Source organism: Cibotium barometz, chromosome 31 (genome assembly GCF_041138505.1).
Source record: "Cibotium barometz isolate CiBa-2024 chromosome 31, ASM4113850v1, whole genome shotgun sequence".
In the NCBI taxonomy this organism is placed as follows: domain Eukaryota; kingdom Viridiplantae; phylum Streptophyta; class Polypodiopsida; order Cyatheales; family Cibotiaceae; genus Cibotium; species Cibotium barometz.
Window position 1 is genome coordinate 33,203,491 of NC_141076.1, and position 72,089 is coordinate 33,275,579.

Below are 72,089 nucleotides of genomic sequence, written 5' to 3' on the forward strand. Positions count from 1 at the left end.
CATCGTTTTCTCTAAATATCTCTTCTTTTAATAACCTTGTCCTTAGTCAACTCTTCATCTTATGTGAGTATTTACTCATTTTTGGGGGGATTTTCTTTATTTCTTCAATTTATCTCCTCCCTACATTTGGATTAATCTAATTGGCCCCTCATAACCTTAATCTAAAATTTTCAGAAAATCTGGACCCTTAGGCTAAGGCCTTTTGAACAGATTATAATTTATTTCTAATGCACCTTATGAAATAATGGAACCATTGTGTCACTGATCATAATCGTCAAAATCTCCGATTGAATCCTTATTTCCAATCATTCCTTCATCGGTGTACCTATGGCATCATTGGCAACCGGAATGCTCACCACCTATCCACTCAGGGGCCTTTTCGATAGTTCCTAGCTCATAGTAACCGGCAATACAGTCACATGTCAAAATGGAATCTCCGTTGAAGATCAGCAAGATCAACCGGCGGATCCATATAAAAGAGCCATGGACTCATCCATTGAGGACTAGCAAGGTCAATCAACCAGATCCATGCCCAAATTCAGAAAACAACTCTTACTCCTTGTTCCAATATCTTCCATGATGCACGTGTGGGGTATCGTCGGCCGGGCGACCCAGAGCCTGAGCACCGTATGGTCAGCACCCTCTAGGATCCTTCGCAGGTGACCTAGCGCTTCACTCATAGGCCACTTCCTTGGTCCCTCATCCACCGTATCGAAGCTCACCATTTAAATCGACGAACCGAGGCTGGTCAAGACCTCCGCCGACCTTGCTACGTGAGACATCCTCCGTTGACTCTCCATAGCAGTTGTAACTTTAACAGAATAGGTCTCCACGACCTCATTCACAAGACGGTCAAAATGCTTCCCCAGCATATTTCACATAAAACAGTCATTTAAAAATAGATTTCACATACAAATATAGTTCCAACAATATTTCCATCTTTTCTCATCACTCCACATCCTTTCACATTAGTCCCATCTTTTCTCATCTTCCCATAATTTTTTTTTCTTCAACGATCCCTATCACATCACACATCATTCCCACATCAATTCACATCCAATCACATCATCCAAACATCAATCTACATCATCCATACATCCATCCACATCATCCATACATCCATCCACATCAATCCACATCATCCATACATCTATCCACATCAATCTAGATTATCCACACATCCATCCATATCTTCCATACATCCATCCACATCAATCCGCACGTCAATCCACATTTATTTCATAAGTATTCCTAATCTCATATCTAATCACATCTTTTTCTATCTCATTACTTATTTCCTCATTTATCCTCATCAGATCTCATCGACTTGCATCTACCCATACATTTCATCACTTCACATACATTAACATCTATCCAATTTACGTCGCATCTTATCACATCCATTTCACATCACATCTCATTCATTCACATCCTGATTCACATGCTAACACATTCATTCACGTCCCTTATCGTTCATTCACACCCCGATTCACATCACATCACATCCATTCACATCCCGATTCACATGCTATCACATTCATTCACATCCCGATTCACATACTAACACATTCATTCACATCCTATATCATTCATTCACATCCCGATTCTCATTTTCATCACTTCTATTCTCATCATATCCATTCTCTATTCATTCTCATCTATCTGATTCATATCACATCTTATCACATGTATTTATAGAATGTAAGAGAATTCTTATTTTTTATATAAAGATTCTTTACGCATCTATTTATGCATAAGAACAACTTCAGTGGGAAATAACACTTTTATAAAAATCTGTTTATGCATAAATTCAATTTTAAGGAGAATAACACTTTCGAAATAAAAATAAATTTCTTTATGCATCTTTCTATGCATAAAATCAAAATTGATGAGAATAACACTTTTGAAATAAAAATAACTTTCTTTATGCATCTTTCTATGCATAAAATCAAAATTGATGAGAATAACTCTTTTGAAATAAAAATAAATTTCTTTATGCATCTTTATATGCATAAAATCAAAATTGACGAGAATAACACTTTTGAAATAAAAATAATTTTCTTTATGCATCTTTCTATGCATAAAATCAAAATTGATGAGAATAACTCTTTTGAAATAAAAATAAATTCTTTATGCATCTTTCTATGCATAAAATCAAAATTTGATGAGAATAACACTTTTGGAATAAAAACAAATTCTTCATGCATCTATTTATGCATAAAAATCAATTTTGATGAAAGTAACACTTTTATAATAAAAAAATTCTCCGATATGCATCTTTCTATGCATAGAGATTAATTATAATGGAAATAACACTTTTATAATAAAAATATTTCTAATATGCATTTTTCTTGCATAGAATGAAAATAACATTTTTTAAGCCTAAGACGAATTCTATCATGGGTTAGTTGATCTGTTTGTTTTGGTGGATTGTATTGGATGTTTTCCAACTTTTATTTGGACTCATCAGGTTCTGCCTAGATCACTTGTGTCTAAGGGTTTTTTTAATGAGTGCTACACACATGTGTTTCACTTGCTTACTTTGGAGTTTTGCTTGAACGACACCACGTTCATATACTCCGGATTGATGAGTTGGCCACCAACTTTATTGCTTCTTTTGGCATGATTAATGACCATTAGATGGCATGCATTGATTTTTATGGATTCGAGGAGCTTCTATGCTTTTATCCATGGTTTTATAAGGATCTTTAGATCTTTTGAATAATACCATGTGCTTTGAAGGTAGCATTTGCCTTCATTTTTTGCACTTAAATTTGGAGTATATTGCTTGTACTTTTGTACATATTCCAACTTGGATACCTAGTTGCTTATGTATCTAGGTGAGTTATTTTTTTACCCTAGCTTTATTGTGTTTTGGGTAGTTATCATTAGAAAGGTGCCAACTTAGAATACACAAACGGTTGGGATTACTCTTTTTGAATAATAAAAGATAAAACTTATTTCACAAAATTTAAGAAAATTTTGCCATAACCTCCTTTTGTATGGCTGACCATTTTTCAAATTTTTTCATTCTCAAGTTACTTAGAAATTATCCCAAATGGTTTAAAGCATTCTAAACTAATCAATTTCTACTTTTTAAAGAGAAACAATATGAAAAGTTTAATTCTAACAATTTGATTACATATCTAGGATTAAGAAAGGCTAAATTCAAGCATGAGAGAGGGAAAAAGCCTTTCCAACAAGGCATAACATCATTTTTCATTTTAAAGAAAACAAAAATTAGAAAACCATTAAATGGAATAAAGAAAAAGTAGGATTTCTAGCTTACATGAATTTTTGTGAGCTTTCATTTGGCTTGATGGTTTGAGGGATCTACTCTTATTTGTAACAAGAGTGGCCACCAATTCTTTTGAAGAGGAAATGGTCAAAAACTAATGAATTATCAATAAATTCACTGTTTTTGGCTCTAGGGAGGAGTAGAGTAACAATGCATAAAACACTATTAACCATTTACAAAGGGGGAGGCTTCATTTATAGGAAAAATTGAGCCTCTAATCAAGCAAACTGATTCTAGAATTTTCCAGATCAGTTTGGTCAATTTTTGATCATTTTTAGGTCAGTTTAGCTTACTTTTTGGATCTAGTTAAAGCAGGAGAGAGGAGAGATGAAAATATCTCATTATTTGTGAGTTTAAAACTCAACCACAAATGTGAAATAGGCGCCTCCTTCATGACAGGAATTCCCCCACACTGAAGTGTCAAAAATGCATCATTTCCTCTAAATATCTCTTCTTTTTTAACTAAACCTTGTCCTTAGTCAACTCTTCATCTTATGTGAGTATTTACTCATTTTTGTGGGATTTTTTTATTTCTTCAATTTATCTCCTCCCTACATTTGGATTAATCTAATTGGCCCCTCATAACCTTAATCTAAAATTTTCAGAAAATCTGGACCCTTAGGCTAAGGCCTTTTAAACAGATTATAATTTATTTCTAATGCACCTTCTGAAATTCTTTTTGAACTTCTGTTTCGAGGAATTTATTTTAATAAGAAGATATATTTTTCCATCCAAAAATATCGAAAAATTGAATAATCTCTCTCTAGAATATTTTCTCTCTCTAAGCCAAAATAGATAGAAACAAGATCTGTTAATATTCTGACAAGGGGAATGATTACAGGGGGAGAGATTGGACATCTTGAGGGGCTGGGGGAGGAATCTTACATCCTACCCCAAAAAAATGCGAGATGTTCTCATCTCGCAGGTGGAGTATGATCTCTTTCATCTTCTTCTTCTTCAATCACTTCTAGCGTTACTGCCTTGGAAGTGGATGGCTGATTTGGGAACAACTCTCTTTGACTTCCCCTATTCTGAGGCAGAGGTCTTGCATTGCTTTGGATTGAAACTGCAGGTTGGTTAGAGGGTCTACCTCTAGGATTTCCTTGAATTTGGAGGATAGAAAACTGATTACTCTGGAAGGAAGGAGCTGGAGTCTGGAATCTTGATCCGTGATTTCCCTGCCCTGAAAAACCTTGATCCAAAAGGAGTTGGACAATCCATACTGCGATGTCCAAATCCTTGACAGCTATAGCATTTCACTCCCTTGTTCAAGGGTGGAACTTCTAAAGTTGAATTCCAGGGGATTGAGTTTCGAGAAAAGGACATTTCTTCCATTCTGGAACTTCCCCTATCTTGGGATTGACCCTGATATCTCTTAGGTGGTGGAAGGTTGGAATCACCTTCTGGAACTAAAAACCTTTTGAAAGGTGATGGTGCTGGCTTTGGTGGGACCTTGACATCAAAGGTCTTGGAGAAATCCTTTGCCATCCGCACTGCTTTGGCCATGGAAACTGACTTGGCGTTCTTCACCAAAATATTCAAAGGTTCGTTCAGTCCTCGAATGAACCTGGCCATCAGCTATTCTTTATTCAGTGGTGTGGCGAGTATTTGAGGAGAAGAGCGAACCCTTGGTGATATACTTCAATAGTTCTGCTCCCTTGGGTTAGCTCTAAGAATTCTTTCATCTTTGTTTCCAAAAAGCCAGGAGGACAGACCCTCGTCCTTAGGTAAATTTTGAGATCATTCCATGTCTGGGTATTCCGATCCAGACGGTTTGTCTCGCAATGGTTTCTCCATGCCACTCTGGCTGTTTCTACTATCCTCAGCCTTGCAAGAGCCATTTTGCTCTTCTCATTGTACCCGGTGACATCAAAGTATTCTTCCATTGCTTCGATCCACTTCTGTACAGCCTCTCCCAAGTTTTTCCCTTCACCCTTGAAAGGTCCAGGCTGTGAGCTATGCAGAGTTTTACAAACATCCAGGTCGAGTTCTTCCTCATCAAGTTGGGGGTTATCGTTTCTACCACGACGACCTCGATCCATGTTCCTATATCAATACGAAAAATCTTGTTAAGTCCCTTTATTTATGATTCAAATCCGATTTTTGATTCTTTTGATTCTGGGATTCTTTAGATAGGTCGGCTCCCCACAGAATCGTGGGATAAAGATACTCACATTATCAGATAACAATTCATTCAGAACATATCATTTATATCTTTAACACAATAATGGTCTATTAAACCAAAATTTCCATTTGAACAGTCCTCCATGGGGGGACTTCAATTTTATATATTTTTAATTTGTCATCCCTTAACTTGATCCACTGGGTCGAGAGTTAACAATAGCAATCTATCAACACAATCCACTAATCTCATAGTGATTTGCTGAAGTCATTATCGTCATTCTACTTACAAACATCAACACAGGGACTCGACCCATTCATCCTCATTGTGGTTTTGCTACTCAGTTTATCGCTTTTCAACCAAAAATTTAGGAATCATCATTTTTCAATCAGGAACCAATTCAACTCATCAGTTCTCAACCAGAATTTTAAAATCATATCAACCACATTCGAATTCATCATCTGGATAGCATTTTAGCTTATAATTTTAAGATCTTAGATTTACTCGTATATACTGCCTGCAGTTATACCCTCGGTATATACAGGTAGTCACGGTCCTTGGAAATATAAGGTAAATACCATCATGTGTCTAGGCCTCAAGCAAGTCAGGGATTCCATACAATTGTAGTATTTCCATCTGAAGACCCAATTATCAAATTAGGAATTTCATTCTGAATATCAATTTGTATGAGTTTCATCACACAATTCCAACCTTTTACCGCTACTTCACAAATTCATGACATTCTTGGCTTCTCCGTTGATCCACTTTAGCCAAATTGCTCTAATACCAGCTGTAAGATCCCTGATCCCACTGCGTAACGAATTCTGGGGTGCTAGCAGCAGAAGTAGCACTTCTTGCGCAGGGCAGGGTCCCACACTCAGGGCCTCGCCCACAGATATGCAGACAAGAGACTAATACATCGGTTCTTCCAAAACCGAACTCGAAAAAACTTCCCTTGCCCAGAAAGCACGAGCGATTCCTCCAAGATAACTTTTCTCTAATATAGTCAAAAGCCTTAACTAACTGAACTGATCTGACCGAGCCCGTAAGTCCCATAGTCAGATCAAGGGAAAGATTGCACTTGGATCATAGAAACCAACGCTTTTTTCTCTAACGTAGTCAAAAGCCTTAATTAACTGAACTGATTTGACCGAACCCGTAAGTCCCATAGTCAGATCAAGGGAAAGATTGCACTTGGATCATAGAGACCAACGCTTTTTTCCTCATTGAGAGGCACAGCCGTTGATTCTTTTCCATAGAACAATTTTTATCCGAGATTTACTTCATTTATCGTACCAACAAAAATTTAGTCTCATTGTAGGGATCCATCAGTCCACCTAACCCCATCCAGTCCCATGGGATCCAATTAGGAATTTGGTTAGGTTTTGTCCCGGGTACCAGGGAAAAGAGTTCCCAGGCCTCCTAGCCAGAAATTCATGCAAACTTAAAACTAGTCACACCACTTACACACCCAATATGAAATTGCCTTTTTCACAGAATCAGCATCTTCTAAAAACAATCTTTTAATAAAACCATTGTGTCACTGATCATAATCGTCAAAATCTTCGGTTGAATCCTTATTTCCAATCTTCGGTGTACCTATGGCATCATTGGCAACCAGAATGCTCACCACCTGTCCACTCAAGGGCCTTTTCGATAGTTCCTAGCTCATAGTAGCCGGCAATATATTCACATATCAAAATGGAATCTCCGTTGAAGATCAACAAGATCAACCAGCAGATCCATATAAAAGAGCCATGGACTCATCCGTTGTTTGAGGACCAGCAAGGTCAATCAACCAAATCCATGCCCGAATTCAGAAAACAACTCTTACTCCTTGTTTCAATATCTTCCACGATGCACGTGTGGGTATCCTCGATGACCCAGAGCCCGAGCACCGTATGGTCAGTACCCTCTAGGATCCTTCGCAAGTGACCTAGCGCTTCACTCATAAGCCGCTTCCTTGGTCCCTCATCCACCGTACCGGCGGAAGCTCACCATTTAAATCGAACCGAGGCTGGTCAAGACCTCGGTCGACCTTGCTACTACGTGAGACGTCCTCCGTTGACTCTCCATCAGCAGTTGCAACTTTAATAGAATAGGTCTCCACGACCTCATTCACAAGACGGTCAAAATGCTTCCCCAGCATTCTTGACATAAAACAGTAATTTAAAAACAGATTTCACATACAAATATAGTTCCAACAATATTTCCATCTTTTCTCATCACTCCACATCCTTTCACATTAGTCCCCATCTTTTCTCATCTTCCCACAAATTTTTTTTTCTTCATCGATCCCTATCACATCGATCCCACATCAATTAATATCCAATCGCATCATCCACACATCAATCCACATCATCCATACATCCATCCACATCATCCACATCAATCCACATCATCCATACATCCATCCACACATCCATCCACATCATCCATACATCCATCCACATCATCCATACATCCATCCACATTATCCACACATCCATCCACATCTTCCATACATCCATCCACATCAATCCACACGTCAATCCACATCAATCCACACTTATTTCATAAGTATTCCCATTCTCATCTAATCACATCTTTTTCTATCTCATCACTTATTTTCTCATTTATCCTCATCAGATCTCATCCACTTGCATCTAACCATACATCTCATCACTTCACATACATTAACATCTTTTTCTATCTCATCACTTATTTTCTCATTTATCCTCATCAGATCTCATCCACTTGCATCTAACCATACATCTCATCACTTCACATACATTAACATCTATCCAGTTTACATCACATCTTATCACATCTATTTCACATCACATTCCATTCATTCACATCCCGATTCACATGCTAACACATTCATTCACGTCCCTTATCGTTCATTCACATCTCGATTCACATCACATCACATCCCTTATCATTCATTCACATCCCGATTCACATGCTATCACATTCATTCACATCCCGATTCACATGCTATCACATTCATTCACATCCTATATCATTCATTCACATCCCGATTCACATGCTAACACATTCATTCACATCTCGATTAATATGCTAACACATTCATTCACATCCTATATCATTCATTCACATCCTGATTCACATGCTAACACATTCATTCACATCCTATATCATTCATTCACATCCCGATTCACATGACATCACATCTCATCTATTCATTCATATTTATCTGATTCACATCATATCTCATCACATCTATTTACCTCTCATTCTCATCACTTCTATTCTCATCACATCCATTCTCTATTCATTCTCATCTATCTGATTCATATCACATCTATTTATAGAATGTAAGAGAATTCTTATTTTTGATATAAAGATTCTTTAGGCATCTATTTATGCATAAGAAAAGCCTGAGGACAAGGTTTTCACCAGGTTAAAGAATGTTTTTGTGCCCAGCTTTGCACGTAGTGGTGACAGATGGAGCCCTGTGGCCCAACTACATAGCATCAAACAAAAGGAAGATGAGTCTATGAGAGACTATGTCTTTCGCCTGAAACACTTAAATTCAAGATGCAAACTTTGGGAAAGATTGACGATGATCAATTGTTACCTTATTTCAAGAGAGGGATTAGAGACCATAAGATGCATGATTACCTGGTACTAGCCCGGTCAGCTACTCTTCATGCATGCTGCAAATTGGCAAATTGAATATGAAGATAACATGTTAGAATTGTTGCATCCCGAGGATGTTAGAACGTCTACAGCAACCACGACTTTGCATGTCTCAAGTCACCCAAGAAATTGGAACTCGAAGCAAGCAAGTCGGACATATGACTGTGGATGAGCTCAGCAATGCCATATTGGAGAAATTAAAGGTCAGGGAAGGAAGAGAGACGTCGGGTCATGGGCACCTTTACCCCTGCAGGGAATTAGTGTGGTGCTCCATGTGCAAACTAAATCATACCACCACCGAATGTCCACACTTAAGGGCAAGACCATTACTGTATTATGCGCATTGTGTTAAATTGGGTAATCATGACACGTCAATGTGTAGATTTGAGAAGAGAACCTTTACAATGCTATGGCTGCGGTGGGCCGCGTCGAGTAGTTGAATGCCCAAAGAGGAATATGAATCATACACACCAACCACAACAAGTGGCGACCACGCCCAATGAGATGCCAGTGCTCACATGCACTAAATGTGGAATTGATCATTTGATCAAAGATTGTCCCTACCAAGCAAGTGGTTCCACTTCTACTACTAATCAGGCCACCATTTGTACCATTAGTGTGCAATCTGGGAAGATCACACTGCTCAATGTCCTAACACGAGCTCAAGCTCAATCAGGAGACAAGGGAAAGAACCGGGCGAATGCAACTATTTCCACATCTGGTCACGGAGAAGAGTGAAGAAATTAGGAAAGGGGGACACACGGGTTACAGTCCAAGACGGATCCGAAGAAGATACGATTGATACTGGATCCACACAATCAAAGGAAGAAGGGGGTCAAGGGATCAACCTTGGAGGCTTAGACCAGGGAAAGCAAGGAGAACAACCCAACAACCCCAAAGGGGGTTGGTGAGTATCCCAATGCTGTCTCGACGAAGAAATAAGGAAGCTAGAAGATGCCAAAGTCTTAGTTGAAGAGTACTAACAACTCATGAAACTAAGTCAAGGGACATTCGAGTAAGGGATACCATCTATCCATGAGATGAACTACCCCAGAATAGGGTCTTAAACATGCCAACCCCAATTCCGAAAGGAACTGAAGAGGACTCCCAAACAAACACAATGACTAGAATGTTTGAGGAAAATGAGTTGGGGAAATCTATTCATTCCTTTCCCTTGGAAGAGTACGAGACCCCTCGATGGGAAGAACACTTATATCAAAGGAACCCACGGATATAGGAAGCCTCGCGCCTGTACTATCCACACTGATCCAAATGACCTTGGGGCAACTGTTATGCAATTCACCCACCTTATGGTGGACAGATGTAAAAGAATGGGTCGAGGGAGGACTAAGGCCAGCTGATAATATTAATGAGGCTCTGCCACCCTTGGCAAAAAGATCCTTGAAGCATACAAAGGAAACATGAGTCGTTAAAATACTAGTTAACCAACTGGGACACCACTATGAGAGTGACGACACGAACGCTACCATTCTGATTCATCATAATGGATACCAAGCATTGGATATCTTGGATGGTAGGGCACGCGTCAGCATCATTATCAAATGTTTCTGGGAAAACTGGGGGAAACCTAATTTAAAAAGAGTAGATCTAATCGTTAAGATGGCTGATGGAACATCTTCGAGACCCATCGGGCTCTTGGAAAATGTCAAGTTCAGACTTTTTACGTTTCGCTATCATCATACATTTGTGGTCATGGACTTCCTACGCCAACCTGATACATATGACATAATATTGGGATGACCCTTCATGAGAGAATCCAAATTGGTGCTTGATTGGGTCTTGGACCATGTATATGTACGCAGGAGGGACTCACAAATCTTGAAGATTGATCTAAGAGCATGGAAAGCACACCCCATGGAAGGGCAATTGTCCGATATAATGACTCGGTCACAAACGGAGCGAGCCACATCCTTACAAATATGCCGACCTATAGATAAGGAGACCAAGGATGAGGAGGAAACTAGAATGTATGCATCATTTCCCCCCACCCACAAAGGATTAAACAAATTCATATTATGCATCTTGGAAACCAGAAGCTTTTAGAGGGACCAACACTACCCCAGCCACAAGAAGAAGGGCAAAAAAAAAAAGTTCCTTTGGCTCAAAAGCTAACACAACAAGGCCCTTACTTGAGGAATGTGTGAGGTACCATTATCAATAGTAGGGGAGGTGCCGAGACACAAGGGGAAAGTCTCATTCCAATATCATTCCCTAGAGTGCCTACTATTCTTGGAGAAACGCAAAGTAAAATGATATAAAAGATATACATGATAAGTGTGTAGTAGAGTGCAAGTAGATAGACCTTCTGGAAGCTCAAGCCATGACAATGGTGCACAAGGGGAGAGAGAGAGAGAGAGAGAGAGAGAGAGAGAGAGAGAGAGAGAGAGAGAGAGGATCACAATTGAGAGATATTTCATAATACAATGATGAATGAATTATGATAATACTTAAACCATGTACATTGCTTTTATAGGTATCAAGTCTCTTTTTTGACCTAGACCTTAATAAGGGCTATTCACACCCTAATAAGGGGGTGTTCACGTCAATGGACACACTACTAGAATACCCAACAAAATGCCTTGGGAGTGATGGAGGAAAATTTTGGATAGGCTTTAATAGTCTATGTACCCTAACACTAGCAAAGAAACAAGACATGGTCTCCCATTTCAAACTCATAGGCTAGTAACCATGGCCCAGAGTCTAGTGATCATGGCTCAAAACACTCAGAGGCATGGTCTTTGTGAAAGATTCAAAAGTCACATCCTACCTCAAGAAGGGTAAAGAGGGAATGATGGAAAATTACAAAAAGGGTAGAGGGAATGATGGAAAATTACAAAAAGAATAGATTTTGGAAGACATCCTAGGTGAATCCTAGGTGAAGAACCCATTTTGGGGGGCATTCTAGGCAGAGAACCCACGAATACAAAATATTCAAATTTTGTGGGACCTCTCAAGAAAATAACCCATTAACATAATAGGAATTAGAAGAACATTTAAAAGTTTAGAAAAACTCCCCACGCTAGTGCAATGTCGATGAAGATATTCTTTCAACATCGTTGCCAAAGTGATGGACTTAGGCTATCTTTTTAGGGCGGCCAAGGCAGAGAACCTCTGTATGCACAAATTGAAAGTAGTATTTTCTTAATGTAGAAGCTTTAATTTGATGTTAGAGGCTTAATGTTGAAAAAACCCCCAAATCCTTGTAGGCATTGGATCTCCATTTTGATGAATTTCTCCATATTAGAGAAAAGCCCCAAAGTTCTCAAGTTGTAGAATCCTAATTTCCTATTCAATTTGTAAAATCCTCAAATCTCTTAAGGATTGTAAAACCATATTTATATTAACTAATAAACTTGCAAATGGTGGGAATCATGGGTCGAATACTAGCCCCTTGAATTAGACTATGCTAGGGACAGCTTCTATGTTGTGCATTGTTTTGCTTACTTAGGTTGTTAGATCGATATTGATTTGGGATTTTTGTTGACCTCCTATGCTTGTGTATAGGGCTAAGGACTGCCTTCAGCCACCACCACCAATGGTATCAACCTTGCTTGTTGCAAGAGAATTATGAGATGATGGTAGCTCAGTTCAAACAAAAAATAGCAAGGCTAAATGGAAGAAAATGTGGGTTTGATGGTGAGGCAATAAACACAATGCAAAAATCCTAAAAATGTAAAAAACCCTAAAATTGTAGATGTGGTTCATTCTAGCTATGATACCATATTAGCATTCAAACATATACAGGTATGGAGGATGAAAGATATCCATGATACATGTGTAGAAGTAGAGTGCAAGTAGAGAGATAAGATGAAAGCTCAATCTATGACAATGGTACATGAGGAGGAGAGAGAGAGAGAGAGAGAGAGAGAGAGAGAGAGAGAGAGAGAGAGAGAGAGAGAGAGAGAGAGAGGGAGGGAGGGAGGGAGGGAGGGAGGGAGGGAGGGAGGGAGCACAATGGAGAGAAATTTCACAACACAATGATGAATAAATTATAATAATAATTCAACCATGTACATTGATTTTATAGGCATCCAACCTCATCTTTTTAACCTAGACCTTAATAAGAGTTTTTCACACCCTAAGGGGGTGTTCACACCAATGGACACACTCCTAGACTTTGAAATACCCAATGGAAACACTACTAAACCTTAATAAGAGCTATTCACACCCTAAGGGAGTGTTCACACCAATGGACACACTACTAGACTCTGAAATACCCAACAACCATTAGCTTAGACCAATATGTACCCATAGCAACAAAAATTATAGCATGCTTTCAAATATAATCAATGCATCTCTTTGTGCAAAATTTATGAAAATTATGATAAGAGAACCAAGACTGGGGGGAAGTCACTTTGCCACATGATATCACAAAGAGGGTGATAATTAAGGAAGATGACATCCGATATAAGAAATATAGCTGCCCTCGATAGCCACACACATCGTGTGGAGACTACATGGAGAAGAAAGACTTGCTTTTAACACCATGCTCAAGGAAAGAGTGTTTATAAACAATAATGGGGTGGAGTACACTAATGTAAAAGAGAGGGTAGATGAGTTGACTAGAAGAGCGATATCCATGATTATGTAGATTAAACTAGTGGATAGGTACAACAGGACTGATCTCCACAAACTACAAAAAATTCATGTGAACTTGAAGGACAACTGGGCAAACTATCTACATAAGGAACTCTACACTTATTTACCTAGGTTCAACAGGATTGATCTCCATAAATTGTAGAAAATTCATATGAACTTGAAGGATGACTAGGAAAACCATATACATAAGGAGATATACACTTATTTACCACAACATTAAAATAAAGTAGTCAATTCATACCTCCTCACCAAAGTTCTCTTAGCCACATTACAGGAATACTACTCACAGAAGAGGAAGTACTTATATAGCTGACAAAAGTAACCCAGGACGATACCTTGGAAGACTTGGAGAAAGCAGATGTACTTATTACCATTACAAAGGAAATCTTGGTAGCTGTGGACTAAGAGAAAGACAAGGGATTGGGGATGAAGAAGACATAAATCAAGCCATATTCTTGAGAAGCCAAAATAGAACAAGAGGGAAGTACAAGAGAACTTGCCTCCCTCCCCATGTATGGTTTCTAAAATTGATCCACTGATAGAGATTACATTCATGATCTTCAGAGTCAACCTCAAGCCATGCCACTTGTCAGGCCTCCATACGGTACAAGAGCCAAAGCCTCTCTTGTTCCACATTGAATAATTACATAGAGTAGTGAAAGTTCAAGAAAAAACCCAAGTGGAGTTGGCATAGCTATATAAAAAGAAGGGGAAGAGAAGAAGGCAAAAAGAAGAAGGAGGCACTATAAGAAGAAATCCCACCAGTAGAAAAGGGATTACCAGAAGTCACTTCTTTTCCAAAAAATTTCAAAGACTCAGCCCTGACTATTAGCTGACAAGGCTAGGCCTTTAAAGAAGCATGATGAGATTGAAGACAGAGATAATAAAAAGCTTATATCTAAGTATCATATGGTCACAAGAAGGTAGTTTCTCACTCACAATTAGTCACATTACATATGCCCTTTTGGATCCCATTAAAAAAATATAAGGCCAGCAATGAGAGCACTTGGATTTTAGATCCATGTAGCATGGATCTTTTTTGTCAGAGCGGCCCCCATAAATTCGAGCTCAAAAAAGAGGAATAAAATATATTAGCATAAAAATCAAAAAATAGAAGAATGTCAAGCCTGAATACCACCTACCAAATTTTAAAAACAATGTATGTCAGAGGCCATACTAATTGAAAACTAGTCTAGAGACTAGAAGAAACTTGAGTTTTAGTTGTGTTTGAGAAAAATCCAAAAATATTTTCACTTTCTCTACAATTTGAACTTTGTTCTTTTTGTTTTCCTGCCTCTCCAGTGTGTCACTCATTTCTTCCATATCTACTTCATCTCTTCTTCTTCTCTTACAGAAATTTACAGTATGTTTCTTCTCTCAGCCTCTTTTCTCTTCCATCTTAATAGTCTAGTAAACTTCTTTAAAATATGTTTACTAATCATGATGTCTTTGTAATTTTATTTTGTTATGGAACCTTATTAACCAATGATGTTATTTGTGAAAACTTACAGGGTTATTTGTCAACTCGACTACAAAGAAAACTAAGTGCAAGGTATGGTTCATAATATTTTTTTAAGTTTTATTTTAGTTATTTAGATTGTTAAACCCATCAAAATGGTAATAATTTTATGTTCTCCCTTTGTAGATGAGCTTTGTAGATGAGCTCTAGGAGAAAACATGTCTTCAACATTGAAAGTGTTCAAGAAGTTATACTACATCACGAGAGACCCAACACTCGAAGAGCATTCAAATTAAAACAAAAAGACATTGGTGATCCTAAATAAGCATTGGAAAGGTAAGATCTTGGAGTTCTGCAAGGCAGCCAAATGGTGCAATAGAGGTCCTTGTGCAGCAAGGACATAATGCTACATCACCAACGATCAAAGTATAAGATCTAAGATAAAATTTAAGATTCAGTAAGTAGTCTTTGTCTAATGCACAAGGACATAGAGGTCCTTGTGTGTTTAATGCACAAGGACATAATGCTACATCACCACAACGATCAAACTATAAGATCTAAGATAAAAATCAAGATTCAGTATAAGTAGTCTTTGTTTCTTGCATTCAATAGCTAATTGTTTTGTGCTCTATAGCTAAGCATTAAAATTTCTTACAGCTTTGTCCATCAAATATACAGGAGCAGTAGAATGCAGAGTGCATCAGTGGAGGAATCAATGTCTTCCATATAGAGATAAGCATATTGCTATATGACAACCTACCCATCCATTTAGTAACATACGGAATCTTCTTTTACAATTATATGTATGTTTTGGCTAATGCAAATGATAGATTGGAGTCTATCCCACTATCATATAGAGATAGGCACATTGCTATATGACAAACCACCCATCCATTTAGTAACACATGGAATCTTCTTTTTACAATTTCATGTATGTTTTGGCTAATGCAAACGATAATGTTGGTAGATTGGAGTCTATCCCACTACCACCATTATCTAGCTAAGAATGGGTTTGTTCTTGCACAAACATCATTGTAGCATGTAAGAATAAGATAAAAATAGATATACATGTAGCAATGAAACCATCAGCAAGTTATAAGGACGTCCATCTTGTTGAGAAATGTGATGCCAAAGCGCACAAGGAAGACATAGGGAGTGAGTTGAGTAAGCCAAACAAGAGCAATGTCTAGCATGAAGCTACATGAGCAAAGGGATTTATCCTAAATTGATGTACAAGTCTAAGAATGTACTTCCTCATATAAAAGAGGACTATTTCAAGAAATGAAAACATATCATTTGCACACATCTCAAGCCTCTTTATGAGTACAAGTATTAATCTTGTAACTTAATTGTGCTTGAGTCTACATACGTATCATCATCATGAGTAAACCTAGATTAAATCTACCTTAGATTAATCATATTTAATTAGTATAAGATTAGGCTTGATTAGGTAGATATTTTCCTAGGAGGAGAGCTTGATCCATAGTTTCAACATGGTATCAAAGCTTACGTCTAGCTCTCCTACCTTAGGTCTAGTGTATTAGCATGATTAGGGTTATGATTGTTTAGGGTTCTTAGGTCTAGTGTATTAGCATGATTAGGGTTATGATTGTTTAGGGTTCTCGTGAGATGAGAGTCTCTTGCATTTTTTAACCAGGACTACTTATCTATGGTAGTCTCTTCTTCTTGTCTTGTCATCATGTTTTGTTTTTTATTTTATCATTATTTTCTCTTCGTGACTTCGCTTTACGAGAAGCCTCCTGTTTGGGCATAATAGAGAAGAGAGAAAGAGACTTAGTACTCTTTGAAGCATCAACACAAAGCAGGCATCTCAGCCTATAGCAATAGACAGTAGAAGACATGAATGGTAGAAGTTCGTCTTCGTCATCGAAAGAAAATTAGGAGAAGGAAGTAGCATTTCAAGCAGTTCTCCATAATCAAAGTAGGTGGTGCGCATCAAGAAGGTAAGCAAAAAGACCAGTGGTCTATGTGAACAAATTAACAGCATCTTCGTGAGCTGAAACAAGCACCGTGAGCAGCATTGGCCGTCTATGAGCAACACTGTGAGAGTAGACACCATTGCCAGGTACCAAGCCACCAGCAAGCGCAAGCAAAGAGGGAGGTGCTCCATCATCGGACGCACAGCAAATTGACGAAAGCAAATCGAAGGTCGCCACAAATCGGTACAGTTATCCACTGCAATGCAGTCACGAATCATGCAAATATTATTTATTTATTTTTTTCAAAGACAGAACCTGAAGTATTTAACCTTATTCTATCCTTTTTAAGAGGTGGTTCACACGTAAGACTGGAGCTCAAAAATGTCATCGTCTTTGGTTATGCCACCAACATGTGGTTTAGGCATCATCATCAACTTAGACATCACTATATTCTACCAAATGTTTTGTGTCTAACCATGAGTCGAATGTGATTATAATCAAAGCAGCCAAATGAGCACGCTAGTGTATGTCTATAAGAAAAAGAATAAAACAATCTTTGTATAAACACCGCAACTAAATGAGTATGCGAGTATGCATGTGCAAACATCAAAGAATTTATCAAAGAGCAAGGAGACCTTAAGCCAACAGCAACACTAAAGAAGCAATCAACCACTACCCTAACCTATATCATATGTTGTAAAGGCCACCAAATAAGTAGACGAATTTGTATATTTTGAGCACACTCGACCACCAAAGAGTAGCTAAAGTAACACCCTAGGCGAGTGAAAATCAACTCGACCATCTCTAAAAGTAACCACTCAACTAGAAAGTAACCAAACCAAAGAGTCTCTGAGTTACCCAGCCAAGTAAAAAAATGAGAGTAACTAAGCCAAAGAGTCTCTGAGTTACCCAGCCAAGTAAAAAAAATGAGAGGAAGTGAAAATTTATTGTAACCAACATTCAACCACCTTGAGTAACGCAAAGATTTGACACCAAAGAGGAGTGTTGAGAAATGTGGTGCCAAAGAACACAAGGAAGAGATAAGGAGTGAGCTAAGTAAGCCAAACAAGAGCAATGTCTAGCTTGAAGTCACATGAGCAAAGGGATTCATCCCCACACTGATGTACAAGACCAAGGATGTCCCTTTTCTTATAAAAAGAAACCATTTCAAGAAATGAAAACATCACTTACATACATCTCAAGCCTCATTATGAGTACGAGTCTTAATCTTGTAACCTAATTGTACTTAAGTCTATTGCACATACTCATCATCATGAATAAACTTAGATTATATCCATCTTATATTAATCATATTTAATTAGTATAAAATTAAGCTTAATTAAATAAATATTTTGTTAGTAAGAAAGCTTGATCCATAATTTCAACACATCTAAGTTAGTTTATATCATTTAACGTCTTTACATAGATGTTTGCATCATGTAAGGATATCAAGAAAATAAAGATAACATATCAAGTGAGATCACTTGATAATGATTGGATGAACTAACTTTTGAGAGAGATGGAATATAAAGAGAACCTTGGTTAAAGATGCCATTGAATGTAAAGTAATAATGTTACATTCAAGTAAAATCAGAACATAATAAAAAAATTTGTTAGAGTGACAATCGTTTATTTTTAGCATTGGTTGTTTCTCTGACTAAGTATTGCATTGAGAGCCAAATATTATGCATGTGATTTCGTCACAGAAGATGGCGACTACTATGAAGAAACATCTAACAAAGCTTGGATCAAGACATGCGTGATGAAAGTCACTCTTCCCCATCATAAATGTTGTAATCCAATCATAAGATCGCGACCTGTTAGTAGTCATTCCAAATCATTACAACATTGGCGAAAGCATTAGAAGAGAATTAGACTACAAAGTTTCCAAATCACTATAACATTGGCAAAAGCACTAGGTGCATAATGTTACCAAAAGACTAGAAAAATAAAATTACTATAGCACGATAAGAGTCCAACTATTAGACATGATGACCCCTATCACATTATAGTGGACTTAATTTCAGACCTTTTTTCTCTAAAAAGAAAGAGTTTGAACCAATAGAAAAAGAACCTTAAGAAAATAAAATCATTACAATACGATAAGAATCCAACAATTAGACATAGCGACCCCTATCGCATTGTAATAATTTGGCAAAGTTTCCAAATCACTACAATGCAATAAAGGTCGAACAATCGGACATAACAACCCTTATTGACATTGTAGTGACTTGACAAAGTTTGCTAAATCACTACAATGCAATAAGGATCCAACAACTGGACATCACAACTCCTATTACGTTGTGATTTGGCAAAGTTTTCAAATCACTACAACACTAACACAAGCATTAGGAAAAAATAAGACTCCAAAGTTTCGAAATCACTACAACACTAACAGAAGCATTAGGTGCATAATATTAGAAACAACACTAACGAAAGCATTAGATAAGAATTAGACTTAATTTCTAATCTTTTTCTCTAGAGGCAATAAGAGTTTGGACCAACAACAAGAAGAGAGCCCTAGAAAAACAAAATCACTACGACATAATAAATATCCAACAATTGTACATGACGACTCCTATCGTGTTGTAATGAATTGGCAAAGTTTGCCAATTCACTACATCGTGATAAAGGTCTAACAATTGGACATGATGGCTATATCGCGTTGTAGTGATTTGGCAAAGATTCCAAATCACTACAACACTAGTGGAAGCATTAAGAGAATTAGATTCCAAAGTTTCCAAATCTTACAATATTGACAAAAGCATTAGATGTGTAATGTTGCCAAAAGACTAGGAAAACAAAATCACTACAATGCGATAAGGGTTCAACGATTGGACATGACAACCCTTATCGCATTTTAGTGATTTGGCAAAGTTTTCAAATCACTACAACATTAATAGAAGCATTCGGAAAAAATTGGACTCAATTTCGAGCTTTTTTTCTCTAAAGAGAAAGTTCGAACCAAAAGGAAGAAAAGCCCTAATAAAACAAAATCATTAGAATGCGAAAGGGTCCAATAATTAGATATGACAATCCCTATCGTGTTGTAGTGATTTGGCAAAGTTTCTATGGTTAGCACTAAAATGTTGATTTTGATTCTGTAAGCACATGCATACATATGCTTGGGGCATATCCATGGGCTTCTGAGAGAACAAACACTGCACAAGTCCAACTAAAGAGCCAATTACACAACCAAACAATGCACATATGGAACAAGCCTTGAATGCTTACAAAAAATGCCAGATCTTCCAGCATGCAAAAAAAAAAAGGGGGGCAAACAAATCTTCATGCATATCCCTCATGTTCTAATAAGCATCTTACTGAGTTGCACATTCTGATCCACAAGGCAATAGTACATCAAATAAAGTTCCTCAGACACTAAGAAAACAAATGCTTGCTTTCTGCCACAATGCAGTGGCAGCTTTTGCCAACTTCACATTCAGCAATGCAACTTGGTGCACACGTCTCACATGCCTTTTCCAAGATATCTCATATACTCTCTCAGACAGGGCTTAGCTTGATGTCTTCTCACCTCACCTGTATACTAGCTCCTAAGATTGAGCATGAAGCTCCACCCAAGTGTACAATATCACATTTCATAGCTAACAAGGTCCATCTCTACAGCACATCCCCATTCACATAGCCAACATTGAATCCTGCCGCCGGGCATGCTCTGGTATAAGTTTCTGAAGGAGGTCAGGTGTTGCACCTTTCAACTCTGCATAGGCCAACAAAGATAGCAACCCAGAGCATGTGACTTCAAAAGATAAAAGGGCAAATGCGTGAAACAGACCATTAAAGCCAGCGATTTTGTGACTCACCTTGAGGCTTAAAATTGAAGAGAGGAGGGAGGGGCCTCCCAGTTGGCAGCCGCGTATTAGGATCACGAAGCTCATCAAAAAAGGGATGCACACATGCTTCAAGCTATAAGAGAAAATGCTGGGTTTGTCAGTAGCTGCTACACAGTCAAAACATAAGGATGCAGATGAAAATTTCAAAAACTGACAGATCCCTTACAGCCGTATATCTAAGGCTGGGTGAATACTGAAGCAGTCTAGAAACGAGATCCACGGCTTCGGGCGAAGTCCGTTTCGGAAATACCTAAGTAGAAAACAGAACCTTTGGCTGTTATAATGATAAGGGAAGGCTCCAAACACATCCATAGATATGCAATGGCTAGCTGCAAACCTTGTGCCAAGGATGTGCTTTGATTTGTGGAAACTTGTAGTCAGTATAATTTGGATTCATGCATTTTATCTCCTCCCTTGTAGGAGTACCTAGAACCTGCAACCAGTTAAAGTTAAAGTGCTCAAGCCTAAATGCCAAGTAGCAAAAGTAGGAGATAACAGATGGCATGACAGGCAAGCCAAGGTTCAAACAGTGTCAAGCCATTGACTCTACCATGTGCACCTGATAACACACTTACAATTGAAATTGCCACCCACCTTGATGATTTCCACGAGTTGATCGACTCCACTTTCTCCTGGGAAAAGCGGCTGCCACCACCAAAATTCATGTTAGTGCACTCCGGCACCACACCCGTTCACATGACCTACCCAGGTCAGTGCATTGAAGCTCAAAATTCTACCTTGCAAGCAGCTCAGCAGTACCTGCCCAAGAAGAAGCTCAGCCAAGACACAACCTAGAGACCAAATATCAATTGATGTGGAGTAATGCACAGCTCCAAAGATGAGCTCTGGAGCACGATAGTAGCGAGAGCATATGTACGCAATGTTCTGTTCCCCCTTTACCTGCAATATATGATTTAGAAGCCAGACTTGGCAAGTGGAGAGATGAGAACCTGGAAGACTGTATGCAATAGTTACGTGTACTTACCAACATTTTGGCACTACCAAAGTCACAGAGTTTCAGCTGATGAATGTGTGGATTAACCTGAAATAGTGGTTATTGTGAGTTATATTGTAAGGAACCAACCAAAGAACAACAGCCTCAAACTAAGACTTCGGCATTCAAATCTCAAGCACAATAAAAAGCTTACCAAAAGATTCTGTGGTTTTATGTCTCGATGGCATACACCATGACCACCGTGAATGTAAGCCAGAGCTCGACAAATCTACATACATGCAAACAACCCATCATACATCCAACGACCTTGTGCTTTCTTGAGGCCATAAGTGCTCTTACGGCCTTTTTCAATCTCAGATGATTTAAAAGACCTTCCAACGGCTCATACTACCTCACACAAGAGCTATTGTTGAGTTCTTTCATGCTCATGTGAGTTCATATGGGATCAAAAGAGCTCTTGCAGTCTCATAAGACCTCATTGGGAGCTCTTTTGAGTGACATATGACCTCATAGAGCTAGCTCTTTTGAGTGACATATGACCTCATAGAGCTATTTTTAAGTTCTTATGAACTCATATGAGTACATCTTGAGCTCTCTTCAGGCCATAAAAGCTTATAGGACCTCATACATCCTCAAACAGAGCTCTTCTAGCCTCATTAGACCTGATAAGAGCTCTTTTGAGTGTCATATGAGATCTTGTGCTATCTTATGTACATGATCCAAGCATGTGAGTACTTATGAAGCCATAAGAGGCTATTTAAATTTTTTCGGACGTATGCCCTGTTTCAATAATTCAACTCCTGACATCATATACCTGATACGTGTACAACTTGACATAAATAAGGGGCATCCGTTGATTAGCCCGGCTGTAATGCTTTGCAACCCGATAGACGGTTTCAGGTACATACTCCAGCACCAAATTGAGATATAGCTCATCCTTCTCGGTGTTTGAATAGAAGCAATGCCTGAGAGTCACTATGTTGGGGTGATCAAGCATTTGCATGATTTGCAGCTCACGGTTTTTGTAGCGCTTGTCTTGTAAGACTTTCTTGATGGCAACCACTTCACCTGTCTCGAGACACTTTGCCTACATTAACACAGATCTCTTAAGTCAGCACATGTTGCACAATCAACACACCATTACCAGAACTACAACCTAAGAAGCTAGCTCTGTGAGTTTCCTTTTGTGTCACAGTGGAGCTATCAAGGGAGACTTACTTGAAAGACGATTCCAAAAGATCCAGTGCCAACAACGCGTTCAGCCATGTAGCTGATGGTCTGCAAATCACCAAGATGAGAGTTGAATGACAATTGCACATGCCTTATAGTGCTATAATAAATCAATGAATATAGCGCAGTTGGAACAAATAAAGCAGTTTGGCAGATTTGAAGGAAAATTTAGCCCTACATAATATAGGAATGCATCCAATCATGCCTACATGGCCTTAAGGGCATCACCCCATCCCAAATTCAGAGGATTTACACATCTACCCTGATAATCAGACAACAGGCTGGGGCTGATCAAACATGGATGAGTTTCAGGTAGTATTGCCCATCCATCTCAAGCCTTGCACACCCATCCAAAATGTATATATATATATATACCTAGATGAATCCAGGAACATGCCCAAATTCACCTTATAACGTACAATTTACAACCTCATGGTACTCATCCCACAAGACAATAAACCATCAACTCCATAATGCATAGTATGGACTAGATACTATGACATCCCCACTAACGTCAGCAGTGCCCAATAGTGGGTGTAGAACTTGGTATCATTATATGCTCCCACACACACACACCCCCCACGCGCACACACAGCATACATTCATACAAAATTCATTTCTCTACAGGGAAAACAATACCCACTCCCTTCAACTCCAAAGCAAACTCCCTGGGAGAAATTACCTGCTTTGATTGCCCATTTGAACCTGCCACCGTTGTAACAATAATGTGGCCCGTTTCTGTACCATTGCCATCAACAAGAGTTGGTCCCACTTCCTACAAGAACCAGGAAAGAGGGAAAAGCTTCTCACAAACATCACCAGAAATCGAATCATACAAAACCAGCATGGCATATGGCTTCTTGTCGAAAAACCATGTCCTATACACACACCTTATCATTGCCATTGTCATCCGCCCTGTCATCGTGCAGCTTCATCTCATGCATCTCCTTGGGAAGCTGATCCACTCCACTGCTTCCTGTATTAAACATGCTTGTGCTTGCCATAATAGGCTCTACCCTAACAGATCCCATCTGCTGCTGTTTCAAATCTTCAGTTGTGTCTAGAGATTCTTTAGGCAAATATGGATCACTTGAAACATCTTCCTGTTCTACCTTGGCCTTTTTTGTACCAGCATCTCCAACCTGAATCTATAATGTGAGCGTAGACAGGTATGAGATTGAGTTGCACTAGACATTTACCCATCAAGGACTCCATCCAAGGCATGATCAAACCATGATATACATGTTATTTGGGCCTCTTAGCTATTGTAGTAAATATCATGCTTGACAGAGGTGCTTCTATGTTAATACAGAAGCAATGCCCTGAAAGCAAGCTAAGAGGTATCGACAGGGGAAGAGCACCCGTGAAAACTGTGCACCCTGTGAAGTGTAGAGGAAGACCAAAATGATGTTGGGAATTCGATTGCAGAGAGTAAACTCTCAGCAAGAGCAGCTTACAAGCTACTCCTCAAGACCCAACAGCAAAGCCAGTAGAATATCACTCTAGAGAAATAGGGGAAAGGGTGTATACCCAACCACCAAAACTGTGTGATTCCATGCCAAAGGGAAATGGTTAAGGATTTGGGCACAGGGCCCATCAGTGGAGAGTGTGAGGTTTTAATGTCAGAGACACATTGACACAGGAGAAAAATTACCTTGAAGATAACAGAGACAACTCAACACAAGGGAGTGCTTTGTTTCCATTCCAAAGCCATAGAATAAAGGTCAATTCGAAGACTTTAGCGAGGGGGATTAGTGATATGCAGATGCCGGGCTTTGAATCTTGGACCTGCACGTTGGCAGGCCGAGGATTGCCAATCGAGTTAAAGCTCACACGCAAGAATAGAGGAGACAAATTCTCACAAAGTTTGATTAGGACATAAATGTGAGTACCTGACAAGGAGAGGAGCACAGAATAAAGGTCACTCAGCCTAATTTAGAGTGTAACGCAGAGTAAAAGTCACTCAAAGAACCTTTGGACGTCATATACAGTGTAATACTCCCAACTCAAACTAAAACCCAGCAACATATAGCGTGTAATGATAATCACTATCAAGGTAGGGAACTCCACAGTAAAAGGAGCACATTATCGGGCCATTATGAGATGGTAAAGGCGATGTTCAATGTAGTTAAAAGGCTTTAGAAACATAGAAGTAAAGGTCGCTCACATAGTCAAATCACATGAAGGCAGTAGAAGTAATCCGCATGGTGGTTTAGGAACACAGGGTAGTTTAGAAACCCTATTAGCATGCAGAGAATTGAAGGTGAGGTCACTCTTACTGGTTCGGAAACTGAAGAACGGCCTGATGCAAAACTCTTCAATCTTCGCATCACATGCATGGCAGCCAGAAATTCTTACTTAGCTGCAGCAGTTGCAAAAGCCCGCCTTCTTCCATCCCTCATTTAGAGCTCCTTAAAAGAACACTGTTACACAGACGCCCAATTTGCAGCTGTTAGCAGTGCGCAGATCTCGCCCATTGTTGAAAGGGATGGATAGAACCCACCAAACTCGTGATTTGGGTGGACCAAATTGAGAGATGGGAAAAACGCAGAAATAACCTGCTTGAGTGGAGAAATGGGTGCCCACAACACCAAAAAATACCCTGATTGCTCAGCCGAGCACCCAAAACGCAGAGAAAACCTGATTGTTTAAGTGCGCAAACCCTGCTCAGCAGATAAGGCCGCCCAAAACACGAAAAACCCTAATTGATTCAGCAGAGATGGCACCCAAAAACCCCAAAACTGTAAGCACAACAGGAACCCTAATTTCTCCAACAGAAAAGCACAAAGAAATTGGCGCCCAAAACACAAAAAAAGGCTAATAATGTTCTCTTTTCACGCTGGTATTGGGTAGCTTTACCTTCTAAAATTCTTCCTGCAAAGACCAAAAGTGAACAAGGAGACCTCAAGCTGAGAAAGGACCCTCAAAAGCGGAGCTGTTTTTGAAATGAACACACACAAGGGTAAACGTCCAACCTGCCCAGCCAGTAAACTTCTCTCACTTCACCGGCCATAGCCGGTTCCTCGCCTCAGACAGGCCCCTAAAGTTTGGGAGAGTTACACGTGCCGAGCTCTTATACGATATCAGGCCAATTCTTATCTGTAACACGTGTCAGTCAAAGCGAGAATCAACTTTGCATTTTGGAATTTAGTGGTGGCTTTTTTGATAAATTATTTTAATTTTCTCAAGTTTTGAACTTTGAAATTCTGTTCCTAGGTTTATAAATTATGCCCCCCTTGAATTTAATGAGCGGTGTAGGACTGTCGGTTTCGCCTTTCAAACTGTTACAACTCTACCCAGGCCAGGTGTACTTGAGTTGTCTCCCTATGTGGCCGGAAAAAACTTTTAAATTTAAATTTTATAGGTGAAAATATATTCCCATCTCAAAAAAATTGCAAGTACTTTTTGAGTATTTTACAAGTATTATTACTGCAAACACTTAAAAATCACTAGTTTTTAAACCTTCGGTCTCAAAATTATAGGAATTTCTTACTTTTTGACGGTGCAGTTATGCTATACTTGGGTTTTTTTTTCAATGCCCCAATTGGGAGCGTGTCTTATGAAAGTAGTGGACACTACGCGCGGTGCTGCAGTGGCCTGCACACTGCCCTCTTGGTACTACACTGCACCATGTGGCACGTGGCTAGAGGAGCTCTGAGACACCTGCCACTTGGTAGTTATTCGAACTAGTGGCATGACTCGTCTACGACGGGCAAGAGTATTCTAGCATGCATAAAAACACAGACTCATCCTCGGGGGGAGTAGAGATAGGCCTTATTTTTGAAGCCCATTTTGGGCCTCATGGACCTCAACTTGGAAACCTTTATATATGAACACACCATGCTTGCCATATATATCCATGTGAAGCTCCTAAAGCACTTACTTCTCTTTTAATAAAGCACCAAACTTGGCATAAATATACATCTAGCATTCCAACTCATTTATATTTACCTGAAGCACAAAAACTACATGAAAAGCAAGTTTTTATACGGCAAAATACCAGTTCTCTCTAATAGTTCGATCATTAGAGATGATGTTGCTAGTGTGCCTCACCTGTCTCTGACGAGTAAAAGATGGGCACATCTGATAGGTAGGCATCTCTCTCTCTCTCTCTCTCTCTCTCTCTCTCTTGCAGAAAGAAAATAACCCACCTCTTAACCCACGCACATTGCTGCGCCCAACAAAAACTTGAAGAGTATCTATTTGCCACACTATTACATGTGCGAAAACATACATACATACATATGTACGTACAATAAATATATACACACATAAGATGTGTGTGTGTATGTGTGATTATACATACACACATATGCATTTCCATTGTTGTGAGTGTGTATATATACCTACATGCATAAATATCAATACATATGTACACTAAATACAGAATATGCTTACATATATATTCAGTTTATATCCCTTACGAATGCATGCATGTTTGATATATGTGTGTGAGTGTGTATGTATGTATGCATGTGGGTTGTATGTAGGTATATACATATGTATGTAACAATTTGGTGTGTGGGAAAACAAACATACATACATACATATGTATGAGTATACATACACAGGCAACTATTACAAATCCAACTCACACCAATGTTGGAGTCTCATGGACCAAATTCAGCTTGATGACTTATGCTAAGGCTATAAAATCTCTCTCTCTCTCTCTCGTGTTAGCGTAGTGGTTATGCATCATGCTCTCTCTCCCCACCCTCTCTCTCTCTCTCTCTCTCTCTCTCTCTCTCTCTCAAATATACTTTGTGTGTCCAACGCTTCTACAACAAAGTACATTTAAAACCTTACACTACACAACTTTTTAAAATCGTCCACTTTGACATAGCTCAACATGACAATTGTAGCTTACTATGGGTAGATGTGTGCATGCAATTGATATCTCTATTAGCCTTGTCCCTCACTGTTGCCCCTCTCTCTCTCTCTCTCTCACACACACACACACAAACCAATCTATTTGTATATCATTCGACTGTTCAAATCATTTTTTTAAATTCAAATTCTTTTGTACATACACAATCATGAACAAACCATTCAACATTACTAAAAAAAACATACAAAAATACTCTAGAACAATTTAAGAGCTTAAAATTAATGTTAATGTTACCACTCCGTTCATCAAGATTTAGAGATAACATTCTAAACACGAAGGTCCTCAATCACTCCTGCTCGTGCAAGCACGCACAAACACACACACACAATATAGATCTCTGTATGCAACCAGAGAGAGAGAGAGAGAGAGAGAGAGAGAGAGAGAGAGAGAGAGAGAGATGGGCTTCTTACCTTCCACTCCAAGCACCTCCACACAAAAGAGAGAGAGATATATATATTACCTCCATCTGTCAGCCTTCCTAGTAGCTCTTTCACCTTCTCCATCTCTTTCTTTACTTGCTCACCTCCTCAAAGAACACCCTAACGGTGCCCTTGCTAAGCACCATGAGTGCAGTCCGAGAGAATATATCCATATGATCTTTTGCATGAAGACCAACACATGAAGGTCCGTCCACTTTGGGAAGAGACATCTCAGCAATATTCTATTTTCTAGCAAGCATTGTCTAGCAATATTATCCTAGTTTGTTGGCTACTCCTATGCTTCCACATTCGGGTCACTACATTTAACGAAAGAGCCTCACAAACAACAATATAGAATATATAAGCAAATCTTCATCACATCAATTCATATCCCTTTTCTTTTCTCATAAACCTTGAAATTCATCCCCATAATATGATCGTATATATGTACAACAACCATGAATTGAAATTCATCCCCATAATATGATCATATATATGTACAACAACCATGAAATGAAATTTAGCCCCTTCTCTCCCTGAACCCAAGGGTCCGCCTCTCTGTTATGTACACATTATATGTGCATATACTAGGAGGCTAACCCACATTAGGCTTGTGAGCATGGGAGCATGGGAACAAGCTCTAGTGGAGCATGGGTTAGGACTAACCTTAAGGGTTAAGGTTAGGGTCAGGCATCCAAGGGTCACACATGGGAAATGGAGAGTCAAGAGTCACTTGAGGGCCCTCCTATATAATAGGGACATGGGACACACTCAAGGGATGTTCTCTTTGTGTAGAGGATTGTATCTACATTCTTGCCATTTCACTATAGAGCTGAGTGTTGTTGTATTGGAGTTATACCTCTTGGTGGTATGGGACACTAAGGTTAAGGTATGTGGTACTCCATTATATTTCATGTGTGCAACCCTTGGGCTCGGGGGTGGTTGGGTGTGGTAGAGTTTATGTCTGATTTATGCATGTTTAAGCATGTTAATTATCTAGAGAGATCTTAGGGTTTTAACAGTGGTATCAGAGCAATCTCTAGCTAATTGTTGTTGCTTCTACTTTCTTATTCCAATTTTTTGACATTTTTTTTAAAAGTAAATTTTTATATTTACTAAATAAAATGTTATTTTATTGGTTTATTTTGGTGATTTTGCACGTGGATCGTCGATATGGCGATTGGAACGCGTGTTACTACTACTCAATGGACGAATTGACGTTGATGTGGGGAATTCCGTGAGTTTAATGATATTTTTTCCTATTTTTTATGGTTTAAAATAAGCATTAATGGAAATTCTTACCAAATTCCACATATTTTATTGTGGATATTGTTGGTAGAATGGATTCCCTAAATTTCTAAAAATTTTAGGAAATTTTTCCTAATTTTTTAGAAAATTTTTGAGCATTTTTATGGTAAAAAATATATTTTTAATGCATTTTGCGGGTTTTCCGCGGGCATGTTTTCGATTCTGAATTTTTTATCTTCCATTTCTCTCTGGTGCGTGGGAACGTATTTAATAAGATAATTTAAATAAATATTAATCATAATTAAATACTAATTATGATTAATACATGATTAATTAATCTAAATCATCTTTCTCTAATCTCTAACAACAGAGAAGAGAAGAGAAGAGAAGGAGATGGTAGAGAGAGGTGGTATGGGAGATGGTAGAGAGAAGAGAAGAGAGAGGAGAGGTATCTCTCCCTCTCTCTGGATTTTGGCGCACAGACAACAGACCGGGGGGGCTGCGCAGCCGGCGGGCGAATTTCGCCCCCCCCGCCCCCCTTATAAAATTTTTTTTAAGCTTTTAAATCAAAAGCTTATAAGCTTTTTTAAAAAAATTGAAAAAAGATATATATATTTTTTCAAGTTATTTTCATTTGGAAAAGCTTGAAAAAAGGAAAAAAAATCCTTAAAAAATATATTATTTTTCTGAAAATTGTATTCTTTCTTCTGGAATTTTTTTTTTCTTCCCTTGGACTTTTTGGCTTTCCGCATTCTCGGAAAATCTTTTGACTTTTCGAATTCCGGAAAAAAACTTTTGACCTTTCATATTCCGATTTTTTTTATCTTTTCATTTTCCCAAAACTTTTGGCTTTCCGTATTTCGGGAAAACCATTGGAATTCTGAAATTTTTTGACCGTTCGTATTCTAATGCGTTCGGGGTTGATTAAAAATTTCAAAAAAATTCTTAAAAATTAGTGGCAAATTAAACAAAGGTTATTTTAAATTTTGAGAAAATGTGGGGTTGGTGTTTGGCATGTGGTGTGTCCATTCGGGCGCCTGTTGACCATTCAAATTCCTTTAAAAATATATTTTTGACCCAAAAATTTAGAAAATCCATTTAAATTATAAATTTTCATTGGATTTGAGAATTGTCGGGCGGAATTGGAAATTTCGTGAACGATGGGATTCTCAGGAAAAATTTCGTGAACGATGGGATTCTTAGGAAAAATTAGGAAATTTCTAGAATTTTTTTAGAAATCCTAGAAATTGGTATTTTTTTTAAAAAAATATCAATGGTATTTTGGCAAATTTCCTTGCTAAATTTTTTTTGGAAAACTATAGGTTTGGAATGCCATAAGATGGGTTTTTATGGTTTTCAAAATTAACATATTTTGAGGCCCTATAAAATTAGGAAAATTTAGAAAAAAATCATGGTAATTCTTTTTTCTCGAGAATTCTTATTTTCGAGGGATATTTGGTGTTATAGTGGCTGAAGATGCTATTCACGCTGCTCAGGTTTTTCATAAGACAATGGTTGGCGCGCCAATTCATCAAAACCAGCGTCAAATGAAAAGAAACCCACTTTCACTTATTCAAACAGTGGATAAAAAAGGAAATTGGTTTTCACACCAAAACCAAAAAATGGTGACAATGCCAGCAAAAAACCAAAGTTTGTGAGTAGGGAAAAACTCACATGCTTTAAGTGCAAAGAGAAAGGGCATACAAAGAAATTTTATCCTTTGAATGAAGCTACAACAACTTCGGCGCCTGTTCAAAAGGCAGCACCGAAAAAGTTTATTCCAAGGAAATTTATTCATATTACAGAACTTCAAGGTAAATTCTCTGAAGTTAATGTTTCGCATCTTAAAGGAACCCAATGTTCAGATTGTACTTTCAATAAAGATGTTTATGGTCCAAACGAATTATTTTGTGTTTATGGATCAGTAAAAGGACATCAGGTTCATATTTTGTTTGATCCTGGTAGTACTCACAATTTTATTGACAATATTGTGGTACAAAAGATGAAGCTGGAAACCATGCAGAATGATCACATGTACAAGGTCAGGATGGCTGGAGGACAAGTCCAATTTTGGGACAAGAAGGTGTCAAAATTACCATTAGACATCCAATTGTACTCAGATAGGCCATAGCAAAAATAAGAATTTTTCTATCGATTGGGTCAAACATTTGATGTCTTTTCATCACAATGGAAGCCTTGTAACTCTTAAAGAAAACATTGTTGTACCCAAGGAAACTTTTATCAATGAGCTGGAATTAATGGAAGATATTTTTAACTATGAACTTTTCCAATTGGTTATGGATCCAGTGTCTTTGTATATTCATTTTGATGCAAACACTGTTTCTTTAGATATTTGGGAAAGTAAAGTATTAAGTTCCATTAAAAGCGAATTTCAGGATGTATTTCCTGATGAATTGCCTCATGGATTACCTCCTAAACGAGAGGTGGACCATAAAATAGAGCTAGTACCAGGGACAGAACCTGTTAGTATTCCTCCGTATCGGCTTAGCCAATCTGAGGAGGATGAGGTAGCCAAACAACTAGCTGAATATTTGAGGATGGGTCAAATTAGACCAAGTAAGTCTCCTTGGGGTGCACCAGTTCTCCTGGTTAAGAAAAAGGATCAAGGTACCTAGAGGACGTGCATTGATTATAAACGTCTTAACAAGGTTACAATTAAAAATAGATACCCATTACCTAGATCAGATGATCTTATTGATAGGTTATGCTTCGTGCATATGTCTCTGGAAAACCATCAAATTGGGAAAAGTATCTTCCCCACTGATGGAATTTGCCTATAACAGTTCTAAACAGACGGCTACAAGTTTTAGTCCGTTCATGCTTATGTATGGATATCAACCCAGAGCACCTATTGATGTTGGTCTTAAGGACATTGAGCTTGATGCATCGAGGGATTTCTTGCGTGATATGCAGGGAAATGCTGATCAAATCTCGGGATTCTATCCACCAGTGCTCAGGATAGAGCACGGTTTTATTCTGACAGAGGACGCTCATCTCGATCTTTTGAACCAGGAGCGTTGGTTTATTTAAAAGTTCCTAAAGACTAACTTTATCAACGGGAAAATACTTGAAATTATCTCCTAGATATTGTGGTCCATTTCGAGTTATTCGTCGAATTGGCACGGTTGCGTATGAGCTAAAACTGCCTCCACATGTTAGAGTTCATCAAGTCTTTCATGTCAGTAGATTGAAAGAGAAGCTGGGAGGTGAGGATAACATAGTTACTCCTCAAGAACTCGTTGAAGTCGAAGATTTATCTTATGTTCCACATGAACCTGAAAGAGTACTTGAATTCAGGGAAAGGAAACTTCGTAGTCGACTAATTCCTGAAGTTAAAATTTTGTGGAAAGATAGGGAAATAGAGGATTTGACTTGGGAGTTGGTTGAGAATGTTCAGCGTAAATTTCCTTCTTTTCATTACAAGAGTGCAATGTTTTGAGAGAGGGGAAGTATGTTATGTACACATTATATGTGCATATACTAGGAGGCTAACCCACATTAGGTTGTGAGCATGGGAGCATGGGAACAAGCTCTAGTGGAGCATGGGTTAGGACTAACCTTAAGGGTTAAGGTTAGGGTCAGGCATCCAAGGGTCACACATGGGAAATGGAGAGTCAAGAGTCACTTGAGGGCCCTCCTATATAATAGGGGCATGGAGCACACTCAAGGGATGTTCTCTTGTGTAGAGGATTGTATCTACATTCTTGCCATTTCACTATAGAGCTGAGTGCTGTTGTATTGGAGTTATACCTCTTTGGTGGTATGGGACACTAAGGTTAAGGTATGTGGTACTCCATTATATTTCATGTGTGCAACCCTTGGGCTCGGGAATAGTTGGGTGTGGTAGAGTTTATGCCTGATTTATGCATGTTTATGCATGTTAATTATCTAGAGAGATCTTAGGGTTTTAACACTCTCCTTAGTGCTGCAAACAAATCATTTAAAAGAACAAAAACATCAGTAAGTGTTCTTCCCATACCAGCTTCCCAATAGAAAGATCACACAACAGTACACTAAATCATGGCAAGGTTCTTAATATTTTTCTTCATGGTGGGGATCGAGAACATGAGCTTAGAAAAACGTCTCCATATTTTTTGAAAAAAACAAAGCGCATCAAACAGTACCCGTCGGAGCTTTGGACATAATACTTGTAATGCTGAGTAAAAAGTTGATCACATAGGCCCAAGCATTAGTGATGGCAGGGTCGGCCAGGTGGTCAGAGAGGTTCTCAATGGGACCCTTGCCGGTAATGATAGCCTGCACGAAGAAGCCGAACGTGGAAAACATGGCAACCGACTTTGTGCTCATGACCAGATTCGTCTAGCTCTACAAATGCTTTCTCCACATTGGAAGGATGGACGACGTGGGCGATGTCCCAACGGGTTGGTTGAATGCAACTAAACACTCTCAATATGCTTCACACCATCCGGATGGAAAAATGACATGGTGTGCCATGTCACTCATTCTTTAGCTCCTCTAGCTTCAGCTCGAAGAAGACCTCCGAGTCGTTAGCTAAGCCCAAGGGTTGTTGAACTGGTCGCCTGGGTAGATGGGATCTAACACCTCACCCAGCGGCCTGCCTACTATCATCTCCCCCCACCCCCCCGGACACTTCACGCCACATACGCTAAGGCATTTCCATGCCTTTCCACTCCAAGGCGCTCCACGCCACCATGCTACAGAGAGAGAGAGAGAGAGAGAGAGAGAGAGAGAGAGAGAGAGAGAGCTCTTCTTGTAAGATTCCTCCCCTAGCCCCTCAAGATGTCCAGTTTCTCTCCGTGTAATCAATCCCCTTTTCAAAATAATAACAGATCTTGTTTCTATCTGTTTTGGCCTAGAGAGAGAAAATGTTCTAGAGAGAGATAATTCATTTTCTAGATATCTTTGGATGGAAAAATATCCCTTCTTATTAAAATAATTTTCCCTGAAATAAAAATTCAAAAAGAACTTTCCAGTGTGCAATTGGAATAAATTAAAAATAGGTAAAAAGAACCTTAGCCTGAGGGTCCAGATTTTCTAAAAATTTTGGATTAAGGTTCCTATGGACCAATAAGATTAATCCAAATGTAGGGAGGAGATAAATTGAAGAATAAAAGAAAAATCCCCCAAAAATGAGTAAATACACACATAAGATGAAGAGTTGACTAAGGACAAGGTTTATTAGTTAAAAAAGAAGAGATATTTAGAGGAAATGATGCATTTTTGACACCTCAGCGTGGGAAATTTCCCTCATAAAGGAGGCGCCTATTTCACATGTGTGGATGAGTTTTAAACTCACAAATAATGAGATATTTTCATCTCTCCTCTCTCCTGTTTAAACTAGATCCAAAAAGTAAGCTAAACTGACCTAAAAATGGTCAAAAAGTGACCAAACTGATCTAGAAAATTCTAGAATCAGTTTGCTTGGTTAGAGGCTTACTTTTTCCTATAAATAGAAGCCTCCCCCTTGTAAAAGGTTAATAGTGTTTATGCACTGTTACTCTACTCCTCCCTAGAGTCAAATACATAGAATTCACTTGATAATTCAACTGTTTTTTACTAAATCCTCTCCAAAAGAACTGGTGGCCACTCTTGCTGCAAACAAGAGTAGAACCCTCAATCCCTCAAGCCAAAGGAAAGCCAAAGGAAAGCTTACAAACTCCATGTAAGCTTAATTCTTACTTATTGTGAATTTTAAATCTATGATTTTCTTAAATTTTATGCTTTGAAAATGTTTGAATTAAAATCTGATGCTATGCCTTGATGGAAAGGCCACCCCCTTCTCTTATGTACAATCCAACCCTTCTTAATCCTAGAAAGTTTAATTAAATGATTGATTAAACTCTTTTCATTGTTTACTCTCTTAATTTTTAGAAAATGGAGTAGATTAGAGATATTAGAATTCAAATTGGATTAATTTTCATCTTAAAATTGAATGTTAAAATTGAGAAATGGTCAGCCATACAAAGGAGGTTATGGCAAAATTTTCTTAAATTTTGTGGAACTAAAGTTTATCATTAGGTTATTCTAAAAGAGTAATTCCTTCCGTTTGTGCATTCTAAAAGAATTATTTTTATTTCAAAAGTGTTATTCCCATTAAAATTGAATTTATGCATAGAAAGATGAATAAAAGAATTATTATTTTTATTTCGAAAGTGTTATTCTTATTAAATTTGATTTCTATGCATAGAAGGATGCATAAAGGATATTTTTTAATTATAAAAGTGTTATTATATGGTGCCAAATTTGAGATGGTCTTTGATCATGAGAGTATCAAATGGCTATCTAGTCAAAAAGAGTTGAAAGGACGCAAAACTCGATGGGCAGAGTTACTCCAAGAGTTTGATTTTGAACTGAGATATAGAAAAGGACATTATAATGTGCTAGTTGATTTATTAAGTCACATACCCATGGTTAACAAGTTGAGTTTTACTCAAATTAAGAGTGATTTTTTGGAATTACTTAAGGGGAAGTGCGTTGATGATCCACATTATGCTCACGTGTGGAGTGTTATAAAGAAGAGGGATCCTTTGACTATAAATAAAGATAGTCCCGTTAACGAGATAGACACTTCCACTAGCGGTAAGTCTCGAGAGATGTCTCAAAAGGAGACATGTCACTTACAAGTGATGAAAGAAATCGTTGGAAGAATTTTTCCATCAATAATGGTTACCTACTTTACAAAGGTAGAGTGTGTATATCTTTGGACTCAGACATTAGGCATCGTATTTTATATGAATGTCATGATAGTCCGTGCTGGTCATCCTAGAATACGAAAGACATATGCACTAGTTAAGAGACAATTTTATTGGTCGGCTTAAGTAAGGACGTCCATGACTATGTCTTAAAATGCCAAAAGTGCCAGGTTAATAAAGCAGAATACCTAAAGATAGGTGGTCTACTAAGTCCACTAGAGATCCCAAATGGCAAGTGGGAGAGTATCTCAATGGACTTTAGATTACCTAAAATGAACAGAGGCCACAATTCGGTTTGGGTGGTCTACTAAGTCCACTAAAGATAGGTGGTCTACTAAGTCCACTAGAGATCCCAAATGGCAAGGGGGAGAGTATCTCAATGGACTTTATAGTTGGATTACCTAAAACAAACAGAGGCCACAATTCGGTTTGGGTGGTCGTAGATAGGTTGACTAAAATGTGTCGGTTTATTTTGATAAAAATGACAGTGACTACACCTCAATTAGCAAGGTTATTCATTGAAAATATCTATCGATTATATGACTTACTACCAATATAGTTAGCAATAGAGATACAAAGTTTAATAGCAAGGTTATTCATTGAAAATATCTATCGATTATATGACTTACTACCAATATAGTTAGCAATAGAGATACAAAGTTTAATAGTCATTTTTGGCTTGTTGTGTTTAAGAGATTGGACACCATGCTAAGTATGAGTACGGCTAATCATCCTCAAAGTGATGGTCAAACCGAGAGAGTCAACCAAGTCTTGGAAGACATGCCTATGAGTATATGTAAGCAAAAAGCAAACCAATTGGGAAGAATATTTAGCCATATTAAAATTTTCTTATAATAGTGCCAAACATTCAACAATGGCATTTAGTCCATTTATGCAGTCCATTTATGTTAATGTATGGTTTTCAACCACGAGCTCCAGTGGAAGTTGGACTCGAGAAAGAAAAGATAAAAAAGATGAAAGATTTTCTTCAAGATCTCTAGGGGATGATGATAATCACGAAAGATAATGTTAAGAGAGCACTTAGCAAAAAAGGACAATACTTTGAAGGTGATGAGTCACACTACTACCAGTCACCACCAAGGGCATCACAGTAATGGGAGTTCTAGATGGTGGTGTGGGAAAGCCACGCCTAGAAGTCTCAGACATCATTGTCAAGATGGCTGATGGGATTGTCGCCAAACCTATTAGGATGCTATGAGATTTAAAGATCAAGGTTCTCAAACATTGGGTTAAATATACCTTCATTGTTATGGACTTTTTTGAACAACAAGAATCATATGAAATGATCTTAGGACACTCGTTTATGAGAGAAGAAAAGATGGTAGATGATTGGCCTAAGAACCATGTCTACCTCCAATTCGATGATTACATCATCAAGGTTTATCTTGTGATTGGTCATGTACATCCCAGGGGTAGTGGAAGACTTTTTAAAAACTATTCAGACACCACCACTTATTTAGCCCCATTGAAATACTGCTATACTTGTAGAGAAGAGACTAATGCAGGGAAGGATCCATCCCACAAGGATATGCTGACAAACAAACTATTAAGCCTAAGGATGATCTAGATTGGATACATATAATGGCCACAATTGATAGCCAGGGAGCTAGAGGATCTACATGGGTTACACCTGATGGTAAGTATCTCCCTTCGTGCTCTAGCTTTTGATACCAAGGGTATGAGGATGATCTAAATTGGATACATATGATGACCACAATTGATAGCTAGCGAGCTAGAGGATCTACATGGGTTACACCTTATGGTGAGGAACTCCCTTTGTGCTCTACCTTTTGATACCAAGGGGATTGGCTACAATGAACTTGAGTCCACATGGGATGACTCAATCTCAAGCACCAATAGTGTGGAGGAGTCTGACAAACATTAAAAAAGCGATACCAACTCCTCAATCACCACAAGAAAAATAAAGTCCACAACATCCAAAGAAACTGCAAGGAGTAGCTCCAAATCTTGTTGATGGAAGGAGAAAGAGAGAGACAGGATACACCAAAGATAGATCCCAAAAGTGGTGGAAATCACACCAAGGTTAGGTATATATAGGTGAGACTTAGGGCTAGGTTGGGTAGGCTATATATAGCTCCAACACCCCCACTCAAACAAGGTCTCTAGCTATGGATGAAAAAACCCTTGGGGAGTAACAAGGAAAAAATCCACAGCCCAAATATATGCCTACCATCTTATTATATTTGAATTGTTTTAATGGAAATATTGTAAGTAAAATGGTCATAAACACCCTTCACAGCTTGTAGAGAAATAGAATGATCCAAATAGATATCGAATGAGATAATATATCAGCATCAGCATCCAATAGTTTTCCAAATAGATGTCCAATAGATTGGTCCAAATAGATGTCCAATGAGATAATATAATAGCACCATCATCCAATAATTGCCCAAACAGATGTCCAATAAAATAGTCCAAATAGATATCCAATAGATAATATAACAACATCAACATCCAATAGTGGTCCCAATAGATGTCCAATAGAATGGTCCAAATAGATATCCAATGAGATAATATGGCAGCACCAACATCCAATAGTTGTCCAAATAGATGTCCAATAGAATAATATAACAGCATCAACATCCAATAGTGGTCCAAAAAAATATCCAATAGAATAACATAGTAGCGTCCAATGGTCATCTCGTCCAATAGTTGTCCAAATAGATGTCCAATAGAATAGTCCAAATAGATGTGCGATTAGATAATATAGTAGCATCAGCATCTAATAGTTGTCCAAATAGATGTCCAATATAATAACATAGTAGCAACCAATAGAATATATGAATCAATCATGCATCATCTGTATGATACCAACTATACCTCATGTGTGCACCCACTTGGTAGGATGTATCATAAGTGAGCATATAAAATAATATGCCAAATGACATAAATTATAAAGCCAAATTGCTCATCAAAAGCATAAGGCCAAATGGCATAAATTATATGGCCACATGGCTTATCAAAATCTTAATCATAAGGCCGAACGACATAAATTATAAGGCCAAGAAGCTCATAAAAATATTAAGGCCAAACAACACAAAAGTGAGCTTATCTTGAAGTCTACATAAGGTTGTAAAATCTTTACATCAATCACAACTACATGTGCCATCCATGCAAAAATGAAAAGCTATTACACATTATAAGATAATGTATACATGCAAAAATTATCTGTTATTTGCAAAAGGCTCAAGAGATTAGTATTTCGCATCAAAATTCATAAACTATATTCATTTTATAAGGCAATGTATACATGTCAAAACTAGTTCCAGTACTATAAAGCATGATGTGATAGTTGAAATCCATAGCATGTGAACAAGCTCCAATTGTACAAAAAATGGATCAAAGCCATAGCATGTGAAAAAGATCCATAGCAAGCCTATATCCAATCATAGTGCTTTTAAAAGTGTCCAAACGATACACAATTATTATCACATACAAAAACACACAATTGTTAGCTTTAAATCTTAAGAAAGTGGTAAAATGCCAAAAAGATTAAAGCTTCTTTACTCGCATGCAACTTAGATCAAAGCTTCTTTTTCTACATGCAACTTAGATCAAAGCTTCTTTTTCTACATGCAACTTAGATCAAAGTTTCTTTTCCTCTCATGCAACTAAGATCAAAACTTCTTTACGTGCATGCAACTTAGATCAAAGCTTCTTTACGTGCATGCAATGTTTTCCTCTTCCTCACATGCACTTGCACTCTGCACGAAAAGATTAATTTTCAAATTATTTCATACACAAAATTACTTGATATCTTGCCTTCTTCATGCACACTCACAATCAAACCTTGTTAGAAAATAAAAAACATAGAGGAAGCCATGAAAACTCAAGACGTCATATCTCTAGTGAGTAGCAACAATATCACATAGAAGCAATAATCTCCATAAAATAGAGATACTATGTTGATATTGATTTTTATGTGAGTATGTGATAGAAAATAATTGAATAGGCTAAGAGTCAATAAAGAATTGAATAGGCTCAGAGTAGAAAATGGATATAAGGGAAAGAGAAACATGCATCAAAATCTGTGATATAAAACAAAACTTGAATATGATAAGAAATAATTAGGGAAAGAGAAACATTCCTGAAAATATGTGATGGAGAACTGGAGTCAAGAATTTGAAGATAAGATTCACATAGAACTCTAAGAGAAGATCCACTTTGTAGACATGAAGCCATGAAGCGTATCAATTGGTCACGTCAATAAAGCGTTCTTTTATGCGATTGAAGCTGCTGTATTGCTGCAAATAATAATAATAATAATAATAATAATAAATAAAAAATCTATGTAGAATTTGACAAATCTAATGTGCCGAACAGTCTCAAAATGACTTAAAACTCTAAAAATGACTCTTAGATCATCGAATTCCGATACCATATGAGGAAGTTATAATCGTTTTAAGTTTTTGAAGAGTCTAGAATTTTCTCCACACACAACAGGCATGACTGCGCTCTGATACCATGTTGATGGAAGGAGAAAGAGAGACACAATACACCAAAGATAGATCCCAAAAGTGTGTGGAAAGCACACTGAGGCTAGGTATATATAGGTGAGACAGGGTTAGGTTGGGCACGCTATATAGCTCCAACAAATCTGCTATCTACAGATTCCCAATCTCAAGAAAGAAACGAAGTTCATCAAGATGCAAGGATCATCTTAGAAGATGGAGAAGACTTAAATGCTATGCAGTGAATCGTCATAAAAGACTGCAGGAAAGAATAACTACTGCGTAATGGCTCCAATACATGGGTGCAATCGACTTACATCGAAAATTTGTAGACAATTGGGGAGAGGATTTACAAAAGGTCAAGTATTGTAGACCACCCCCAATTGATATAGCTAAGGTTAAGTCTCTGATGAACCTAAACCAAGTTGCTCAGCTAGAAGGAAACAAAATCGTGAACTCATATAGAGGGTACAAGAGGCTAAGGCTGAACCTAATGCAGTAGACGAAGGAAAGGAAAATGAGCTTGATTGGAACCCAATGTTGAAAAGATGGCATCACAATTTAGCATTGAGAGGGAGTGTTGAGAGATGCATTGCACATGGTGCAATGCTAAATTGATTGGGTGAATATGTGTGTGTGGGAACGCACTCTAGAAGTGCTAGATATCTTAGAATATGTGGTGTGTGAGTGTTGACTATTCAAGTGGAGATGAGTGTGCCACATGGGTGGACACATGTAAAGTGGATTGGGTCAAGGCTATCTATATTAGAAGCCTTTGTTTGAAGCATATGCAATAGAGTCTTGTTGAGTGTGCACATCTCTCTCTCATGGCTTATCTTGTTTGGTTTAATCCCCCCTAATCACTATGCTTAATCTATGTCTACACCACCATGATTAACCCCAAGCTTAGCATTCTTAACACCTAACACCTAAGCATTATAAGTCATAAACCATAGGGGCAACCCCAACTGCAGCATAGAAATCAGAGGCGATTGGCGTGTAGTAGAGGCGATTGGCGTGTAGTAGAGGCAGTTGGCATGTAGTAGAGGCGGTGCAGTTCAGGCAGAGAGGATTTTCAACCCCAACTACAGCATAGAAATGAGAGGCGGTTGGCGTGTAGTAGAGGCGGTGCAGTTCAGGCAGAGAGGATTTTCAACAGCGCATTCAAGAGAGGCGCATTTTTTTCAAAATTATTCACATAAGGTTTTTTGTGTGGTGCACAACACACTTAAACAAAGGTGCATTCACACACAATCAATTTTCAAGTTTTTAAAAAGTTTGTTCACACACGAAGGGGTTCTCTACCCGGTTACGGCCAAAATAATTTGTAAAATGATTTCACCCAAATGTTTGTGATGGGTAACTGTACCGGAACTCGTCAAAAGCTCAAGACGAGATTTTTCTTTCACCCTTGAGTATGAGGGTTCTCCTACTCGAGCTATTGAGATCTCAAAAGTGAAATGTTTGGCATGTGTGTAATCTCAATGGAATTTGACATGGATGTGCGAGCGGTTGGGCTCATCACATGGGTGTGCCGCCCGAGCGATTGATGCTCAAAGTGAAGTTTGGTGGATTCCAAACTTGTCTGACACATGCAGAAGCTATCTAGTGGATTCTATACATATTTTTGGTGACGCTGTTCACACATGGATGTATGCATGAGGGTGCCATGCCCAGCCCATGTAGAGCCTTAAAATGGATTGTTTGTACATGTGACACCAAGGGGGAGTGTTGAAAGATGGCGTCACAATTTAGCATTGAGAGGGAGTGTTGAGAGATGCATTGTGCATGGTGCAATGCTAAATTGATTGGGTGAATATGTGTGTATGGGAACGCACTCTAGAAGTGCTAGATATCTTAGAATATGTGGTGTGTGAGTGTTGACTATTCAAGTGGAGATGAGTGTGCCACATGGGTGGACACATGTAAAGTGGATTGGGTCAAGGCTACCTATGTTAGAAGCCTTTGTTTGAAGCATATGCAATAGAGTCTTGTTGAGTGTGCACATCTCTCTCTCATGGCTTATCTTGTTTGGTTTAATCCCCCCTAATCACTATGCTTAATCTATGTCTACACCACCATGATTAACCCCAAACTTAGCATTCTTAACACCCAACACCTAAGCATTATAAGTCATAAACCATAGGGGCATGCAAGTTAGTTTTTGATAATGCCAAACGTAACCCCACAAGTGAGAGTGGAGGAGTCTATGCAACAAGCATCCAAAGGTCAAGGAAGTAGACTTGGCTGAACTAGGAGAAGATCCTAAGCCTATCTACAAAGCCAAGGACTTAAATAAGTCGAAGGAAACAAAACTGTAGCTCTCCTCAAGGATTATAGGGATTTATTTGCAAGGAAATACCATGATATGAAGGCAGTTCCTATAGAGGTGGTATAACACACCATCCCCTTGGTACCTGAAGCTAAACGAGTCCAGTAGTGACCCTATCCAATAAATCTTAAATATGCAAGAACTCTTCAGGAAGAGATCAATAAACTCATTGAGTGTGTAGTCATCTACGAGATTGAACACTCAGTATGGGTCACCCATTGTGGTTGTACCCAAGAAGAATGCAAAACTTAGAGTGTGTGTGAATCTCAAGAAAGTAAATGATGCCATGCACAAAAATCACTTGAAAGATCCCTGTCCCCACTACGCAACGAATTCTGGGGTGCTAGTAGCGGAAGTAGCACTTCTTGCGCGGGCCAGGGTCCCTCACTCGGGGCCTTGCCCACGTATATCTGGACAAGACTAATCCCTCGGTTCTTCCAAAACCAAACCCGAAAAAACTTCCCTCGCCCAGAAAGAACGGGCGATTCCTCCAGGATATTTTTACTCTAACATAGTCTCGAGCCTTAACTAACGGAACTGATCTGACCAAACCCATAAGCCCCATAGTCAGATCAAGGAAAAGACTTGCACTTGGATCATAGAGACCAACGCTTTTTCCTCATTAAGAGGCACAACCGTTGATTCTTTTCCATAGAACAATTTTTATCCGGGATTTACTTCATCTATCGTACCATAATAGAATTGAGTCTCATTTTAGGGATCCATCAGTCCAGCCTAACCCCATCCAGTCCCGTGGGTTAGCCAACCGCCCAACCACTGTAGTGATGGGATCCATTTAAGAATTTAGTTACGTTTTGTCTCGGGTACCAGGGAAAAGAGTTTCCAGGCCCCCTAGCCGGATATTCACGCAAACTTAAAACTAGTCACACCACTTACACACCCAGTATGAAATTGCTCTTTTCACAGATTCAGTTGTCTTTAAAACAATGAAACTATAGTATTACTGATCATAAACCTCCAAAATATCCGATTGAATCCTAATTTCCAACATTGGCAACCAGAACGCTCACTACTTGTCCACTTAGAGGACTTTCCGATATTTCCTAGCTCATAATACCTGGCAATATATTCACTTATAAAAATCAAAATGGAATCTCCGTTGAAGATCAGCAAGATCAACAAACAGATCCATATAAAAAAGCCATGGACTCATCCGTTGAGGACCAGTAAGGCCAATCAACAAAATCCATGCCCGAATTCAGAAAACAACTCTTACTCCTTGTTTCAATATCTTCCATGATGCACGTGTGGGTATCTTCGGTGACCCAGAGCCTGAGAATCGTATGGTCAGCACCCTCTAGGATCCTTCGCAGGTCACCTAGCGCTTCACTCATAGGCCGCTTCCTTGGTCCCTCATCCACCGTACCGGAAGCTCATCATTCAAATCGAACCGAGGCTGGTCAAGACTTCGGCTGACCTTGCTACGTGAGACGTCCTCCATTGACTCTCCGTCAGCTATTGCAACTTTATCAGCTAGGTCTCCACCGCGACCTCAATCACAAGACGGTCAAAATGCTTCCCCAACATTCTTGATATAAAACAGTCATTTAAAAACAGGTCATAAATACAGTTTCTATAACGAACTCTCGTCTTTCCACATTGTTCCATATCAATCCACATTATTTAATCCACATCCATTTCATATGTATTCCCATTCTCATCCAATCACATCATTTTCATCTCATCAGATCTTTCCTCATCCGATCTCATCCACTCGCATCTACCCATATCCACATCTCATCATATCACATTTATTCACATCTCATCATATCACATCACATCTCAATTTACATCACATCCATTTCACATCACATCTCATTCATTCACATCCTGATTCACATCACATCACATCTATCCACATCATATCACATCTCATCTCATTCATCCATATCCATCCAATCGTTCACATGTACGACTACCCACATCTATCCATACAATCGTTCACATGTACGACTACCCACATCTATCCATACATTCATATCTATCACTTCACATCCACATATATTCATGTCACATCACATCTCTTTACATCATATCACATTCTTTCACATACACATCCACATCCACATCCATTCTTTCATATACACATTCACATCCATTCTTTCACATACATATCCACATCCATTTTTCACATACACATTCACATCCATTCTTTACATACATATCCACATCCATTTTTCACATACACATCCACATCCATTCTTCACATACACATCCACATCCATTCTTCATATACACATGCACATCTATTCTTCACACACATCCACATCCATTCTTCTCATACACATTCACATCCATTCTTCACATACACATCCACATCCATTCTCCTCATACACATTCACATCCATTCTTCACATGCACATCCACATCCATTCTTCACATACATATCCACATCCCGATTCACATGACATGACATCTCATCCATTCATTCACATCTATCTGATTCACGTACATATCCACATCCCAATTCACATGACATCACATTCACATCCATTCATTCACATCTATCTGATTCACATGTCATCACATCTATTCACTCAGGGACCGCTTCGTTGGCCCTTGCCCATCGTATCGGAAGCGCACCATTTTTCAACCATACCAAGGTTAGTCAAGACCTGGGCAGGTTTTGCCGCGTGAGCCGTCGTTTGAACACTCCCCACCAGATGATTGCAACCGAATTTTCCTTAGAAAAACATATACCAAGTGCTCCCTCCAGCATTCTGGCATAAGACAGTCCTTTAAGAAAACAAGGTTTCTATGCAAGTTTTCAATTTGATTTTCTTTTGAATATAAGAGTATTTCTTGAATCAGTATCCCCAAAACTCCTTGATCGAAATTCTGAATTTCATACTAGAATTCCTCGAATTCTATAACCTTGATCCACAGATCAATTTGAAGGGTCTCAAACTTAGTTTCAGATTTGGCGGGAGTTAATTTACTTAACTAATTTCTAAATTAGTTACGAATTCCAATGAGGAATAAATAAATCATTTATATGAATATTTCGATCTCGAAAGATTGCCTGAATTTTCAATGAGGAATAAATAAATCATTTATATGAATATTTCGATCTCGATAGATTGCCTGAATTTTCTTTTTACAATCCGTGTGAATATTAAACGATAGAAATTTCTCTCTTAGAGTATTTAATTATTCATTTATCAAATACTCATAGAATTTAAACATAGAATTTAAGAGAATTCAAATTTTGATATAAAAAATCTTTATTCATCTATTTATGCATAAAAATCAACTTCAATGGGAATAACACTTTTATTAAAAAAAACTCCTTTTATGCATCTATTTATGCATAAAATCAAATTTAATAGGAATAACACTTTTAAAATAAAAAGAATTTCTTTATGCATCTATTTATGCATAAAAATTAATTTTTATAAGAATAACGCGTTTATAATAAAAAAATTCCTTTATGCATCTTTCTATGCATAAAAATCAAATTTAATAAGAATAACACTTTTATAATAAAAAATTTTCTTTATGCATATTTCTATGCATAGAATCAAATTTAATAAGAATAACACTTTTATAATAAAAAAATTCCTTTATGCATCTTTCTATGCATAAAAATCAAATTTAATAAGAATAACACTTTTATAATAAAAAAATTTCCTTTATGCATCTTTCTATGCATAGAATCAAATTTAATAAGAATAATACTTTCATAATAAATTTTTTTTCCTATATGCATCTTTCTATGCATAGAAATCAAATTTAATAAGAATAACACTTTTGTAATAAGAAAAATTCCTTTATGCATCTTTCTATGCATAAAAAATCAAATTTAATAAGAATAACACTTTTGTAATAAAAAAAATTCCTTTATGCATCTTTCTATGCATAGAAATCAATTTAAATAAGAATAACACTTTTGTAATAAAAAAAATTCCTTTATGCATCTTTCTTTGCATAGAAATCAAATTTAATAAGAATAACACTTTTGTAATAAAAAAATTTTCCTTTACGCATCTTTCTATGCATAGAAATCAATTTTAATAAGAATAACACTTTTGTAATAAAACAAATTCCTTTATGCATCTTTCTATACATAGAAATCATTTTTAATAAGAATAACACTTTTGTAATAAAACAATTTCCTTTATGCATCTTTCTATGTATAGAAATCAATTTTAATAAGAATAACACTTTTGTAATTAAAAAAATTCCTTTATGCATCTTTCTATGCATAGAAATTAATTTTAATAATTAATATCAGTGATATCCATGCATATTCATAGGTGAATATGTACATGGAGTAATTAGAATATTTCTTTTAGATATAAAAATGATGGGAATTACTCTTTTGGAATAACATAAAAACAAACTTTCTTTTTCACAAAATTTTAGAAAATTTTGCCATAACCTCCTTTGTATGGGTGACCATTTCTCATTTTTATCTTTCTTTATTTAACTTAATCAACCCAATTTAGAATTATGGAACTCTAATCTACATAATTTTCTAAATTTAAGAGAGTAAACAATAAGAAGAGTTTAATTAATCACTTAGTTAATCTTTCTAGGATTGAGAAAGGTTGGAATGTAAAGAAGAGAAGGGGGTGGCCTTTTCATCAAAGGCATAGCATTTGAATTTAATTCAAACATCTGGAAAACATAAAAATCAAGAAAACCATAGATTTTTCATTTAAACTTCATAAACAAGTAAGAAAATTAGCTTACATGGAGCTTGTAAGCTCTCCTTTGGCTTGAGGGATTGAGGGTTCTACTCTTGTTTGAAGCAAGAGTGGCCACCAATTCACTTTGGAGAGGATTAGGCCAAAAACAATTGAATTATTAAAAAATTCAATGTAGATGGCTCAGGATAGGAGTAGAGTAACGGTGCATAAACACTAGTAAGCTTTTACAAAGGGGGAGGCTTCTATTTATAGGAAAAAGTGAGTCTCTAACCAAGCAAACTGATTCTAGAATTTTCTAGATCAGTTTGGTCAATTTTTGAACATTTTTGGGTCAGTTTAGCTTACTTTTTTGATCTAGTTTTGAAATAGGAGAGAGGAGAGATAAAACTATCTCATTTTATTGATTAAAAATTGGGGGTAATGATGAGAAAAAGGTGCCTACTTCATGAGGGGAGATCCCCACACTGAGGTGTCAAAATTTAATTTTTTAATTCTTTTCTTTGGTCTTTATTCTTTTATTCTTCAATTTATCTCCTCCTTACACTTGGATTGATCCTATTGGCCCATAGGAACCTTAATTGGACCATAATCTAAAAATTTCTAAAAATATGGACCCTTAGGCTAAGGTCCTTTATACCTATTTTTAATTAATTCCAATTGCACATTGGAAAGTTCTTTTTGAATTTCTGTTTCAAGGGAAACCATTTTAGACATTAGGAGGATTTTTATATCCAAAAATATCTCAATTTTGAATTACCTCCCTCTAGACATTTTCTCTCTCCAGGCCAAAACAGGATAAAACAATATCTTTTTTTTATTTCAGAGGGGAATAATTTTAAGATCAAAAGGGAAGGTTCTTACACCTATACACCTCAAAAGCTGGAGGGAGGAATCTTACATCCTACCCCACTTAAGAAACGCGAGATGTCCTCATCTCGCAAACTAGAGGATAACTCTTTCCCTTAAGATCCAATGGATTCTGGGGTTCCTTATAGTCTGGTCAACCCAATAGAATCCTAGGATAAAGAGCCCTTATATAGAACTCATCATCAGATAACAATTCATTCAGATTATATCATTCATATCTTTAACACAATAATGGTCCATTAGACCGAAATTTCCATCTGAACACTCATCCATAGGAATTTCAATTATACAGATTTTTAATTTTTCATCCCTTAACTTGATCCACTGGGTCAAGTGTTAACAGTAGCAATATGTCAGCACAATCCACTAATCTCATAGTGATTTGCTGAAGTCATTATCGTCATTCCAGTTACATCATCACATGGGCTCGTCCCATTCATCCTCATTGTGGTTTTGCTCAGCTTATCGCTTTTCAACCAAAATTCAAGAATCATCATTTTTCAATCAGCAGTTCTCAACCAAAGTTTTAAAATCATATCAATCACATTCGAATTTATCATCTGGATAGCATTTTTGCTTTTAATTTCAAGGTCTTAGATTTACTCGTATATACTGCCAGTAAAGAGCTGTAGTTATATCCTCAGTATATACAGGTAGTCACAGTCCTTGGAATTATAAGGTAAATACCATCATGTCTAGGCCTCAAGCAAGTCAGGGATTCCATGCAATTGCGGTACTTCCATCTGAAGACCCAATTACTAATTTATGAATTTCAATCTGAAGACCCAATTACTAATTTATGAATTTCAATCTGAATATCAATTTGTATGAATTTCATCACACATTTCTAACTTTTGACTATTACCTCATAAATTTTTGACATTTTTGGCTTCTCGGTTGATCCACTTTAGCCAATTCGCTCTGATCCCTCTCCCCACCACGCAACGAATTCTGGGGTGCTAGCAGCGGAAGTAGCACTTCTTGCGCGGGCCAAGGTCCCTCACTTGGGGCCTCACCCACGTATATCCGGACAAGAGACTAATCCCTCGGTTCTTCCAAAACCAAACCCGGAAAAACTTCCCTCGCCCGGAAAGCATGGGCGATTCCTCCATGATATTTTTACTCTAACGTAGTCAAGAGCCTTAACTAACTGAACTGATCTGGCCGAACCTGTAAGTCCCATAGTTAGATCAAGGAAAAGACTTGCACTTATCATAGAGACCATCGCTTTTTTCCTCACATTGAGAGGCACATCCGTTGATTCTTTTCCATAGAACAATTTTTATCCGAGATTTACTTCATCTATTGTACCATAACAGAATTGAGTCTCATTATAGGGATCCATCAGTCAAGCCTAACCCCATCCAGTCCTGTGGGTTAGCCAACCACCCAACCACTGTAGTGATGGGATCCATTTAAGAATTTGATTAGGTTTTGTGCCGGTTACCAGGGAAAAGAGTTCCCAGATCCCCTAGCCGGATATTCATGCAAACTTAGAACTAGTCACACCACTTATACACCCAATATGAAATTGCCCTTTTCACAGATTCAGCTGTCTTTAAAATAATCTTTTAATGAAACTATAGTATCACTGATCATAAACCTCCAAAATATCCGATTGAATGCTAATTTCCAATTTTCCTTCATTGATGTACCTATGGCATCATTGGCAACCAGAACGCTCATCACCTGTCCACTCACAGAGGCCTTTCTGATATTTCCTAGCTCATAGTACCTGGCAATATATTCACTTATAAAAATCAAAATGGAATCTCCGTTGAAGATTAGCAAGATCAACCAACAGATCCATATAAAAAAGGCATGGACTCATCCGTTGTTGAGGACCAGAAAGGTCAATCAACCAGATCTATGCCCGAATTTAGAAAATAACTCTTACTCCTTGTTTCAACTTTCTTTCCCACGACGCACGTGTGGGAATCTTCGATGACCCAGAGCCCGAGCACTGTATGGTCAGCACCCTCTAGGATCCTTCGCAAGTCACCTAGCGCTTCACTCATAGGCGAAGGGTGTTTGAAAGGTGTAGATTTTATCGCATATCCTTAAACCCTTATTTACAAATGCCAATTTTGGGTGAAGCACAAAGTTATTCTTAGGCATATAGTGTCCAAGAATGGTATTTGCACCGAAGGTAGAAAAATCAAGGTCATCTTGGAATTACCCCCACCAACAAACTACAAGGGAGTCCATAGATTTATGATCCATATCGGCTAGTACCATTGGTTTATTATTTTCTATGAAGAAATAGATCTTCTTTTGTGCAAGCTATTGATTGTATTTATATGGACTGAGGAGTGTCAACAAGCTTATGATGCACTGAACCAAGCCTTAACGAGCTGCGAACACCTAATTAGGATCTCATCAAGATGTACACATTAATGCATCTGATTTTGCAATTGGATGTGTCCTAACATAGCCAAGGGAGCAAAAATTGGACTATCCTATTACCTTTGCAAGTCAGCAAATGAATTCGAAATCAATTACACCACCACTGATCATGAAGGGTTAGTAATGGTTTATGCTGTAAAGAAATTTTGGCATTACTTCTTGCTAACAAGTTTGTTTTCTATGTTGACCATCAAGCCTTGTTGTATCTGGTAACAAACCGTGATCCATGGGAAGGATCACAAGGTGGTTTTGATTCTTCTTATGTTTGATTTTACAATGGTTGTTGAAAATATATAGGGGAGAAGGGAGCTTGAGCTCTTACAAGCACACACACACAAAAACCCTAGAAGAGAATACACAAGGTGAGAGGCTGAAAACCAGTTCTTCTTCTTCTTCAACAAAAGAGGTCAACAAAAAAGATAAAGTGACTAACACGCATACTAGAGTATATACAAGAGGTCCATAATGTGAACATGGTAAAGTGGAGTGGGTAGGTGTGGGACTAGTCGGTGTAGTCCAGTTGTAGAATCTCTAGCGAAGATAGTCCAAGTATGGGATGGCTGGTTGTAAGCCAATCTCGATGCCATTAGATCAAAATGGCAAGCTCAATGTGGATGCAGGTTATGTGCTAGAGGACCCCACAATGTACAGGAAGATTGTGGGGAGTTTGATCTATGTCATAATCAGCAAGCCAAGTTTGAGTTACACTATTGGCTTAGGGAGCCAGTTTATGTGCAAGTTTCGCACAAACCACATCTTGACAGTGTGCGACGCACACTTTGGTATTTGAGGGCCACTGTTGATTGTGCATTGTTTTATGCAGCAGGTGTACCATTAGAGCTATATGGGTACACAGGTGTAGATTGGTCAGGTAGCATAGGAGATCTATAAGTGGATTTATGTTTTCATCGGGGAGTGTTGTTGTGATATGGAGTAGCAAGAAGTAGCACACAGTTGCCTTGTCGAGTACAGAGGTAGAGAACAGAGGAGCTACGATGGCAACGTGTGAGGTAGCTTGGTTATGTAAGCTACTTGCTAATTTGGGGTTGCATGTTGATATAAAGGTTGTCATATATTTTGACAACCTTAGTAGTATACAATTGGCCAGGAACCCAGTTTTCCATGCATGGATGAAACACATTGAGGTACACTACCACTTCATTAGAGAGAGAGTCTTGGTAGGCGACATCGACTTGGCCTATGTCAGCACACAGGATCAGGTCGCTGACATCTTCACTCATGAACGCCTTGAGAGTTGAGAGGCTCTATAAATTTCAAGATATTCTTGGAGTTCATGAGCTGGAGATGAGATTGAGGGGGAGTGTTTATATGTCAAGCTCAACATGAGTTGACACTCATGAGTGTCAACATGAGTTGACACTCATGAGGTGCTTGCGTGACTGTTCGACATTTACATCACTGGTGTAGATAGCACAAGAGAGTCAAGAAAAAGAAGAAGAAGGATAATGGGATCCCTATGGCTCAAAAGGTAGACATAGATATGAGGGGTGATGTTCATGTGATTGATGTCATTATTGATGGGCAAATAATTTCTAATGCATACATTGATGGAGGTGCATCAATAAATGTCATGAGAGAAAAAAAAATGAAAGATGCTGATTTGAAGTTGTCTTCTGTTAACTCTCCCTATCGCATCAAACTTGCTGATAATACTAGGGTGAAAATGCTAGGAGTGGTAATAAAGAATCTGGCAGTGGATGTATGTGGTATCTCTATGCCTACAACTTTTCAGGTTATTCCTACAAAGCCAGATGCTAGGGCTTACTCATTGATCTTGGGAAGGCAATGGCTTCACCATTTGAGGGTAGTTCAGAAGTGGGAGATAGGTGATCTCATTCTTCAAGGAGAGAATAAGAAGGTTCTCTACAACATCAAGAGTCGCCACAAGAAAGTGGTAAGAGATGAATCTTCAACTTCTGAGAGTTCAGAGTCAGATTCATCCGATGATGAGGAGACAAGTGGGTAGCTCCGAGGCATCCATCTAAGGAGAGGTGGAAGGAGTTGTGTTTGGCCTTTGCCTCAAAATGAGCTTCTTCTTGATGAGTCCATAACAGGTACTGAGAGGGAGAATTACTTGAAAATGTTGGATGGTTTTCTTAATCTTTTTGCAAACAGCTACTCTCACAGGTACGCTAAGTTACCTTAGTAGAGAACAAAATTGATCTCAAACCCTAAAGCAAGCCAGTGGTGCAATGGCTGAGGCGATTAGGAGTGATGTAAGAAGAGGTGCTCAAGAAGGAGGTAACTAGCTTACTTCAAGCTGGTTTTATTTTTTGAGTAGAAAATTTAGAGTGGATTTCTCCAGTGGTGGTCACTCCCCAAGAAGGGTGGAAAATGGTGTGTTTGTGTGGATTTTTGCCCTTTAAATGCATGTACAAAGAGGGATTATTTTCCTCTACCCTTTTAAGATGAGATCTTGGCCCAAGTTGCAAGCCATGAATTGTATTTAGTGTGTGATGGATACTCTGGATACTTTCAAATTTGGATTTGTGAGGAAGATCAAAGGAAGACCTCATTTGTTACCCCCTGGGGAGTGTATGCCTATAGAGTGATGTCATTTGGCTTAACCAATGCACCATCAACTTTTCAACGGTTCATGAGTCAGGTATTTGCACCTTACTTGGGAAAGTTTATAAGAGTCTTTTTGGATGATTTTTTCATTTATTCAAGCCGTGTGGATCACTTGGAAAAGTTGAGGATGGCTTTACAAAGTGTTGATGATGCAAAGGGTTGTCTCAATCTTGGAAAATGCCACTTGGCGCATGGAAGAAGGTGGTTCTTTTGGGACATGTTATCTCAGAGGAAGGCATAGAGATGGACCTTGACAAGGTACAAGCAATTATGGACCTTCCAGCACCTTCCAATGTAAGGGAGGTAAGGAGGATTTTGGGTAAAACAAAGTATTATCAACGCTTTGTTGACATGTTTTCTGAGAAGATGTATCCTATAAATTTATTGACAAGTAAAAATGTTTCCTTCCAATGGGGACTAGAGCAAAATCAAGCCTTTTGTTTGCTTAAGGAATGCACGAGTCAAGGTCCGATTATGCAGCCTCCTAGGTTGGGGGGATGACTTTTATGTGAATTCAAGTGTGTTATTGATGAAAAACAGGTAGAGGAGACACACACATAGGAGCAAACCCTAATGTATTATCAAACCCTAACCATAGAGGGAAGCCATCTCCCCTCTCACAATGCATAAAGCCATCATCCATAATCTACAACACACTACATGTGTTGTGTCCACACATTGCTAACCCTATCTAATGTCCGCACACTATGACCAGCTGGACGCGGTCATTTATGTCTCACACATGTTACTACCTAACATGCCAGCACATAGTACAACTGGCACAAGTTGTTATCGAGCTTGAATCTCAACAACCCCTCTCAAGCTTATGATGTACTGCCATAGATGAAGATGTAGATGAGCTTGGGCTATCAAAGCTCTCAACACTCCCCCCTCAAGCTCATCCCATGTACTCCCAACATAGTATGGAAGTACTCAAACTTCTCCCTGCTGCTAAGTGGCTTTGTAAAGATGTCGGCCACTTGCTCTTCAGTCTTCACATACTTTCTCTCTGACAAAATGATAGTGAACCTCTATATGTTTGGTTCGCGCATGAAAAACTGGATTCTTGGCCGCTCATGTTGTCACAATGAATGACAACCTTACCATCAATAGGCTCACCCAAATCAGCCAAGAGACTCTTTAACCATACTCCTTCACATGTAGCAAAATGGCTGCACCTCTGTACTAGATAAAGCAACAATAGGTTGCTTCTTGCTGCTCCAACTCACCACTGCACTTCCAAATGTAAAGGCATAACCACTAGTAGACCTCCTGTCATACCTGCCCAATCTGCGTCTGTGTAGCTGTGTACATCCAAGCCTTTACCATGCTCATAAAGAAGACCATAATGTGCAAAGGTCTTTACATAGTGCATAATACATCTCACTGTATCCAAATGAGGTTTTCTGGGGCTTTATATAAATTGGCTTACTAGCCCCACAGCATAATTGAGATCCGGGCGTGTGATAGTCATGTAAATAAGACTACCAACCATCTTTCTATACATAGATGGATTATTTAACTCTTCACCAAAATCAGCCCGTAGCTTTACATTCTGCTCCAAGGGTGTACTCATTGGCTTACACCTTGTCATCCCATATTTTGCCAACATATCGAATGCATATTGGCATTGCACTAACCATGTCTCTGCATGGTCTTTGATCACTTCAATCCCAAGAAAATATCTCAATTCACCCAAGTCTTTCATATCAAACTGCTCACTCAATGCCTTCTTGACATGCATAATATCTGTAGCATGATCTCCCCTGTGACAATCAAGTCATCCACATAGATAACAAGTAAGACAATCCCATGATCTGTTTTCTTCACATAGAGTGAAGAATCTGCTGAAGAAACCTGAAATCCAAGGGAGATAAGATATCGGCTTATCTTATCACTCCAAGCACGAGGTGCTTGCTGCAAACCATATAATGCTTTCCTTAATCTGCATACATGAGTGGGGTACCTCGGGTGTACATATCCTTCTGGCTGTGCCATATAAACTTCCTCTTGTAAATCACCATTTAGAAATAAAATTTTCACATCCATTTGATGCATTTCCCAACCATTTGCTGCAGCCATAACAATGGACTGCTCTCACTGTTCCCATCTTTGCAACTGGACTAAATGTTTCATCATAGTCCAAGCCTTGGGTTTGTGCATAACCCTTAGCTACCAACCGCGCTTTATGGCGCTCATCAATGGAACCATTTGATTTGCATTTCACCTTATAAACCCATTTGCAACCAATGATATTTTTGCCTTGTGGTAAGGCAACCAAATCCCAAGATTCATTTTGAACTATTGCATCCATCTCAACATCCATTGCCTTCTCCCATACATGCTTCCCAATAGGTTCTGTATAGCATGTAGGTTCCACATGCTTCACCAAAGAGGTCATATATGCATAATGCATAGCAAAGTCACGATATGTCAACCTGTCAGCTGGATACCTGACCCTTTGGGACCTCTGCAATGCATGCGGATCACTCTGAACACCTGTCACTCTAGCATGTGGAGGGACATATCTATCCTGCCTTGCACAGCTGGTGTGCGTAAAACTGGTATGCCAAGTTTCTCATCCAAACTTTCTAAACTTGACGACTCATAGCCTGTAATGTCAATTCCTTCAACCTTCTTTTTCCCTTTATCCACAGCACTACTCCTAGTGCTCACACTCTCATGTCTCAAGCATCCTGACCATGGATGTATAGTGCTACTCTCAGACTGTGCTGGCCCAGACATAGAAATAGAACTTGCTTGTGGCAAGTTCACATGCACATCAGCATCAACGGAATCAATGACACCCTCATCCTTTGCCTTGTACCAACTAGCAAGTTCATCAAACACCACATCTCGTGAGATAACCACTTGCCTAGTTTGTGGATTGTAACATTTATATGCCTTGCGATCCTGTGCATACCCAACAAAAATACACTTTTTTGCCTTAGGATCCAACTTCTTCCTTCTCTCGTTCGGCACATGCACATAAGCTATGCAACCAAACACTTTGAGGTGTCCAATGTGTCTGGCCTAAAACCTGTGAGCATCTCTAGCGTACTTCCATGTATGGCTGCTGTGGATGTCTTATTAAGTACATACACCGCTGTGGCACATGCTTCTACCCAATAATAATCTGGCATGCTCTTTTCATTGAGCATCGCCGTGGCCACATCACAAATGACTCTATTTTTCCTCTCAGAGCAACACCATTTTGTTGAGGTGTGTACCTGCAAGTTAACTGCCTTCTTATGCCATGCTTTCTCCAAAAATTCTCAAAAGCATGTGAGGTGTATTCACCACCTCCATCTGTCCTCATTTTATCCAGGAGCCATATTGCTTCTCTGCAAAAGCTTTGAAGTCCATAAACTTTTCCAACACTTCACTTTTCTCTCTAAGAAAGTAAATCCAAGTCATTCTACTGAAATCATCTGTAAGATTCCTCCCCAGCCTCTCAAAATGTCTAGTATCTTCCCCTGTAATCAATTCCCTCTTCAGAAATATAAAGACCTTGTTTCTAACTGTTTTAAACTAGAGAGAGAAAATATTCTAGAGAGAGAATATTCAGGTTTTTAATATTTTTGGATAGAAAATTATCTCATCTTATTAAAATAAGTTCCCCTGAAACAGAAATTCAAAAAGAACTTTCCAATGTGCAATTAGAATTTATTGGAAATGGGTATAAAGGACCTTAGCCTAAGGGTCTATATTTTTAGAAATTTTTGGATTATGCTCCAATTAAGGTTCCTATGGGCCAATAGCATCAATCCATGTGTAGGGAGGAGATAAATCCAAATTGTAAAAGAAGATACCCAAAAATGAGTAAATGCTCACATAAGATGAAGAGTTGAAAATATACAAGGTTTATTAGTAAGAAACTATGAGCAATATTAAAAATATGAGATATTTTGGGTATAATGATCCCATTTTGACACATATGTAAGGAAGGGGAGTTCTTTAAAGGAGGTGCATATTTCACATAAGATGAAGAGTTGAAAATGTACAAGGTTTATTAGTAAAAAACTATGAGTAATATTAAAAATATGAGATATTTTGGGTATCCAAAAATGAGTAAATGCTCACACAAGATGAAGAGTTGAAAATGTACAAGGTTTATTAGTAAAAAACTATGAGCAATATTAAAAATATGAGATATTTTGGGTATAATGATTCTATTTTGACACATATGTAAGGAAGGGGAGTTCTTTAAAGGAGGTGCATATTTCACATGCTTGAATGAGTTTTAAACTCATAAAAATTGAGATATTTCATCTCTCCTCTCTCCTCATTCAAGTCTAGTTCCAAAAAGTTAGCTTAACTGACCTAAAAATGGTCAAAAATTGACCAAACTGATTTAGAAAATTCTAGAATCAGTTTGTTTGGTTAGGAGCTCAATTTTTCCTATAAATAGAAGCCTCCCCCTTGTTGAAAAATATATGGTGTTTATGCATCGTTACTCTACTCCACCTAAGCCAAGAACTGTGAATTCATTAATAATTCACTAGTTTTTGGAGCTTCCCTCTTTCTTCAATCCCCATTGGTGGCTCCATCAACATACTTAACCAATTGATTGGTTGGGGGCCTCTACCGTGAACAAAGAATCAAGAAATTTGTAAGGTAATTAGTGAATTTTGATCATTTTTTATAATTTCTCAATGTTTCTCTCTTCTCAACCCCTCTCAAGCTTGAGAAGCTTAATTGGAATGGTTTTTGAATGCTATTGAAGTTAATTGATGAATGGTAGTGAAGAGTTACATAATTTGATGAATGCTATTGAAGTTAATTGATTAATGATAGTTAAGAATTACATAAATTTCTATTTATGCTTAATTCTAATGGTTTTTATGTAATTTCTCTCTCTCACTCAAGAAATGGTCATACTCATGACCCATTCTCAATCCAAATGAAGCTTTTCATAAAGCTTTTCCTTAATCCAAGATTAATCTATGCTTGAGGCCAAATTAATGGCTTTTTTCTATGCTTTTAGTTTATGTATTTCATGAATATTGATGATTCAATCCATTATGGATTAATGATCCAATTAGGGATCATTCTATTTATTTCCTTAATGATAAGCTTTATCCCTTAAAAAATTTGAGATTTATCAGTTATAGCAGCGGAGCTATGGCAAAATTTTTATAAAAATTACGCATAAAATAATTTCATTCAAAGCATGAAAAGAGGACTTCCTACCATATTCTAGGAATTATCATCCTAGATTAATTGAAAGATATTCATTGTAATCATAGAGAAATTGATTTTTATATTATACATAATTGATTTTCATGCATAAAAGATTATTATTTTAACATAAAAGTGTTACTTTTATCATAATTAAATTTCATGCATAGAGGTATGCATAAAAGATTATTATTTTAACATAAAAGTGTTACTTTTATCATAATTAGATTTCATGCATAGAGGTATGCATAAAAGATTATTATTTTAATGTAAAAAAGTTACTTTTATCATATTTGAATTTCATGCATAGAGGTATGCATAAAAGATGATTATTTTATTACAAAAGTGTTACTTTTAGCATAATTGGATTTCATGCATAGAGGTATGCATAAAAGATGATTATTTTATTACAAAAGTGTTACTTTTAGCATAATTGGATTTCATGCATAGAGGTATGCATAAAAGATGATTATTTTATTACAAAAGTGTTACTTTTAGCATAATTGGATTTCATGCATAGAGGTATGCATAAAAGATGATTATTTTATTGTAAAAGTGTTACTTTTAGCATAATTGAATTTCATGCATATAAAGGTATGCATAAAAGTTGATTATTTTATTATAAAGTGTTACTTTTATCATATTTAGATTTCATGCATAGAGATATGCATAAAAGTTGATTATTTTATTATAAAAGTGTTTCTTTTATCATATTTGGATTTCATGCAAAGAGGTATGCATAAAAGTTAATTATTTTATTATAAAAGTGTTACTTTTATCATATTGGATTTCATGCATAGAGGTATGCATAAAAGATATTCTTTTTATATTAAAAGTGTGATTTTCATCATAAATGGATTTTATGCATAACTTAGATGCATAAGAGAAATTCTTTTATTTTAAAAGCAAATTGAATTTATGCATAAGAAGATGCATAGAAGTTTGATTTTTAATTCAAAGTGTCATTCTCATCTAAATTGAATTTATGCACAAGAAGATGCATAAAAGAATAAGATTTCAATTCAAAAGCGTTATTCTCATCCAAATTGAATTTATGCATAGGAAGATGCATAAAAGATGGATTTTTAATTCAAAAATGTCAATTTTCATCCAAATTGAATTTATGCATAGGAAGATACATAAAAGATTGAATTTTAATTCAAAAGTGTCATTTTCATTTAAAATGAAATTATGCATAGGAAGATGCATAAAAGATTGATTTTTACTTCGAAGGTATTAATATCCTTAAATGGAATTTATGCATAAATAAATGTGTAAAGAAATCTTATACCAAATATAATAATTCTCTTGTATTCTATAAATAGATATGAGATGTGATAAATGTGATAAGAGGTGTATAAGATGTGATAAGAGGTGATAAGATGCTTATGAAATAAGTTAAGAGGTGATAAGATGAATTAAGATGTGATAAGATGTGTATGGGATGAGGTAAGAAGTGTATGTGATAGGATAAGATGAATATGGGTTGTGATAGGGCGAGAATGGATGTGATGTAAAAGATTAGATGTGAAGGCATATGGGGTTATATGAATGGGAATGTGGAAATGGATGTATGTATGTGGAAATGGATGTATGTATGTGGATGTGTGGATGTGGAGATGGGAGTGTGGATGTATGAATGTGAAAATGGATGTATGCATGAAGATGTATATGTATAGATGTGAATGTGGATGTAGATGTGGCTGTATAGATGTGAATGTGGAATGTGGATGTGGATGTATGTATGTATGTGGATGTAGATGTGGATGTATAGATGTGAATGAGAATGTGGATGTGAATATATGTGAATGTGGATGTAGATGTGGATGTATAGATGTGAATGTGGAATGTGGATGTGGATGTATGTATGTATGTGGATGTAGAGATGAGAATGTGAAATGTGGATGTGGATGTATGTATGTATGTGGATGTGGATGTAGATGTGGATGTAGAGATGTGAATGGGAATGTGGATGTGGATGTATGTATGTATGTGGATGTGGATGTATAAATAAGGACGTGATAGTGGATGTATGCATGTAGATGTGGATGTATGGATATGGATATGGATGTGTATGTATGAATGTGGATATGAGATGTGGATGTATAAATGAGGATGTGAAAATGGAGGTAAGCATGTAGATGTGGATGTATGGATGTGAATGTGGATGTGGATAAGGATGTATGGATGTGGATATGGATGTGAATATATGATATGTAATGTGAAGGAATCTGAAGTGAAGAGATGGAAAATGATGTGATTGGATGAGTACACATATAAATGGAATGTGGAATAAGTAATGTGGATTAATGAGGGATAATGTGGAAAAATGAGAGTTAATATAGAAATTGTATTTGTAAACTGTTTGTAAATGCTATTTGTAAATGGCTGTTTTATGTCAAGAATGCTGGGGAAGTATTTTGACCGTCTTGTGATTAAGGTCGTGGAGACCTACTGATAAAGTTGCAACTGCGACGGAGAGTCAATGGAGGACGTCTCGCGTAGCAAGGTCGGCCGAGGTCTTGACTAGCCTCGGTTCGATTTAAATGGTGAGCTTCCGGTACGGTGGATTAGGGACCAAGGAAGCGGCCTATGAGTGAAGCGCTAGGTTACCTGCGAAGGATCCTAGAGGGTGCTGAGCATACGGTGCTCGGGCTCTGGGTCGCCGAAGATACCCACACGTGTGTCGTGGAAGATATTGGAACAAGGAGTAAGAGTTGTTTTCTGAAACCGGGCATGGATCTGGTTGATTGACCTTGCTCGTCCTCAACGGATGAGTCCATGGCTCTTTTATATGGATCTGTGAGTTGATCTTGCTGATCTTCCACGGAGATTCCATTCTATTATATGAATATATTGCCGGTTACTATGAGCTAGGAACTATGGAAAAGGCCCCTGAGAGAACAGGTGGTGAGCGTTCAGGTTACCAATGATGCCATAAGTATACCGATGAATGAATGACTGGAAATAAGGATTTCAACCAGAGGCTTTGAGGATTGTCATCAGTGACATAATGGTTTCATTAAAGGATTGTTTTAAAGTTAGCTGATGCTAAGAAAAAGACAAATTCATATTGGGTGTGTAAGTGGTGTGACTAGTTTTATGTTTGCATGAACTTCCGGCTAGGGGGCCTTGGAACTCTTTTCCTTGGTACCCGGGACAAAACCTAACCAAATTCTTAATTGGATCCCATCACTACAATGGTTGGTGGGCGGTTGGCTAACCCATGGGACTGGATGGGGTTAGGCTGGACTAATGGATCCGTAAATCGAGATTTAATTTCTATTATTACGATAGATGAAGTAAATCTCGGATAGTAATTATTCTATGGATAGGAATCAACGGCTGTGCCTCTTGATGGGGAAAAAAGCGTTGTTACCAATGATCCAAGTGCAAGTTTCTTCCTTGATCTGACCAAGTACCGTTAGAGGTGCAGTTGGATCAGTTTGATCAGTAATGATCTTGACTACGTTAGAGTAAAGAGTTATCCTGGTGGAATCGCCCGTGCTTTCCGGGTAAAGGAAGTTTTTTCGATTTCGGTTTTGGACAAACCGACGGATTAGTCTCTTGTCCGGATATCCATGGGCGAGGCCCCGAGTGTGAGACCCCTACCCGTGCACGATGTGCTACTTCCGCTGCTAGCACCCCGAATCCGTTGCGCGGTGGAGACCGGGATCTCACAGTTGGTATCAGAGCAAAATTGAAAGCTAATAAAGATAATTAAATTCTTATCTGAAATTGGTAATAAGAATTCAGAAATAGCATTTTCATAATGTATTTTCATTCCGTAAGCTTCTTTAATGAAGAAATTTTAATCAAAGAAATTATTTTTATAGATGGAAGTTCCCCATTTATCTGGTATTCCCGACCTCACCCAGTCTCAAGATATGATTGCATTTGCCTTCGAGCATCTCATCTCTTCCGCTTCAACACGAACAAGCCGAGCAAGACTCGCACGCCATTTCGAGGAATTATATTTTCCTAACCTAGTGGAGAGACAACAGCATAAGTGGTTTGCAGGGCTATATATCCACGCCTCTTACAACCGGCGTGCAATGCTGAGGCAGAACCTCTCATTGGCCATGATTTTGATAAAGTTGAAAATGACGCGTGGTGTCATTCTATATCTTTCAACGCCTCAAAATTTCAGACTTGCTTGCCGAGTTTATAGACTCTTCAGTCGATTTATCCCTAAGGAGAAAATAATAGCTCCCTTCGCAATTAGAGAAATTATGTAACAGGGCATGACTATGGCCCAGTACCGTCGTCTTATGCGTCTCTCGAGGAGATTTTGAATTTTGGAGCCGAGCCACTCTATGTATTCATTGCAACTTGTATATAAATATACAAATATTTTTCCTATTATTTAAGTGATTGTTTACGGATGATCGGATAAAGAAAAATCTATTTATCAGACTTATGTCATAGATCTCCAATAAGATCAACTGAGGAGCCAATTATGTCAAAAACTTATTAAGACGCACAAAAAGGTTGTAATTGTGTGATATAATTCATACAATTTGTTATTCAAACAGAAATTCGTAAATTAGTAATTAGGACTTCAATTGGAAGTACCGCAATTGTATAGAACCCTGACTTGCTTGAGACCTAGACATGATGGTATTTACCTTATAGTTTCGAGTATCATGATTATCCGTATATACCGAGGGTATAACTGTAGCTCTTTACCGGCAATATATACGAGTAAATCTAAGACTTAAAATTATAAGCATTAATGCTATCCAGTTGATGAATTCGAATGTGGTTGATATGATTTTTAATTCTGTTTGGAAACTGATGAATTGATTGGGATTCTGATTGAAAAATGATGATTTCTGAAATTTAGTTGAAATATAATAACCTGAGCAAAACCACAATGAGGATGAATGGGACGAGTCCCTGTGATGATAAATGATGATAATGACTTCAGCAATTCACTATGAGATTAGTGGATTGTGCTGTCAAATTGCTAATATTAATACTTGACACGGATGATCAAATTAAGGGATGTCAAATTGAGAACTTACTTAACTGAAATTCCCGTGGAGGAATGTTCAGAAGAAAATTTTTCGGTCTAATGGACCATTATCGTGTTAAAGATATGAATGATATGATCTGAATGAATTGTTATTTAATGATGAGTTCTATATAAGGAATATTTATCCCTGTATTCTGTTGGGTTGACCTGAATATAAGGAACCCCAGAATAAATTGGATCTTAAGAAAAAGAGTTGTCCTCTACTTTGCGAGATAAGGACATCTCGCACTTTTTAAATGGGGTAGAATGTAAGATTTCTCCCCCAGCCTTCGAGGTATACAGGAGTAAGAATCTTATAATTATTCCCTCTCTAAATAAAAGAAAGATTCTGTTTAAAAAGGGAAGACACTTTACCAGAATACCTTCTCAGGAGCCCACCTGTTTTAAAGATTCAGAACGATGAGTTCAGAAGTGAGAACCAGTGTTTTATGTTTGTATGAACTTCCGGCTAGGGAGCCTTGGAACTCTTTTCCTTGGTACCCGGGACAAAACTTAACCAAATTCTTAATTGGATCCCATCACTACAGTGGTTGGGTGGTTGGCTAACCCATGGGACTGGATGGGGTTAGGCTGGACTGATGGATCCGTAAATCGAGATTTAATTTCTATTATTATGATAGATGAAGTAAATCCCAGATAGAAATTGTTCTATGGATAGGAATCAACGGCTGTGCCTCTTGATGGGGAAAAAAGCGTTGATCCCAATGATCCAAGTGCAAGTTTCTTCCTTGATTTGACCAAGTACCGTTAAAGGTACAGTCAGATCAGTTTGATCAGTAATGATCTTGACTACGTTAGAGTAAAGAGTTATCCTGGTGGAATCGCCCGTGCTTTCCGGGTAAAGGAAGTTTTTTTCGGTTTCGGTTTTGGACAAACCGACGGATTAGTCTCTTGTCCGGATATCCGTGGTGGACGAGGCACCGAGTGTGGGTCCCTGCCCCGCGCATGAAGTGTTACTTCCGCTGCTAGTACCTCGAATCTGTCGCATGGCGGGGACAGGGATCTCACAAGAACCTTAATTGGACCATAATCCAAAAATTTCTGAAAATCTAGACCCTTAGGCTAAGGTCCTTTATACCCATTTCTAATTAATTCCAATTGCACATTGGAAAGTTCTTTTTGAATTTCTGTTTCAGGGGAACTTATTTTAATAAGATGAGATAATTTTCTATCCAAAAATATTAAAAATCTGAATATCTCTCTCTAGAATATTTTCTCTCTCTAGGTTAAAACAGTTAGAAACAAGTCTTTTATATTTCTGAAGAGGGATTGATTACAGGAGAAGATGCTGGATATTTTGAGAGGCTGGGGAGGAATCTTACATTCTCTCCCCTTGAAAAACGCGAGATGCCCTCATCTCGCAAACTGGGGGTAATTTCGCAAGATGCACAAGTATGAGACTGAGAGAATTTTTTTTAATTAAGATTAACCACCAATTAAAAAAAGTCTCAAGAGAGCAAGATTCAAGATAAGAACAAGATTTAAACACCCAGCCATTTGAAAATACAACCGATCGTGAGTTGTAGTTTTGAGAGACCAAAAAAATCCTTTAAAAACAATCCAAATCTAGCACCAAAAGAATCTTTGACGTGCCCAATAAAGTAGAACTTTAAAAAGAGACTTTTTTGCTTAACTTAAAACATACTTGCAAGTGATTCATTCGCTAAATTAAAAATTTGCCAAATTTTTCACTATTTGATGTCTAAGTACAAGCCTATCCCTACAAAATCTTAGAATATTTCAAACAAAAAAACATGACACAAAAGTTGCAATAGAGACTCACAACAAAGAGCTTCACTTTGAATACAAAATTATTGCTATCGTTACTAGAAAGCAAAATATAACTACTTTTATCGCACAACTTCAATGTCATGATTAAATTAATCTTCATTGATTAAAAAAACAAGTCTTATTATGAGACAATTCCTATAAATGCTTCAATAGAGACAACATTTGACTAATTTTTTGAACCAATCTCAAAACGCAAGCTCCTCAAAAAGATTTGTAATGCTAGTTTTGAATACAAACAAATGTTGTTCAAAACACTCTCAAAACCTAGAAATCCTTGAAGACCCCCAATGAGGATTTAAATACCAAAAATTGTTTGAAACTACAAGTGTCTAAATCTATTCTAGCATAGGAAATTCCTCCTCTTCATGACTAACTTCTTCATCAGTTTGCTCGCGTCCTACAATGAGTGGTGTTGACTCCGTAAGAGGAATATCAATATCCACAGTATGTGGATCTTCATAAGGCTCAAGATCTGCAAATTGCATTTCATCATCAGGTCCAAAGGGAGGCTGAGGTTCTCCAGATGCATCCACCACTCTTGGGTTTGCTGCCATGTTTTTCATTCCAACCTCTTGAAACTCATCCGGCAATTCTTTCATTGCAGTGACTCGTTGTTGAATAAAACGAACTTGAACTGGATCTAGCTCAATAGCAACAACATTCCTTCCTTTTTTAAGAGCACTAATAGTGGTTGTTCCTAAGAAAAAAAGAATCAACATGGTAAAGCTCACTTAAATGAGCAATATAAAATATGTAATAAGTTAAGGTTGCATGATTACCTGTCCCCGCAAAAAGATCCATGATCCACTCTCCTTTTAAAGATAGAAGCTCAATTAAATCCATCATCAAAAGTTGTGGTTTTTGATAAGGATTCATGATCTCATTTGAATCACCAGAAAGATCCCTGAGCTTTCGACACACGCCTGGTCTATCAAAAATATTTGTTCGGTTAGGTTTCGAAGCAAAATTAAAATTTCCTTTACTGTTCGGACCCGCAGGAGACCAGAAACCAATGGTAGCAAACTCGGCAGCAAAAGAAAGTCTGTCAAGCTTATAGCCTTTGATGTTAGGCTTTGTCCTACAAAAGAAAAAGTTAGCCTTTGATGTTAGGCTTTGTCCTACAAAAGAAAAAGTTAGGCTTTAACTTAAGCTTTTGTAACTTGCAAAAGAATGCTTGAAATTTAACATACCATATGCATAGCTGATGGACCATTTGATTGTCAACGAATGCTTTCTCTGCAGCAGAGATTTGATCATGAGCATGAAAAATTACCAGTGCCCATGATTCAGCCGTTGTGACCTTTTTGAAAGCGTCGATGACTCTTTTATATGCACTTACACCATACTTTACTTCATCGTGTATTGAGTGTGGTGCCTTAAATCCATACGGAGCATCAGCAATGGCTAAAGTAAAATGTTGTGCAGTCACAAACGATTCCATGTTCTCTACTTTGCCTTCATGAACAAAATATTGAACTGGTTCTGCAGACACATCATCAGAAATGAAAATATTTGCCTCTTGAATGGTCTCCAAAGTTTGTGCCTCTTCTAATCTCTTCCGCTCTGCCCTTGCGCGACTCAAATGTTGCTCAAACTCTTGAGGAATGCTCTTTATGGGAGCACGAGGTGCTCGAGACTTGTTAAAATGAAAATAAGTAAACATTAAATATATTCTAGAATACACATACAAAAATCAAAATCAATTTTTTAAAATATTTGATCTAAATTTTTACAAAACCTTCAAAAACACTTAAATAAAAAAAAATCTATTCAAATATGTAGTTTACTTACTGCATTTTTGAAAAGATAAATGAAACGCTCTAAGGAGCTTGGCTGACTAGTGATGGGATGAAACATTTGAACCTCGTTCCAATCCTTGCAATTAAGTTTTTCAATCATGATTCTTTGCATGTACAAGAAAGTCTTTTGCCTGTTTCAAAAAAACACAAAATAAAAAAACAACTTTACATGAAATAAAATAAGTAGATTTAAAAAGAAGAATTAGCAACGTACTGTTCTAATTCCTTTGCCATTTCATCGAGTGTCAAAGAACCTCCTTTCACTCGTGCCAAGATGGGTATGATAATATTTTTCTCGCGTATTCCTTGCATTGCTCGCCAATTCGTGATACGCATTTCTTCAGGAATTGGCTTCAAAGTGTCCTCATTCCCTGTTCCTTTGCCCTTTTGACTTCCAGGTGGGAGCTTTACTTTTTGCCCTTTGATTTTACCTTCCTCCCAAAGCTTGAAAATGTCTTCTTGTAGATCCCATATCTCTCCATCACGAAAGGCTAACTGAAAGAAATTGTCATGACCTCGAACATTTGTTTTTCCAGAGCGTCCAGCTTTGCTTGACTTCTTTGTGACAAGACCAACTTGCTCACAAAGCTTGATTTTGAAAGCTTCATCAACTTTATGACCTTGCTGAATATGATTGATCCACTCGTTGTGAAAAAATCTTATCTTTTGTAAGAAAGACATGGATAGTCGCATCTCGGAATCAATGTTGTGATCAAGGGCAAGTAGCTTTGCATCATCATCACCTAACCCAGCATAGACCCATGCTAGGACTGTCTTATAGCTCTCTACATGAGGATACTCAGCACATAACTCTTTTTTAGCAATGAGAGAGTGAGTTCCCCCCAAGACAAAGTATTTGTATTGATTGATTTTTGATCTCTCAAAACTCTCTTTCTTAACACAAGAAGACTTATCCACAAGAACAAGAAGGGGTAAAACATTTGTTGTTGGTTTCTCCTTCATCATTACTTTAAGATTACTCACATGTCCAGGGACAATGGTTCGAACTTCTAGTGGTCTCTTATTTGAAACAGGATCTAATGGAGGACGTTCTATATTAGACACTAGTAAAATTAAGGGTCTCTCATCAACCATATGAAACTTTTTGGCTTTATTTCTTATGGTATTAAGACCAGAAGATTCTGAAGGATCAGACTTTGGAGCTCCAGGTCCAGAAAGCAAAGTATCACTCACATCTTGAGACTTTGACCCAGAAGTCTCTTCAAGAACTTCAACATCTTCTTCTGAGTCATCTATGTCTGTACCTTCATTCTCTTCATAATCAGAATCATCAGTGGAGTGGTTGGAATTGTACAAATTATCATGATGCTCTTGAAATGCTTCAGAAAAAGACTACAAAAAAAGAAAAAGAAAAAGTCATTCTAAGTAGAAGAGGATTTTAAGACTTGATAGAGTGAACTTAAAAGTAAGAACCAAAGAGTAACTTATGTAAAAGTAAGAACACTTTAACCATTTCTTTGTATACTAGAATACATGGTAAACTCATTAAACCAGACATAAAAAGTAAGCCAAACTTCCTTCTTGCTAAAATTCATTCAAACTAAACAAAACAAACTTCTTGTATACTAGAATGCATTCTAGCATATGCTAGAGCAGACAAACTTCTTGTATACTAGAATACATACAAACTAGACTTGACTATTCCTCTAAGTGTTTCAAGATATGAGCTAGAAAGACAAGAATTAAATAGACTAAAAAACAAAGAATAGTTCTCAATGTATTCTAGAATACACAAAGATAAGAAGTTTTTTGAACTACGTGTATACTAGAATACATACAAACTAGACTAGACAAACTTCATGTTTATTAGAATACATGCAAACTAGAGTTGACTTGACCTCTACGTATTTCAATATATAAGTTTGAAAGACATGACTCAAACAAACTTAAAAAAGAATAACAGTTCTCTACATATTCTAGAATACACAAAGATAAGAAATTTTTTTAACACTAATGAAAAAAAGGTCGAGAGAAAGATATCCATACCCGTTTGCGAGTAATCATTGCATCTCTAAACTCTTGCTGGGTAGAAACAGGATTCATCTCTTCAAGCCGAAAATTAGCAGAGAAAACTCTAACTGCAAGAAACTTTCCTTTGTTGTTGTCTACCAGATGATGAATGATCCCACGAGATATACTTTCTTTGACTTCAACAATGCGACCATAAGTTAAATACTTTGTATTTTCAGAGTCTCCTTTTTCTTCCGCAATAGAAAGGAAAGGTGTGTTTGGCTCAACGATTGTCTTGTGCTTACCTACCATGCCAAATTGAATTGTCCAAGCAAATCCTTCTCGTGCTTTACCTCTTGCACTACTCCAAAGAGTTGTAGCTTCCATGCTTGAGGACTTTTTCTGCTGATGTTGAGTTAAAGGTGTGGTTCCTTGAGATGATGGAGGAAGTCCATGAGTAGCTAAAACCATTCTGCTTGATGGTGGTTGATCTTGTAACTCTGGAAACTGGTGAGCTGCTAAAAGTTGTCTTCTTGGCTCACTTGGACGTCTATCAGGGTTTGGAAGAGTCACAGTCACTCGAGGTGCTTGAAAGTGAGGACTAACTGGAGCAGGTTGAGATCGAGAAGGTGTCAAGACTCCTGAACGTCCTGAGCCACCCACAGGGACAGATGCAGTTGCTTGATTACTTTTCTTTTGCTTCTTAGAAGTTCGAGCATCACGTATTGGTGAGGCCATCTTAAACCTAAACAAGACAATAAAAAATCATTATCTCATTGCTAAGATAAAAAAATAGAGATAAAATCATATTTTTCAAAAATATGATTTGTTAAATGAAACAACATTTAAGATTAGTAAATGTGTATGTAGGGCAAACAAACGAGAAAGACAAAAAGTGAAAGAGAACAAATAGACATAGAGAGAAAGAGAGAGAGAGAGAGAGTGTGTGTTAACCTCCATGCAAGAACGGACCTAGATGTGTAAGCAAACATGAGATAGGAATGTAAGAGAGAGAGCTCCTCAGCACACTAGAGAAAAAGAGGGAGAGAGAGATGTATTCTAGAATACAACAGGTTGTTTCCTCCAAAGATGTGTTTTGTAATTGAATTTCAATAAATGACTTTCTAGAGCTGTGTATTCCAGAATACAACTCACAAGAAGCTTCTAACCACAATACACAGATATAAAAGAGAGGAGAAAGCACTAAGAGATGAATAGATCAAACCCAAAACAATTAGGATCCTTTGTATCATCAAAGTACTTACAGAACCTCTTTCTTGAACACAATTTGAGAAAAATTTACCCCCAAAATCTATCTTCTGCTACGTTGCTCTGATGAAGATTCTGACCACTCCGTTGGCTTCAAAAGGGGGGTAAAACCCCAGGACACCTGGTTGAAATACTTGCAGGTCGCTCCTCCTCCGTTTTTTATATTAAAACTACAGTTTGCTGTTTTTTTGCCGCGCGCGCGCGATGCGAACTCAAGAGCTTTTGCTTTATCCCAAAATCTATCTTCTGCTACGTTGCTCTGATGGAGATTCTGACCGTTCCGTTGGCTTCAAAAGGGGGCTAAAACCCCAGGACACCTGGTTGAAATACTCCCGGGCTCCTCCTCCTCTGTTTTTTATGTGAAAACTACAGTTTGCTGTTTTTTAGTCGCGCGCGCGACGCGAACTCGAGAGCTTTTGCTTTCTTTGCATGTCTTCTAAAATTAGATAAAAAGCAAATCTTTTTTGCATGAAGGTCTATTCTAATGGTTTACATTGAGTTTGGTTTACAGTAGAACACAGCTTGCCGAAGCCGTGTATTCTGGAATACAACTCAAGTGAAGAGAGAAGTTGTATTCCAGAATACAACTTGATGAAGATGTGTATTCTGGAATACAACTCAAGTGTAAAAAAAAGTTGTATTCCAGAAAACAGCTTATTGAAGCTCTGTATTCTAGAATACAACTCAAGTGTAGAGAGAAGTTGTATTCCAGTATACAACTTGCTGAAGCTGTGTATTCTGGAATACAACTCAAGTGCAGAAAGAAGTTGCATTCTAGAATACAGCTTGTTGAAACTGTGTATTCTGGAATACAGTCTCAAGTACAGAGAAGTTGTATTCTAGAATACAACTTGTTGAAATTGTGTATTCTGGAATACAATCTCAAGTACAGAGAAAAAATATATTTTTGAATACAGCTTGTAAAAGCTTCATATTCTGGAATACAACTCAAGTGTTGAGAGAAGCTGTATTCCAAAATACAACTTGTACAAGCAATGGATTCTGGAATACAATCTCAAAGTGCATAAGTGTTAAATTTTTAAAAATGTGACTTCAAGCTTTGTATTCTAGAATACAAACTACTTAATACACAAGAAACATGGCAACTTATCGATTTTTGTGTTGTATTCCAGAATACAACACAAGAATTAGCTTTTTAAAAAATGAAGTCATTATAATTTTTAAAAATTATTGATTAAATCTTTATTTTATAAAATATTATTTTTTCAACCTCTTTTTTTCTTAATTTACGTATGAAATCTTCGTTTTGGTATTTTTGTGTATTTAAAAGACAAACAATTCTT

At 37.7% G+C, this 72,089-nt stretch overlaps 2 protein-coding genes across 3 annotated transcripts; both read right to left on the bottom strand.

The window, feature by feature from the left end:
- Nucleotides 1-20,252: 20,252 nt before the first annotated feature.
- On the bottom strand, nucleotides 20,253-26,087 carry LOC147620760 (shaggy-related protein kinase epsilon-like). 2 transcript variants are annotated; one of them, XM_086825033.1, is made up of 15 exons: nucleotides 25,983-26,087; nucleotides 25,682-25,786; nucleotides 25,403-25,546; nucleotides 24,014-24,271; nucleotides 23,806-23,898; nucleotides 23,112-23,171; nucleotides 22,708-22,980; nucleotides 22,087-22,161; nucleotides 21,924-21,980; nucleotides 21,698-21,838; nucleotides 21,533-21,583; nucleotides 21,276-21,371; nucleotides 21,105-21,188; nucleotides 20,909-21,011; nucleotides 20,253-20,805 (listed from the first exon to the last, which is right to left on the bottom strand). In XM_086825033.1, the coding sequence occupies exons 3-15, from the start codon at nucleotides 25,460-25,462 to the stop codon at nucleotides 20,723-20,725; spliced, it is 1,434 nt and encodes a 477-aa protein (XP_086681159.1). In that variant the 5' UTR covers nucleotides 25,463-25,546; nucleotides 25,682-25,786; nucleotides 25,983-26,087; the 3' UTR covers nucleotides 20,253-20,722. The 2 variants fall into 2 exon arrangements, with proteins under 2 accessions (XP_086681159.1, XP_086681158.1); XM_086825032.1 differs by lacking the exon at nucleotides 25,983-26,087 and having other exon boundaries at nucleotides 25,682-25,952.
- A 40,849-nt stretch (nucleotides 26,088-66,936) lies between these two features.
- Nucleotides 66,937-69,609, bottom strand: LOC147620761 (uncharacterized). Its single transcript, XM_086825351.1, has 3 exons — nucleotides 69,553-69,609; nucleotides 67,760-68,898; nucleotides 66,937-67,676 (listed from the first exon to the last, which is right to left on the bottom strand). Exons 1-3 carry the CDS (start codon nucleotides 69,607-69,609, stop codon nucleotides 67,517-67,519), a joined length of 1,356 nt encoding a protein of 451 aa, XP_086681477.1. The 3' UTR covers nucleotides 66,937-67,516.
- Between the last annotated feature and the right edge of the window lie 2,480 nt (nucleotides 69,610-72,089).

Bases quoted from the DNA above. Each gene is read 5' to 3' on its own strand.
- LOC147620761 (XM_086825351.1), bottom strand. From the start codon at position 69,609: ATGAATCCTGTTTCTACCCAGCAAGAGTTTAGAGATGCAATGATTACT. The intron at 68,899-69,552 runs GTATGGATATCT...CTTTTTTTGTAG, and splicing joins CAATGATTACTCGCAAACGG to TCTTTTTCTGAAGCATTTCA. The intron at 67,677-67,759 runs GTACGTTGCTAA...TTTTTGAAACAG, and splicing joins ATGGCAAAGGAATTAGAACA to GCAAAAGACTTTCTTGTACA.
- LOC147620760 (XM_086825033.1), bottom strand. From the start codon at position 25,462: ATGCATGTGATGCGAAGATTGAAGAGTTTTGCATCAGGCCGTTCTTCA. The intron at 23,172-23,805 runs GTAATTTCTCCC...GGTGATTTGCAG, and splicing joins CAAATGGGCAATCAAAGCAG to ACCATCAGCTACATGGCTGA. The intron at 22,162-22,707 runs GTATATGATGTC...GCATGTATGTAG, and splicing joins TCAAGTTGTACACGTATCAG to ATTTGTCGAGCTCTGGCTTA.